At 43.4% G+C, this 71,669-nt stretch overlaps 5 protein-coding genes across 5 annotated transcripts in view; 4 read left to right on the top strand and 1 right to left on the bottom strand.

The window, feature by feature from the left end:
- The window catches only part of pag1 (phosphoprotein membrane anchor with glycosphingolipid microdomains 1), a 35,885-nt gene extending 24,573 nt beyond the window's left edge, over nucleotides 1-11,312 (bottom strand). Inside the window, exon 1 of the mRNA XM_047018798.1 lies at nucleotides 11,064-11,312. The gene's annotated coding sequence lies outside the window, so the exon portion shown is untranslated. The remainder of the gene's footprint in view (nucleotides 1-11,063) is intronic.
- A 7,601-nt stretch (nucleotides 11,313-18,913) lies between these two features.
- On the top strand, nucleotides 18,914-19,818 carry mrpl53 (mitochondrial ribosomal protein L53). The gene is made up of 3 exons (XM_047019569.1): nucleotides 18,914-19,026; nucleotides 19,276-19,388; nucleotides 19,610-19,818. Exons 1-3 carry the CDS (start codon nucleotides 18,932-18,934, stop codon nucleotides 19,726-19,728), a joined length of 327 nt encoding a protein of 108 aa, XP_046875525.1. The 5' UTR covers nucleotides 18,914-18,931; the 3' UTR covers nucleotides 19,729-19,818.
- A 289-nt stretch (nucleotides 19,819-20,107) lies between these two features.
- On the top strand, nucleotides 20,108-21,449 carry fabp4a (fatty acid binding protein 4a). The gene is made up of 4 exons (XM_047019272.1): nucleotides 20,108-20,368; nucleotides 20,572-20,747; nucleotides 20,858-20,959; nucleotides 21,205-21,449. Exons 1-4 carry the CDS (start codon nucleotides 20,296-20,298, stop codon nucleotides 21,256-21,258), a joined length of 405 nt encoding a protein of 134 aa, XP_046875228.1. The 5' UTR covers nucleotides 20,108-20,295; the 3' UTR covers nucleotides 21,259-21,449.
- A 9,662-nt stretch (nucleotides 21,450-31,111) lies between these two features.
- fam8a1a (family with sequence similarity 8 member A1a) lies at nucleotides 31,112-35,486 on the top strand. Its single transcript, XM_047019066.1, has 5 exons — nucleotides 31,112-31,651; nucleotides 32,017-32,137; nucleotides 32,373-32,496; nucleotides 33,429-33,568; nucleotides 33,810-35,486. Exons 1-5 carry the CDS (start codon nucleotides 31,261-31,263, stop codon nucleotides 33,952-33,954), a joined length of 921 nt encoding a protein of 306 aa, XP_046875022.1. The 5' UTR covers nucleotides 31,112-31,260; the 3' UTR covers nucleotides 33,955-35,486.
- Nucleotides 35,487-40,335: 4,849 nt separating this feature from the next.
- Nucleotides 40,336-43,754, top strand: LOC124467550 (interferon-induced protein 44-like). Its single transcript, XM_047019857.1, has 8 exons — nucleotides 40,336-40,437; nucleotides 41,217-41,240; nucleotides 41,448-41,472; nucleotides 41,867-42,059; nucleotides 42,151-42,300; nucleotides 42,470-42,638; nucleotides 42,983-43,083; nucleotides 43,269-43,754. The coding sequence occupies exons 2-8, from the start codon at nucleotides 41,228-41,230 to the stop codon at nucleotides 43,449-43,451; spliced, it is 834 nt and encodes a 277-aa protein (XP_046875813.1). The 5' UTR covers nucleotides 40,336-40,437; nucleotides 41,217-41,227; the 3' UTR covers nucleotides 43,452-43,754.
- The last annotated feature ends 27,915 nt before the right edge of the window (nucleotides 43,755-71,669 follow it).

The following is a 71,669-nucleotide window of genomic DNA, read 5'->3' as shown; positions in this document are numbered from 1 at the left end:
CTCATTCCTTTGTATGTGTTTGGATTGTGTTTGTCTGTGCCTGGATGCTCAAGCATTATTTCTGTGTACTTGCTGTTTTTCTACAGTGTGTTTGTGTGTGTGTATTTGTTCATGTCTGTGTGTATGTGCATATGTCTGAGTGTATGTGTGTGAGAGAGTGAGCTTTATTACCTGTCTGCTTGTTGCTAAGCGCTAGGCAGCATGTATCAGTAATGTGGCAAAGATGACAAGGCACAAAGAGCCCTTGCATTGACTTATGGCTGCCTGACATTGAAGTCATGAAGCGTGGTCCAACATAACACACACACGTATGCATAATCACGCATAATGGCCTCACACTTGGCTTGCAAATCACTCTCGTGTTCATAAAAACAAAGGCATTCGACAGCACAAGCAATGTTACTTTGGATACCTCTGTCCACGGATAGTGTCTGGTGAACACAAGTAGCAAATTAAGGGGTGAGATAACCCACACCTTCACGCACAAACACACACACACTTTCAGTCTCTCTCACTCACACACACACACACACAAGAAATCCATCCATCCTTGGGCCTGGCAGTCACAGCAGTCCAATGCTCCATCTGTATTCTCACTAAACAAGATGAAAAAGGAGTGAAGCCTAGTCCAGACAAGGCACTGGGACTGCGCACATCATGTTGCTCATCAGCTACACCTGGTAAGGTGATAAGGCGGCAAGGATACAGGTACACTCACTTGTTGTATTATTGTGCTGCTGCCACCCTCCGCCATCCCCATCTCACGTTACTGCCCATCAAGGGAAGTTCTACTCTATTTCCTCCCTGACTCATTTTCTATGTATGTGGTTTGCTAATTCTTAGAAGCAGGGAGTGCTTCCCCTTTCATCCACTCTCAAAGTCAACCTATTTCCATGGTTATCAATAAATGGTCAAATCAATATGTGTCTTGACTAAACTGCAATTCAAACAAGGGCTAACTCTGACACAATCCAGGGTTGTGTGTGTGTGTGCAGGTAGGCCCTGACTAAAGCTGCCCCAGCTGTTGCAGACACTGCTGCCTCTCAAGTGACATCACTGTGGTGTGCGCGCACACACACACACACACACACACACACACACACACACACACACACACACACACACACACACACACACACACACAGTCAACAGGGAAAGTTGTGATCCCTGCCGTCCTGCTCACTGCAATTTCCCCCTAATCTTTACTCTACAAACACCACAGCTGCCAGGAAAAATCCCAGGGGTTGGCCTATTGCTTCTATACTGTAGTCTCTCTATCTCCATCTCTCTCTCTCTCTCTCTCTCTCTCTCTCTCTCTGTCTCTCTCTCACTCGCCTTCCACCTGATTCTCTTTCTCGTCTTCATTTCCATCTGTCAAGCCAGTGCCAGCAGTCAAACCTCCAGCACTCCCTTCACAATCACTATGTGCAGCTGAACAGCCACCGATGAAGTGAGAGGAAGTGAACAAGAACTAGAACGAGAAGAGGATTCTGTGAAAATGACAAAAGAAATGTTTACGCTAGGTTAGCATTCTAGGCATCATCATTAAATTATCAGTTATCAGGATATATATAAATAAATTATGTAAGGAACAGGGTACGACGTTATCTATTCGGCTGACAGGAAACGACAGAGTGACTTCCCGTTTCATTCTGTCTCAGTGTCTAACTCTGCATCCTATCTCTCTTCATCTCAGTGTGAATTTATAATGGAGGGTAAGGAAACTCCGAAAGGATGAGTTCAAGTTCAAGTCTTTTATTTGTCAGGTACACAGAACAACACAAGGTTAGACTGGGCACTGAAATTCTTAAGACAAGACAACGCAAGCACCTGGCATAACATAACATATAAGTACACGGAACAAAGGATGAGTGGCATGAAGCAGAAACTCCCAGTCCGTGCTTAGGTCTATCCAAATGCTTTATTGTGCATAGCGATAAGACAATATGTTCATAGTTTGGGTTGGAGAATTTGAACAGAGAAACTGTGTGTGCTTGACTGTGGGATAACACACTGTCCATCCATCACCTAGCAACCCTGTCACCCAGGGCGACAGAGCTGTGAGGCTGAGCAGACAGAGCTAAGAGTTGTGCTCGCCAGGAGGCTGATAATGCAGACCTTTCAGAGGTGCTGATTTACACACACACACAGAGGTACACACACACACACACACACACAGGTACAGTTGTCAGAAGGGGACATGAACATAGAAACACACACTCTCTCCCACACACACACACTGTGCCACTCTACACTTATCCGAGACACAGACGGGGTGTGCCAGCCCCAGACAGCAAACGAGAGCTCCCATTGAGTAGAGTTCGATCGATACAGTTCTACAAGCAATTCATCACGCAGTCACCACACAGGACATATGAAACACCCAAGTCTACACCCAGAAAACAGCCACACAGCAACCTTCTCCCACCCCATCCAGGAGAGATGTGTGGGGAAAAGGCATTCGGAGGCAGAGCCATAAGAGCGCCTTGGGATGGCATCCACACAGCGCACGTCACGGAAATAGGATGTGAAGTTTCTGGAGCACTGTCGTTAGTTGTTCACACACTAGTGGAGCAAAGTAACCCCCCCCCTCAGCACCACTGTACTGGAGCCCCTGTTGTTGAGGCATCATGGTGCATCTAGGTCTTTGAGAGAGAGCATTGGGGTCAGACCCCAGCCGGAGAGCAGATGAGACCAATCACACACACACAATCTACACAACATGCACATAGTGTGAACACTGCACACACTCTGTCAGTCTTAGTCACACTGCACACACATATAGACACACAAACTTCTCTCAATAGGCCACCTCAGAGGAACCCCAATGGCATCTCTCTGAGGGATCCAGGGCTACTGATGTTCCGGAGACTTCCATGTCAATGGATCTGGGTTCAAAGCACCAGAGGCTGGAACAGCTGGAGTGGAAGGGAGAAGTGGTCTGTATGCTTGCATGCGTGAAAGTGTGTATTATGGGGTTGGGAGGAAGTCATTTGTAGGTCTGTTTTTATAGTAGATCCTTGCTAACGAGAGGACAAGGCAAGGCGGGCTGTGCAGTTAGTTCCTGTAACGGCACTCTATGCATGTGAAAACCACAACTGATTGTGTTTGTGGTGGGTGTGTAATTGGTGTGTTGTGTGTGTATGCTGTGTGTAGGAGTGTGTCTGTTTTGATGTGTGCGTGCTTGTGAACGTGTGGCCATGTGAAGACTACAGAGTTTCAAACCAAGGACATGGAAACAAATTCAAATCAAGCCAAACGTTAAATGGAGTAGATACTTATTGCCAATGAATAAATAGGTTGACAACCCTTGAAGCCCTTGTCACTTTGGGGTTGTTGTCTGTTCCTGTGTGGCTGTTGGACAACAACCTTAAAATAACTTGACGTATTACTAAAAGTCCAATTTAATCCAAGCTTCATCATCCTGTGAGTCAGGGTATTACAGAAAGTATTTCTAGTTTGTAGTGTGTGTGTGTGTGTGTGTGTGTGTGTGTGTGTGTGTGTGTGTTTATGTGTACAACAAGGCATATGAGCTGCCAAATCATGTTTTTCAGCTTTGTTTGCACAGATCAGTGTGACCTTTGTGGGAGTGGTCTAAATGGTGTTGACGAGTGTGTGTGTATATAATCCTGTTTAATCTGTTTTCTACACCCTGTTTGACTGAAGTATTATAACATTTCACATCCCACTGCCCTTGGTGGACTTGGTCTCGTCTGGTTTTAGATAGAGCTTAGCCGACACAGATCCCGATTTATACTTTCAAGGAGAGAACCACAAAACGTTGTTGTTATTGACCAGTTTGGTTACAAAAGGAATTTCCGTCATTCACTTCCTGTTTTCACTTCTCCCAGGATCCATCCATACAACCCTTCTCCTCATACCTTTCTTCTTGCTATCATTTCCTTCCAAAAATGAATAACAATCTTTGGTCTTCCTTTCTCACTTGCATTATTAATTCTTCTCTTTATTCTTTGTGAGAATGATTCATGTTCTTCTCCCTGTTCTAGTTATTTTTCCGTGCTATGAATGAGTGTCTAGTGCCTTCAATAACAGTACATCTGTATTCCCTGGTTGAGGAAGTCAGTACAGGCTTTTACCTCTCTACTCCATCAGAATCCCTGTGAACTTGTAAGAATACAATAGAACACACTATTATTCCCTCCCACACAACCTCCTCTCCTCCTTTCCTCACGTCTTATCTCAAGTCACTCAGTATTCTTGGAAGGCACTCTCTGGGCCGGACAAGTTCAAAACCTTTTTGTTGTTGTTTCGCTGCAGCTCAGCTCCAAAAACCTGCTGAGAACTCCTTTTTCACACTCTCGCTTTCTAGAACTTTCTCTTTCCCTCGGTCGTCCGCCGAGACCATCACCATTATCGCTGGACAGACAGTACCGCTTTCATCTCTCTTCCTCTGCTCCTCTCTCCGAACATCCCTTCTTGCTCCTCACTCTGTAAACCATTTTAAATGTGGGTAGACCAGTGCCAATACACTGCGCAGAATTTTTGTGATGAGTCATTTTCTTCTATAAAAGGTGCTATTCCATTCCCTGCAGATGACTAAAGTTTAATTTTTTAAGACTAGTTTTTTATCACAATCAAAATAAATAAGATATATTAAGACATTTTTTTTATTTGATCTGTTTTATACAAGTAGAAAAAATATATTTTTACATGTAGGTTGATGTTAGTTTCACATTTTGTAAAAATATAAATAAATCAAAATGGATACTGACTAAATGGGTACTGACTACATGGGTACTGACGTTGTTGCATTAACAAACCCATTCAACTCTGTTGAAAAATCAAACACATCACAGTGCTTTTCTCTCAGGGTTCAAAGAACTATTCACCAATCCCCTCAAAACCTAATTTCTTCTCTGTGGCCGAAACCCCTTTCCTCCTACCGTATTCACTCATTCAAGAAGATTCTTTCTCACACACACTACTTTTCTCCCAACCTCCGCAGATCCTAAAAGCCTCTATGGGAGTCATTGTCCTGCCCAGGCTAGAGAAGCATATTTACTAATAGTCTGTCTTGGCACACGACCAGCCTGAACCAGTTTATTCAATGAACCCAATGTCTTTGGGGAGTGGGGAGGGAGAAAAACAGAGTAAATTCCCAAGATGGCTAACATAGCATCCATCAGTAAACAATCCACCCTATGGTGGGAAAACAACACACATACACACACACACACACAGCACACACACACACACACAGCACACTAACCGTCCTGATGGATGTAACTGCATCACTGCCCCACCATATTGTTGTTCTTCTCATATAACCCCTGCTGAATTCACAGAGGAAACAGAGAAATAAAGATGCACTCCACAGACACTGGATAGCTTCCATTACCAGTAAACTGTTGTTTGTAATCTTCTAAGACTAGCCATAGTGCATAGTCATTGCATTTGCTTGAAAACAGTTCAAGTACAGTATTGTTGGAATGAATTGTGTTGAAAGAAAAATGTGCATTTCTCAAGGGAATAAAAGGGAATTCAGGTATGGTACGCATTCAACAAATGCAAAAAGGATGGTGATCTTGTCTTTTACCAAAAATGACCACAATCTCCTCTTCCTTATCAAGGGATATGCAGGTACACTAATTGATAGGCCGACAGTATAATTCCTTCAGTTAATATGCCATATGTAACCAGTAGAGCTGCTCTCATCTGAATCAGGTCCATTTCTCCAGAACACAATAAGCTTGTCTTAAAAAGTTCAGGTAAATAGTTGGGAACTATATCACCAGAATAATATACGTGTTATAAAATTACCAGACCTGTGCGACCAACAGAACCACTATACCAACAGAAACTGGCCAGAGCATAAACAGATCTACTACAATCACATCCCAAGCTAGGTTCTTAAGGCCTTAACATAGGTTTTGCGGCTTAAGAAACTACGGGGACTTGTTCAGTACGTCCATGTTCTGTAACAGCAATGTGTCTGGACGTGCCCTCTTGGAGTGGCTCTTTGTTAAATGTACCCACACATTGTTATTCTATGTTTTATTAATATGTCTTGGCTAGATAACAGGCCCATTTCCCAGCGAGTGGTGAGGAAGGGGAAAAGGGAGGTGCCCCTTAATTGTGAGACTGCTGCAGAGCATTGTGGGTAATTAGGATGAAAAATATCCCATGCCCTCCCTCACACCATTACCCAGCATCCTCACTCCCACCGCCGATAACTCCAAGTTGAGACCGGACCAAAGCAGAGCACTGGATCCAAATGGGGTTTATTGGGCAAGTTTCCATCCCTCACTGGGGAGGGGAGAGGTGGGGGGGGGGGTATAGTGAGAGAAAAGGTTGGAGCGAAAAGACAGAAAGGGAGAGGAATCAAAATAGGGGGCAAAGACAGAAAGAAAGAGAGACAGATAAGTGAGAACTAGTGAGAGATAGATTAGAGAAAGAGAGAAAAGAAAGAGCCACACAGAGAGAGAGAGACCCCAGATGAAGTCTCCTTCAGCCATCCTCATGTTTCCTCTCACGCCCACAGACCTCCACCTTCCCAATCGATGAGAGTCACCCCAACGGTCCATCTTATCTCTCAATTGACTGCACACAGTAGAAGGCCAGCTGCTTCCACTGCATATCAAAATCCCACCCTCTCCCGAGTCCAAAAAACTCACATAACTAAACAGCATATAACTCAAAAGTGCCCCGTGAAGATGGGAAAACAAACGTGGCTTCTTATCCGGGGACCTTAAGCGCACAAATCGACAAGCGCTTGTTTGTGTTCAGCTTGGCGCATCCCAGTCCAATGGCACAGGCCCTAGGGGAATCGCGTGGGGAATTCTGAATCAAACCACTGTTACTGTGGAACACAAGATCATAACACCTGATACTGCTGACCACAGTGTGACCTAAATAAGACAGCGAGAGACCGACGCTTATGATGTGTCATTCCCTGCATCGCCCAAACCAGATCTTAAAGTAACTGATTCCAATCTATCCCGTTTCCATGCTTTCATCCTTGGCATGTAAGACTCCACGTTTCTTAAGATGACACTGCCAGGGATAGAGCTGTGAGGGAGATAGACCGAGCTTTCACAAGATGTTCACGCTGAGTCGCTCAGTGTGTATGTGTGCAGTTGGCTCTTTCCTCTCCCCCACAGTGCCTTTACCCAGCCAAGTGTGAGATGAGGTGCTTCTCCCAGTGTGGCCCTATATGGCAACATAGCACCCCAGCACCACAGTCCAACACACACACACCCACACACTGTTTCTGCTGCATCAGCAGCACTTAGACAGCAGTCGTGGAGGGGAACAGGGAGCATGCTCTCTTAAATCCTGCCCTGTCCTTCCTGTTCTCTGAGACAGCCCAGATGTCAAGCCAGTCTGGCCAAGTCATCTCACGTCAGAAACGAGCACTTTTGACACGTGACCTTAATTGTGACATTGAAGGAGGGGGGGAAATCCAATTTTGGCACACACTTGACTTTGTTGAATGTAGAAAACAAACAGTAGCCTACATACACCAGCAACTACTGACAATGAGTTTTTTGTACCAACACTCTGGGAAATCCTCCCCCCCAAAAATGTCAAAGTCCTCCCAAAAACTAAAAATAGCACTTTGCTACATAGCACACACCAAAAGCACTGTTTCCCAACAGGGCCCTCTGCCTCTGATTTGTAAACGACATGAGGTAGGATGCACGACGATAAGGGGTGTTATATTATCCACAACCCTCTGGGGGAGGTCTGGCTTCCCATCAGCGTTGGCTTGGAGCAATCTCAGTTAATCACATCCGCAGTGTTTACTCGAGCTGGGGGCCCTCCGCCGACGCACCCTGAAAGTCGCTGAGGTAATTTCTGTCGGAGCACTGCAGCACGAAGAGACAAGTAGTCGTTACGCACCCGCACGCCAGCACACACGTGAACAAACAGACACTTAACCTGCCTGTTATACCTTCGAAAATTGCTGAGGACCTGTTGGTTGATGACAGTGTGTGTGAGGTAATGTGTGTTACTATGTGTGTCGTGTGTGTTTCTGTGTGTGAATTGGGGCAAGAGCAGACACGATGTGAGCACCGTCTGGATAAACAAGTCTGGCAGTGAGAATGTGTTGCGTCGGTTGTCTACAAGTATTCCTGCAGGTGACAACATAGCGATGTAGAGATTGGAAAACTCTATACGAAAGCTATGTTGTTATTTCAAATTCCACTGACAAAACTATGTCCCGAGCACAGAGTAATTTTACTATGAGATAATTTAAAGCATCCTGTTGTGGCAGTCTAAGATTCACTTCAGATACTGAAGATGCAATATGGTTCTTCGAGGGATTGTGGTGTGGACTGTTTTAAACTGTAGCTTAAAATGAATGGGCCACCTGAGTTTTGGTTTTGGTGTGTTTTCGCATTACTGTTGCATTACTTGCTTGGTTGAGTGTGTGTGAACTCATGCCTGCGTTTTGTGTCCCAGTGAAACCACATCCTCGGTTGAAAAGCCGAGTTCTTAGGTTGTCCAAATTACCACTTCAAGCTACTACAACAAGTCTTCTTTGCGTCTCTGCCAGGGCAGATGGAAAATCAATTTTTCAAGGGTTGGTCATTCTGAGGGGATCTAAAGAGCACTTACAGTGTTATTGCCAATGTAGATCAATACATTTTATTTCACGATTAGCATTTAATCACGCCCTCTCTTCATCCTGTCTTCCCTGTCTGTCTCTCCTCTCACTGGGCTTGATAGATGAGTCTCTCTTCTCCCTGTTCTTTACTTACTCTCCTGAAAGTCTTAAGAGATGTATCCGCATTATCAAACATTCACTGTAATCACCGTTAAACACATTCTTTTTTTCATCCACATTTTGCTATGGGAAGTTCTTGTAAATATCCTGAAGTCTTGGGAAAACAGTACAAACATACTATAGGGCTATGTGAGCTGACAGTATAGGTGTTGCTGCTGATCATTATAAAACACTAACATTGTAAACCCTATGATCACCCTACAAACCAGTTTCCAATCAGCCAATTAGCAGGGGTGTGACCGTGTAACTGAGGGGAGTGGCAGCAGCTAAAAATAACTTCTTCTTCTACTATTGTGAAAACCACAACCTCCATCTCACCAGTTCAAAACAACTCAAAAACAGCTGTAGAGTTTGAAAATGACGGGAAGTAGTTGCTCGCCTGCTATTCTAAATCCAGTGTGAAAAGGGGTTCAACTACTGTTGTTCATGACATCAGTTAGAAATGATGTGGGTTTGCTATATCAAACCAATAGGCTTCCATGAGAATCAGCTGAATAGCACGAGTCTTGATATAAACAGAATCGTTTACAAAAGTTTTGTAGGCTACACACAATAAAATGATACATTATTACATGCAGGCCTAATGTCAGTCAGACACAACTGACTTTTAACAAGTGTCGCTTCACCCTCATGAGTCATTTTATCCATAATGTTAGGAACAAAATCATATTTAAAATGCCACTGCTATTTCCAACTGATGGTCACTGCATTCCCTTACATCCCCACAGTTCCACACCGTTCGGTAGACCTTCCCAACAACTTGTGGCATGTGCATATCAATGTTTTGTTTCGACCTAAATGTATTAGGTGTTATGAACTCTTGACAACACTGGAATGCATTGACTTGGGTGGGGAGGTGGTTGACGTCATTAAGGCTGTCCAACCACTTCCAGGTTGTACTGCCTCATCCTTCAGCCGCGCGGGGGTAGCGTTTGGACAGCTAGCGTGTGGACAGCTAGCGTGTGCTCCCGTCACTCTAACAAGGTGTGTACAGCCTTCGTCGCCACAAACCCCTATTTGTGACGCTGCGTATCGAAATGTGTGGGGCGAAAGAGACAGCTGCACGTATTGGACTGTAGCTAATTTGGAATAGGCACCCAACTGTCTGTGGCACCCAACCATGAAGGCAGGGGTTTCAGTTTATCACAGATGTTAAAGCTTCACTATTGCAAGTTTCAGTAAACCCTGCATACTTACAAATGCACGTGACTAGATGTGTGTAATTACTAATTAAATAGCATCTTCAGTGGCATCTTTAACCCAATAGACTTAAAGAAACCGAAATTCAGACCTCTTTTGACTTCAAAGCCAGAGGAAATGACTTGCGTAACAGCTTGCTCTCACCAAAAACTAAGGTTTAATACAGTACAGTAGGCATATCTATCAGTCAATCAACATGGTGTTGCACTGTTTTGTTAAATAGAGAAGTATAAGACAATTATCGCCAGAAGGAAGCTGATTTTGCAGAAGACAATATGACAATTGTTGTTCCTAAAGCAGATTGTCTGATTTATGGGGACTACCAATGGTTCCTCTTACAGAGGAAATACAGAATGAGGAGGGTTTCTCTTAGTGGAAAAGGAACTGAAATTGACAATGGTATACTGTAAGTAAACAGAAGCTAGCACTGTCAGGGTCAATAAGCACAATGCCGTTTGTGGAACGACAAAGGGATGTATTACTGTCACAGGCTTGGGGACTGGTTCAGTCATTTATCTGACCTCAATCCTTCTGATGTGCTTAGAAATGCAGGGAATTGTGGAGACTCAATATCATCCAGTGCCTGCTGTCTGTAACCTGCTGTGTGTGCATGTGGATGTGTGAACAGGTTTAGTTTATCTGTGCTCATGAAGGAAGTTAGTTTGCATATCTAAACTAAAGAGCACTATCTCATCGGTGTATTGATTTAAACAACATTCTGTTAACACTGAGACATTTCTACTGAATAAATCATTGGCCCAAGGTAAATAAATACTCTCACTTTTGAGGAACAGTATGCAAAGTGTGAAATGATCTAATTTCACAAAAGTTAACGTAAATGTCTTTATTCCACAGCTTAATCAAACAGAACAAGATCAATAGATACGACATCTCAAATCTCTCAATAAGACTGTCCCCAACCCGCATTGCTTGACGTGCTGTCGCATTCAAAACAATCAATGAAGTTTTTGGATTGCACCCATTGCACCCACATAACCATATTCTCGAAGTCTATTACGTTTACAGTATTTTACAGTAGGCCTATTACTAAACTATAAGGAGACAAGACTCAACTTTCACGTTTGCAGATAAACATCGAAAGTGTACTTACCAGAAAATATCATCCATGTAACAGCAATTGGTGACAAGAAATTCGTCGGTTTTGTGTACAGTTAGTGTCTGTGTGCCGGCTATGATTCCAAATGTAATACACTGAAAATAAACTTAAAAGCAGACAAGTAAAATAAGGATTATTCATACACAAAACCTATTCAAAGAAGGGAAACTGCACGGCGCGTTCTACTGCATGCAGACATAGTGCGGTGCTCTTCAGTCCCATAGTCTACTCCGGCAAGATGTTGGGGAGGAGTGACCGCTCGCTTCGACTATAAAGCAGTGTCGCTGAGGTTCATGGGACATGTAGTGCGTAATGATTTTCCCTTTCTGTATAGTACCAGTACGTTGGAAAATGTCCACAACTTTGTCACGGCTATTACTAACAAAAAAAGAAAACATGTACATTAAACTTTATCCTGTGTGATTGTACATTTAATTCCTCCTCCTCTTCATCCTCCTATTCATCATCCTTTTTTATCATCCTCTTCAACCTCCTTTTCATCCTCTTCCTACTAATGATAATAATAATCGTAATCACGATCTGATACTTTATATACTGTAGCTACAGAACAAAATCAGAAGCTATTATAACAACAATACACCATTCATGTATAACATGGGCTAGCTATGCATGGATAAAAAGACAAAAGAAGTAGTAGTAGGCTAGTAGTAGTAGTAGTAGTAGTAGTAGTAGTAGTATTAGACTGTAATTTAGTTGCATGGTGCTTAAGAACAATATGTCAACATCAAGGATCTTTGACAGCAACAACAAAAACAGTATATAGACATTATAAAGACTCATTTCAAAGAATATATTATAACAACCATACTGATAGACACAGCATGTTTTGGTGCTTTGTGAAGACAAATTACAAACTATAATAATAATTTAAAAATTGTTACTGAAGTAACTGAAGTATACTGAAGCATTGCTGCAAGTACCATGACTTGTCATACGGTGAGGTCCAACAACAACGCAAAAATGATACCATCCCACTGATAATAAAACTGCTATTTTCGGTAGATGGATTCATGTTGCAAATCCTGAGAACATGGTGAAAGAACAAGATCAATAGACACAGAGACAATAGCATGTATTTGTGTAAATGTGACTTAAGGGACACTGACCTGCTTAATAAGTGAAATAAACAAAGCCAGTCAATCTCTAACTTCCTGGCCACACCCATTTAGCTGATTGAAAGAATGATTCAGCACCCTCGACTTATATTTAGCCCACCCAAGTGCAACAAAACAAGTGGAAAATACAAACGCTCTCCATAACCTTTATTCTTAGGGGCCAAACCCTTCCCCTGTGTATTCCAACACATTGTTTTTCTGTAGCCTCTCCCCACTAACTTAATTTAGGACAATACAGCACTGGGTCCCAGTTGTGCTAATTGTCATGGTTGAAGTCAAGAAAAAAGGAACCATCTTGTGGAAGGCGGGTTGATAGGAAATGCCTGCCTCAAGCTTAATGACTAAATATAGCCTCACTGACTCTCCAGTCAAACTATCAGAAGTGTCAAAAGTATGTTTGCTGAATGAGAAGTTCTTGGTTGAGGAACAGGGTGTGGGTATGTGACAAAACCTAAATTAAGGTTGAACCTATATGTGTGGTCTAATGACCAGTAAACAGTTTATAGGAGTGATGTTTTCATTTTATTTTGGGGTGCAGCTCTTACAATTGTGTCTGTAGCACTGCAGTATTTAGCACACACCTCCTCACCCCAACTCTGACAGCTATCTTGTAGTTCTGGTCCACTGTTCACAACATACAATGTGCGGTAAGTGTTAAAATACAGAACAGTGAAAAGGCATCAAATGGTTGTTTATAACAGGAACAAACAGTCCAGTAGAGTCCACTTCTCCTTTAATTATGTTATCAGTGTGTTTGATTGTCTTTTTAAAGAGGAGACTCACCTTTATTGACTGATAGCATGACAGATTGTCCATTCGTCCTCTGCTGACCTAATTTAACATCCAACATAATTTGCCAGATTAGGTGTCAAAAGTGGTTTGTGTTCAGTCTAATAACCTGTCATACGTCATAAATGTGATTTCAAAAGGGGAAATTTAAGGCAGCAATAATCAGAAAGGAAATTAGAGTAGATTAGATTATTATTTTAGGTATTTTAGGACAGACGACTGATGTTTTAATTCTTTGTTTTTGTTTTTGCTTGTCATTTAATTTGTTATTGTAAATGTTGTTCTCTAAGTCTGTGTTTTTGTTCACCAACATTGATCATGCTGTACTGCATTTTATGATTTGTATTGTAATGTTTTTTGCCTGGTCCCAAGGAAGAATAGTCTTCACTACGGTGTAGACTAATGGGGACCCTTAATAAACATAAACATAAACATATCAGTCACCTGCTAGTGCACTTTATGAAGTAAGTGCATCTTGGGTTAGTTAAGACCATAATGTGCTTTGGTCAAAGGTTTATGTCTGTAAAAGGATTAATGGATAGGTCATAAACTTACTGGTAATTTCTGATGTGTCGTCCTTTTTCTGGCAAGGAGAAATAAGCATGTCAAAGACAATTTGTGTAGAATACGGACGATAAACCCCAAGAAGAGTTTGCTGTGGAAAATGTTTTATGCACTTACCCCATCTGCTGGACCGTATGTGGTAAAACGTAGCCTGCTCAAATGCGCACGCAGTTGAAAGGTCATAGACACAAAAATGGCAGCTTCCAGTCGGTCAGTCGTTGTACTAAAAGCCATAAAGAGTATAGTGGTACAGTTTTGTCCCTTTGAGTCTAATGTTCGTTCAACACGGTAAGAATATAAAATGTGTTTCTCGTTTGAGAATTGTGAGGGAATGATAGCATTATACTGCTGATCAATGCTGCTATACCAATCAATATCTAATATGAATATGTAAACACACATGTTTTGTAATGCTAATAACTAAGATACAAATATTGAATGTGATCAATTGATTTAATAAAGTAACAGATAAGAAACATTGAAATGTAACTTTGGTGTGTGGACAAGAATGCAGATGTCAGGCAAACTGACTTGGGAGGCGAGTTCGTGACGCTCAGGGACTGGTGTGAGCACAATGAGCTAGTCAGCTCATGGGAGTAAAAGTGTCAACTTGGGAGATAAGGTGATGCTGGGAACATAACTCTTCTCTGCTTCAGGACGAGTCAGACCGGACAGTTCTTACTATGGATAATATGCCCCCTTCCCCTGGAGACCCTGCCCCCCCCCCCTTCTCACTGGATGCTCCCCTTCTCCTTGGAGCCCATCTGCCCCTTTACATCATCTGACCTAGGAGTGGTCTTACCCTCTCCCCTTCCCCTTGAAGACCCCACCCCGTATATCATCAGGACCTCGAGATGACCTGCTCTCAACTCTGGAGAACTCAAACCCCCCCCCCCCCCTTGGATTGCATCAGACCTGTGGGTCTCGTCCACCCCCCTCCCTGAACAACACCAGACCTGTGGGTCTTCTCTGCCCCCTCCCTCTCCTAACATCACCAGGTCCGTGGACTGCCCACCTTGCGCCAGCATGAACGCCCTGGACATTTAATTGGTTAACAATAGCCACCCCAAGGTCTCCTGACCAATGGCCACTCACCAGACCTCCCTCTCTGGGGAGTACAAGATCTGTCTCCCAAGGGCGGGGAGACAGAACTTGGGAGGGGCAGAACTTTCTCTGATATTCTGTCACGACCACTTTCTCAACGAAGGCCTTCGTTCGTTCTAATCTTATACTCTGTTTTGGTGGGATGACTGCTGTTGCATCATCGACTGATTCATTGTACTAGACTACGGACATCTTGGTGTATTGTTTTCATTGTGTATCTTGTGATTGCATCATTACTAATTAAACTACAAGTAACATGGTCCGATGCTTAACCGTGTATCATTCTTCCTCTCAACACCCAGTTTACACTATCCTTAACAATTGGTGACCTTCCGACGTGCCTGGGTGAGAGATCTGGACGAGAGGTCCCTGAGAAGGGGACCCCAGCCGGCAGGAGCGGGACAGCTGTGGTTCACTGACACTCACTTGGATATCCACAAAAATAGGGTAAGCAGAGCCTGTTTAAACGAAATCTGCATAGCTTAGGACTTTAGCTTTTAGGAGTGAGTGTCTTTAAACTGCACTGTACTGTGACTCTGGGCTGCACACTTTGAATCAAATTGTCCATAGAGAGATTAACGTTGATGCAAACTCAATGATACATTTGTAATTGTGAAACGAGGTGGGGTCTGGCAGATGTGGCACTGTGACGGGAGCGCTTGGCAGTTTCTACGTGAAACGAGGCGGGGTCTGGCAGTAGTCACACTGTGACGGGAGCACCTGGCTGTTTCTGATTGTGTCTATTGTGAAACGAGGTGGGGTCTGGCAGATGTGGCACTGTGACGGGAGCGCTTGGCAGTTTCTACGTGAAACGAGGCGGGGTCTGGCAGTAGTCACACTGTGACGGGAGCACCTGGCTGTTTCTGATTGTGTCTATTGTGAAACGAGGTGGGGTCTGGCAGGGTCAATAAGCACAATGCCGTTTGTGGAACGACAAAGGGATGTATTACTGTCACAGGCTTGGGGACTGGTTCAGTCATTTATCTGACCTCAATCCTTCTGATGTGCTTAGAAATGCAGGGAATTGTGGAGACTCAATATCATCCAGTGCCTGCTGTCTGTAACCTGCTGTGTGTGCATGTGGATGTGTGAACAGGTTTAGTTTATCTGTGCTCATGAAGGAAGTTAGTTTGCATATTTAAACTAAAGAGCACTATCTCATCGGTGTATTGATTTAAACAACATTCTGTTAACACTGAGACATTTCTACTGAATAAATCATTGGCCCAAGGTAAATAAATACTCTCACTTTTGAGGAACAGTATGCAAAGTGTGAAATGATCTAATTTCACAAAAGTTAACGTAAATGTCTTTATTCCACAGCTTAATCAAACAGAACAAGATCAATAGATACGACATCTCAAATCTCTCAATAAGACTGTCCCCAACCCGCATTGCTTGACGTGCTGTCGCATTCAAAACAATCAATGAAGTTTTTGGATTGCACCCATTGCACCCACATAACCATATTCTCGAAGTCTATTACGTTTACAGTATTTTACAGTAGGCCTATTACTAAACTATAAGGAGACAAGACTCAACTTTCACGTTTGCAGATAAACATCGAAAGTGTACTTACCAGAAAATATCATCCATGTAACAGCAATTGGTGACAAGAAATTCGTCGGTTTTGTGTACAGTTAGTGTCTGTGTGCCGGCTATGATTCCAAATGTAATACACTGAAAATAAACTTAAAAGCAGACAAGTAAAATAAGGATTATTCATACACAAAACCTATTCAAAGAAGGGAAACTGCACGGCGCGTTCTACTGCATGCAGACATAGTGCGGTGCTCTTCAGTCCCATAGTCTACTCCGGCAAGATGTTGGGGAGGAGTGACCGCTCGCTTCGACTATAAAGCAGTGTCGCTGAGGTTCATGGGACATGTAGTGCGTAATGATTTTCCCTTTCTGTATAGTACCAGTACGTTGGAAAATGTCCACAACTTTGTCACAGCTATTACTAACAAAAAAAGAAAACATGTACATTAAACTTTATCCTGTGTGATTGTACATTTAATTCCTCCTCCTCTTCATCCTCCTATTCATCATCCTTTTTTATCATCCTCTTCAACCTCCTTTTCATCCTCTTCCTACTAATGATAATAATAATCGTAATCACGATCTGATACTTTATATACTGTAGCTACAGAACAAAATCAGAAGCTATTATAACAACAATACACCATTCATGTATAACATGGGCTAGCTATGCATGGATAAAAAGACAAAAGAAGTAGTAGTAGGCTAGTAGTAGTAGTAGTAGTAGTAGTAGTAGTAGTATTAGACTGTAATTTAGTTGCATGGTGCTTAAGAACAATATGTCAACATCAAGGATCTTTGACAGCAACAACAAAAACAGTATATAGACATTATAAAGACTCATTTCAAAGAATATATTATAACGACCATACTGATAGACACAGCATGTTTTGGTGCTTTGTGAAGACAAATTACAAACTATAATAATAATTTAAAAATTGTTACTGAAGTAACTGAAGTATACTGAAGCATTGCTGCAAGTACCATGACTTGTCATACGGTGAGGTCCAACAACAACGCAAAAATGATACCATCCCACTGATAATAAAACTGCTATTTTCGGTAGATGGATTCATGTTGCAAATCCTGAGAACATGGTGAAAGAACAAGATCAATAGACACAGAGACAATAGCATGTATTTGTGTAAATGTGACTTAAGGGACACTGACCTGCTTAATAAGTGAAATAAACAAAGCCAGTCAATCTCTAACTTCCTGGCCACACCCATTTAGCTGATTGAAAGAATGATTCAGCACCCTCGACTTATATTTAGCCCACCCAAGTGCAACAAAACAAGTGGAAAATACAAACGCTCTCCATAACCTTTATTCTTAGGGGCCAAACCCTTCCCCTGTGTATTCCAACACATTGTTTTTCTGTAGCCTCTCCCCACTAACTTAATTTAGGACAATACAGCACTGGGTCCCAGTTGTGCTAATTGTCATGGTTGAAGTCAAGAAAAAAGGAACCATCTTGTGGAAGGCGGGTTGATAGGAAATGCCTGCCTCAAGCTTAATGACTAAATATAGCCTCACTGACTCTCCAGTCAAACTATCAGAAGTGTCAAAAGTATGTTTGCTGAATGAGAAGTTCTTGGTTGAGGAACAGGGTGTGGGTATGTGACAAAACCTAAATTAAGGTTGAACCTATATGTGTGGTCTAATGACCAGTAAACAGTTTATAGGAGTGATTTTTTCATTTTATTTTGGGGTGCAGCTCTTACAATTGTGTCTGTAGCACTGCAGTATTTAGCACACACCTCCTCACCCCAACTCTGACAGCTATCTTGTAGTTCTGGTCCACTGTTCACAACATACAATGTGCGGTAAGTGTTAAAATACAGAACAGTGAAAAGGCATCAAATGGTTGTTTATAACAGGAACAAACAGTCCAGTAGAGTCCACTTCTCCTTTAATTATGTTATCAGTGTGTTTGATTGTCTTTTTAAAGAGGAGACTCACCTTTATTGACTGATAGCATGACAGATTGTCCATTCGTCCTCTGCTGACCTAATTTAACATCCAACATAATTTGCCAGATTAGGTGTCAAAAGTGGTTTGTGTTCAGTCTAATAACCTGTCATACGTCATAAATGTGATTTCAAAAGGGGAAATTTAAGGCAGCAATAATCAGAAAGGAAATTAGAGTAGATTAGATTATTATTTTAGGTATTTTAGGACAGACGACAATGATGTTTTAATTCTTTGTTTTTGTTTTTGCTTGTCATTTAATTTGTTATTGTAAATGTTGTTCTCTAAGTCTGTGTTTTTGTTCACCAACATTGATCATGCTGTACTGCATTTTATGATTTGTATTGTAATGTTTTTTGCCTGGTCCCAAGGAAGAATAGTCTTCACTACGGTGTAGACTAATGGGGACCCTTAATAAACATAAACATAAACATATCAGTCACCTGCTAGTGCACTTTATGAAGTAAGTGCATCTTGGGTTAGTTAAGACCATAATGTGCTTTGGTCAAAGGTTTATGTCTGTAAAAGGATTAATGGATAGGTCATAAACTTACTGGTAATTTCTGATGTGTCGTCCTTTTTCTGGCAAGGAGAAATAAGCATGTCAAAGACAATTTGTGTAGAATACGGACGATAAACCCCAAGAAGAGTTTGCTGTGGAAAATGTTTTATGCACTTACCCCATCTGCTGGACCGTATGTGGTAAAACGTAGCCTACTCAAATGCGCACGCAGTTGAAAGGTCATAGACACAAAAATGGCAGCTTCCAGTCGGTCAGTCGTTGTACTAAAAGCCATAAAGAGTATAGTGGTACAGTTTTGTCCCTTTGAGTCTAATGTTCGTTCAACACGGTAAGAATATAAAATGTGTTTCTCGTTTGAGAATATATCGCAGTAATCTACACAGGCCACAACATGATGAAACTAAGCATATTTGACTTTCGTCGGCAAGCTAGCTACTGTATTACTATGGGTGGTACCTTGTGAAAGATGCCGTGTTCTCTTCCGAGTTTGTACAAGATTGTCAGTAATCCCTTAAGTGAGGGCATTATATAATTCACTCTTTTCTGATTTTAATAATGCAACCTTCCGATATTTCAGGGAGTTTCTGGTCAGGGTGGGATCGGAAAAGGCCAGAATGACCAACATGAACTGTGAGGTGACCACAAAAGTGAAACATGACAAGTCTGAACCTTTGGTGGACATCACATTCAGTAAGACACCACACTGTAGGCCGTACCCTACATTTAAATTAATGTTGCATCAACAGTGTTTACAAACTTAGCTTGATTTGAAGCGATCTGAACTCATGCAATATTCTTCCTCAATAGAGCTCTAGAGATATCACGTCATTCAAAACCTTAGGAGTTAACAAAGCACTTGTTTTACATCCAGAGATAGTCGTCTGACTTATACTATGTCGTCCCCAACACAGCGGATGGGGAGACGTTGGTGATGAAGGGAGCTGGACTGACCTGCAAAGAGATGATTACAGCACTGCAGTCACGCTGCATAGCCAAGGACCCTCAGGCCAGAGCTGGAGCGAAGAAATAGCCGCTTCTTCCGCAATATTTATGTATAAACCTATCCATTTGTATATTTGTGAATGTGAATAAATGCTGTGTTGAAATACATTTTCTTGGTATCCCTTTCGATCCCCACATACCAATGCTGTTTATATTAAAACAAATGATCTCATTTTATTTCATTTAGCCCGAGGCGCATGATCATCTTTTTTCTTTCAATTAATTGGAATAGGCTTAGCCTACACTTCAATATTTAGCTACCCAGAAATGGCATGTGTTCCAAATTATTTTCTGGATAGAGTAGTTATTCATTCCAACATTTGAGTGAAGTTTATGCAACCGATAGCATGTAGGTGAAATGTAATTTGGCAGAAGAGGAAGTGATGAGCCACTACCTTTCCCCCATTCCCAAATCTGAAGCAGTCGAACCTAACTCTATGTGTCGAACCAACGTGACGCTTGTGGTTGTGATTGGGCACCTCGGCAATCCGCGTGTCAGAGTTCCCTTTAAAAACTTTGGCTCGCACACACAAATGAGGAGAGAGTTGAAGTTGGAACGATTGGGATTGTTGAGAGAACCACTCACGTTGCAAACATGGTTGAGAAGTTTATTGGGACTTGGAAAATGATTTCCAGTGAGAACTTCGATGATTATATGAAGGCTATAGGTAGGTTTTCGTCTTCTTGCATCGATGTACAGTTTAGGGTTGTTATAAATATTAGGACAGTAAAACATGCATGGCGTACTGTAAGTTATTATGATAATTCTGTTTTGGAACGTCATAATTTGCACAAACTGAATATGCGATGCATTCTTGTAGCCTACGGAAAAAATGCCTCCTGTTGAAATATATTTTTTCCTTTTATGCAGGTGTTGGATTTGCCACCCGACAGGTGGGAAATCGGACCAAGCCCAATCTGATTTTGAGCATAGAAGACCAAGGGGTTATTTGTATGAAGTCCCAGAGCACCTTCAAAACGACTGAGATTAAATTCAAACTCAACGAGCCATTCGAGGAGACTACTGCGGACGACAGAAAAACAACGGTTGGTTTGTCTGTGGGGAGAAAAAAGAGGTAGCATATGGAAGATTCGACCAAATTGGGTGATTTACTATCTGGAATTAATGCAATTTGATAATTTCCTCCTTTTTCCAGACTGTTATGACTCTTGAAAGTGGCAAACTTGTGCAGAAACAAAGCTGGGATGGCAAAGAAACTAACATTGAGAGGGAGGTGACAGATGGAAAATTGATAGCGGTAAGGTTTTTGAACACTCAAAGTAGCTGATGTATATTTTTTGCCTTAACCTTCTATGTAGGTCTACTCTTATTTATTTAGCACATTTTCTGTCAAGTGTTCCCATTTGTTGCATCTATAATGTAGACATTCCTAATGAATTCCACATCTCTGTAATTGAAGCAATGTGTTGAAATGTCCTACCCTCTCCTGCCCTGCACCTTTTGGATTCCCTCCCTTGACCTCACATCCTTGTCTCCTCACAGAAATGCTGCATGGGAGATGTGGTGGCAGTGAGGACATATGTGAAAGAGGCATGATGGGATCACAACCTATCTGTGACTGGATTGGCAGACGACCGGCTCAGTTCAATGAGCAGACAAGCTAATGCGACAGCGTGTATTGCCCTTGTTCTTCATTGTGTTGCCAAAGCAAATTTATATTCTGTACTCCAATATGATACATTTGGTTCTAAACATTGTGGTGATTTTAATAAACATCCTAAAAAGAATATGACTTGATTTTGAGTGATTATTTCCAGTGTTAAATGATCTATGTTTGAAAGAATGCTGTGGATAAAGCAATCATCCGCAGTAAAGTCAATTTCAACAGACTGAATCAGTTTAAATAAATCTAATAGCTACATTTCAAGAAAATAAATACAAATAGTTACATTAATGGACATGTTCAGTTGAAACAGTACGTTTTTTTAATTGTGTTGTTTGCATAATAAATCAAAAGCTGAGTTATAACCTATTGACTGCTGAGCTAGTCTGAGCAGCTGTAGTTTATTAAACTGCTGTGCAATGCGTGCATGGCAGCTGGAAAGGGAAGGGAAGAGTTCTCCGTTTCAGCATAAAAGTGTCTAATACAATAGTGTCGAGCCCCATGTTTTTCGCAATTGGAAAAAATCGAAATTGAAGTCCATAATGGGTCTTAGGCATACACGTATGTATATTGTATGCTTAAGCCTATGAGCAAAATGATCTGCTCAAAGACTAAACCCAGAGGTCAAATATTTCACCCTTGTAGCAGGATGATTCATCCCCCTAGTTGGCAAAGGACTACTGCAGGAATGTAAGTACTTTTTAGATGCCACATGAAAGATGAAAGACTATGTAGAGAGGTCACTTAGGAAATGTTTTCCTTTTCCCATTTTCAGCTCCAACATTTCCCATTTTGCACATATTTGTTGGCATGCATGGAGAGACCAGTGCATTGTGAATCCCAGGAGAGTTCACTCCCTTTGGCCTGGGCTCAAAACCAGATTGTTCCATTGGCGACAACCACTTTCCCATGGAAGGAAACCACTGCATATGGACTGATTGGTTGTAATGAGTAAAACAGCTGAAACAGGTGGAATCATGAGCCAACTCTGCTGGTGTCCATTTTGGAGTGGACAATAGCACTGATAACCATATAGCCTGTATAAAGTTTGCACAGTTGGGTGGGGTGACAAGCAGTGACGAAAATGCTAGTAATTTGTAGCAAAGGTCAAAATATAGTTGTTATGTTGTAATAGAGCCTTGACCACCAAAATACTGTAGAACTTCTGATCCTTGATCTTCTGTTGCACTTTCTTTCACGTCACGTTGGATGAAAGCATCAGCTAAATGAATACAATGCAAATGTACTGTTGTCTTCTTATGCTTTAAAGCCACCATTTTAGATACATTAAAATGACACACGTCCTGTGACCCATGTTCATCTGACATCACAGCTGGTGTACTTACTGTATCATCTCTTGAAGAACACTTCTTTGAGAGACAAAAACTCTGAAGTCCTTGCATGAATATTGAAATATGCATACCCAGTAGCACAGTACATACCTACAGTACAGACACACAGTACATGTATTTCAACATACCAAGCCCCCTCCTCCTTGTGCCTCCCCCCACACATGTATCAGTGTGTAGTGGGCATACAGGAAACCCTGGAGGGGATGCAACCTGCTTCGCTGAGACTACACCACTGCAGATGGTACAGATGTACCTGGACACCTACAAGTCAAGTTCTAGTCGACAGCGTCAAACATAGACCGTTCCAAAACGATCCTCTCCCAACCTTCAGGCCAGCGATGGGCATCTAAGGGACATGGTGGGAAGCACCTTTGAGGAAAGTTGTGGTTCTCATGGTTACGGGTGCTCTTGTTATTTGAAAGCATCCAAAGAGGAAACAATGTGATGATGACCAAATAACACAGGAAGAGAGAGAGAGAGAAAGGGAGACAGAGACAGATAGAAAGGGCCTCAATACACAATCACGGTAGCTGTACTAGAGCAGGGGTTGTCACTTATCTTGGTCTTTGGACAGCCTGTGTCAATACAAACTCTCTCCCATAGAGATATGTGGCAATGCTGTCTTTTCCCTCGTACTGTTTTTCGAATGTTGAGTGCCATGCAATACTGCTTTAAGGTTAGTGGAATACCTTGAATAGATACTTTCAGTTTAGGATCATCAAGTTATGCTTCAGTAGGGTTGAAAGAATAAAGTAGTCCTGTGTACATTTGCAGTGACTCCTGGGGGAATGGTGTTTCAGTGTGACTGATTTATGACCGTGTTGTTTTGCTGGAAGAGATTGCCTGGACATTACAAGAATGAAATCACATCCTTTGTGTAACATCTGGAAAGCTGCACTCCAGCGTAGCATTCACACCCTTCCGCTGTCCTCCCCCCCCCCTCCCCTTCCCTCCCCACACACACACACACACACACACATAAACAAACACACCCACACACAAACACGGATAAATTGTGTTTTTCTTCAACCTGTTTAACCCCCCCAAAAAATCAGACTTCAGAAAGACAGAAGGAATCCATGTTGTATGTTGAAATTCTTAACCCAAAAGCAATGATTGAATATTCTGCATACAGTTACCAGTCATTTGAATATGTTCAAATGAACTCTCACAAATCTCTTGAGAATGGGACCCAATATACTGTATGTGTGTCAGCAAGTCTTGGTTGACATCTGACTCGTTCAGTTTGGTGTGTTGATGAAGACAGTCTCACAGTAAAATCTGTAGAGGACCCTCAAAATGTTGTTTTTTTCAGAACACTTTCCCAGTGAAGTCCTGTGTTTAATGTCAAGCCCCTTGTTTTTCATTAATGTGTATATACCATCTAACAACGTCATGTTTCCAAAATCCTTCCAGCTGTGTTCTTGGTGAAATGGTTGGTTATCATTGGTTGGTCTTAATAATCAATGACACTATTCTGTCACAAAAAGATTGACTCATTTTTTTATTATTTTAGTTTTTAACCCAGTTTGACTGAGGTAAGGCCACAACAACTGGGCAAACTTTTAGAATCCCAAACACAACAATTTAATCTCTGGGACTTTTCTGGGCGATAACTGGGAGTTAGTGGAATCTCTTGAGTAGATCAAACCTTACAGTACATCACCTTCCCTTAATCCAAAAGATAAAGAACACAGCAGTTTTCTTTGTCTCATCCCACCAAACCTTTCTTTCTTTCCTCCTCCGCCTGTTATTGTGCTCAGGTTGTAAATGGACACCAGAAGCGGACCTTGAGGTCAACCCCACCCAGATGCATGCTGGGATGGACGGTTGCTAGGAGAGGTGTAGGAGAAGGGTGGACCTCAAAGACACAGATCCAGGGTCTGTTTACCCTTTCCCCTCCTCCTAGGGATAATTCCCCCTGTCCTTGGAATATTCTTTTTCTGATCCTAGTTCGGTATCCGTGGGCAACTAAACAGCTGGTCTCAGCTATGTTGACGTAGTCCAAAACAGAACCGCAGGGAGGCCGGTTGCCATGCAACAGGCTTTTCATTGAACTCCAAATCCACTCATAACATGAACTCAAATTTCATCAACAGCAAAACTGTAAGGCAACAAAGGCTTGTCTGCTTTTACAGAAGCAACACATACAGTACTCTTTACATTGAAAAACACTCGTCCGTTACTTTAAACAGGCATGAATGAAGATGATGTCATGAGCCGGGTTTCCAGATAAGAGAGCTGGATGGAATAGGATTCTTGAAAATAAATATGTATTTTTGAAAATGAAAAGAATCCAATCATGTTTAATGTTACAACATCAGACTCACAAAGGGCTCAAGGTAATTGTTTTTCCACCTGTTGGGTAATACAACCGAAAAAAGCTTTTCCACCCTCATCTTCCATAGAATAAAGTGCTTTTTGAAGCGAGCAAAACAAGAAGGCTCGCCCGCTGGCAGGATCCCCTGGAGAGAGGGCCTCTTCCACACATAAACTATTGTGTAGAAAGCCGGAAGGATGGAAGTCTTAAAAGCAGGGGTGCACAACTCAAAATTGCACTTGAAGTTCTCCAACACTGAACATACATACATGCAGTAAAAATAAAAATAAAGTACAACTCATTTAGTGTGGGTCTTTAATTTCCTATGAATGCCTGATTTAGCAGACTCTCATCCTAAGTAGTGTGCAGGACAAGCCTTCCTTTATGGTATTATTCAGTACACTTGAATCTATATTATCATGAAAGGTCAATCCAATCCAATTTCCTGACAGCTTTGTCAGTCTGTGTGTTTTGAATCACGACCAAGATAAACAGACTTTGTCTGTCTTGCGACCACAAAGTCAGTCACCGGTAACTGCTAGCATATTTCTATTCCTGACCAAAAACCGCAAGCCTTTCCTCGCCTCCTTTTTTCCTCCTTCCCATGCTGTGAGACAGACCATGTGATCTGTAATCCTTGAACATAAGAATGAGAGCAATGAATGAAGTGTTCCTTATGCAGGGGATAATGTGTCTGGAGGTTGGAGAGAGTGTGCCTATGTGCGTGATCAAGAAAGAGGGTCTATCAGAGAAAGAAAGTGTTTGTGTTTGTGTGTGTGTGAGTGTGTTTGTGTGTTTGTGTGTTTGTGTGTTTGTGTGTTTGTGTGTGAACAAGCAAGGTGGGCGCTGACACATATGGGAGTCAGATGGCTGAGCGGTGAGGGAGTCGGACTAGTAATCAGGAGGTTGCTGGATCGATTCCCCGCCAAGCCAAATTACGTTGTGTCCTTGGGCAAGGCACTTCACCCTACTTGCCTCGAGGGCAATGTCCCTGTACTTACTGTAAGTCGCTCTGGATAAGAGCGTCTGCTAAATGACAAAAATGTAAAAAAATATGCTCACACATAAAGAGCACATTGTGACATGAAGTATCGTACACAAACGAAAACCTAGTCCATAAATGACAACAGTAGTAGAGTTCCCAGTAGAGCCACTATCTCACCATTGTCTGCCGTCAGAATGCACAGTGCAATCGGAGGAAGAAGTCACTTTGGGTCAACAATGTGGGGTTTTGTCTAGCTGTTGAAGAGAGCGAGAATTTGAGAAATCTAGTGGGATGTTATGGAGAACACTGCTTTGTTTAGGTCTGTCCTTCAAGACACAGCTGTGACCTTCTGCTGCAGGTGTGTTGAGGTCTCAGAGATGGAGAGTACCATAGGTCAGGCTGTTGTGTTCGTCTGTCTCCTATTTCATTTGGAACGTACTATTTTCTATCAATGACCGACGGTAAAAGTACTGCGTTGAGCTAAATATCTGTTTTCCTTAAGCTAATTTTCAAAACTGTGTCGCCTAGAAATTCCCAGACAGCCGACAATGGATGAGCTCACTCACAAACACATTGCAGGGTCACAAACGATTTGCCTTGCAGTTCTAACTATCCTCCACGACAGATGAAATCACCGACTGAGTTCAAAATCCAAACCTCCCATCAAAATAAGTTCTTGACTTTAGCCACTACATGTTCCGTGAAAACAATAGGCTGTCGGAACACTCTCCCCGACGGACACTTGGGAGCATACGGTACACGGCACGCACTTCCTCTCAATGGAGGGGAAAGATAACAAGAGAGCCTGTGATAGGCCAGAGGAAGGAGGAAGCCATCACTCACAAGATGACCTTTCTACAACTCCCTTGTCAACAGGGCTTTGCCAGTTTTAAAAAGAAAGCTGCCCAAACGTCACTATAACCTTTTCAACCAAGATTCATGGAACCATAGGAGCACCATGTTTTCCTATTGGGGTCAGCGGCTCCAAAGTTCCACTTTAACTGAAAATGGAATGGATGAATAAAGTGCTCAGAGACTGTGTGGTCAAATGTCCTGCCTGATTCAGCTTTTTCTCATGAGGTAACCTATTTTCGTGTCTGGAGAAAGCAGAAGGGAGAACTAGGGAGTCCATGTGAGTCAGAGGAGACTTAACACTGGGTCAAGTGTCAGCTCTTTTCCTCTGGAGGAGAGTAAAAAAAGTAAAAAAAGGGTTGTGTGTGTGTGTGTGTGTGGGGGGGGGGGGTGTTACTGGACGGAAAAGCCAGAACAGAGGAGGAGAAGAAAGTGGTGGATGAAAGCAGGAGAGCCTGTGGAATGTGAGAAGAACAGGGGCAGGGGCTGGAGGGAAGGGAGGGGGGGGGGATGTACTGAGAAGACAGACAAGGAGGCAGAGAGGGAATTAGTGGGAAGAGGAAAGAAAGAGAAATAGATGGAAGTATTGAAGGTGTAAGAAGAGGGGGGTGAGTTTGGTAAAAACATATATTTGCCACGCTCCTCACACACTGGTTCTGTGTTCCACTCTACAGATGTAATGTAACCAACTCTTCCTGGACAGGCTTGAACATTTTGAATTTCATATCCTATGTACAAATGTTGTCATAGATATCTACACAGGTTTGAACCAAACATACTGTTATTATAAATAGTTATTATAAATAGTGCCAGCAGCTATAGATTGTCATGTTTAGTTTTTTTTGCCTGTCAAACATGTACTGTCTGTTTTCTGTTAATTGAATAACAATGGTTGTTTAGACAACTCGTCAACATAAATGTAAAATGACTTAATTTATGCTGTTCATCAAATATGCAATAAAGTAATGACTCCTTTAAGGTAGGAAGGTACATAATACATTATTGTAGTCATGAATATCATACACAAAATTTTAGATTTTAAAAGAGTTTCAGCAAATATGAACGACACACTGTGTATAGGAATCTCATTTGGAAGGAACAATACTGCATCACCTGACCTCACTCATGGTAACTGCCAGTCACCACGCACACCTTCTCACCCATAGCCTGTCTAAGGAGCTTTGGTCAGCTCCTTTAACATGACCCTTGAATACATTCCATGTAGGCAAAGTCACTGAACTTTGTCTCTGTGTCTCATGAGAAGAGATTAAATAGTGTAGTTTGACAAGTTAGCAGCTCAGCCAAAAGGAAAAAAAAGCATGATTATAGAATTGGTCCCTAAAAAAACCCAATGAACAGTTCAACCAAAGTTATCCATCTGAAAAACAAGCACTTCCGATATGCAGAAATACAGTATATACAAATACCTTCCTAGGCATTTTTTGCCATTAGCAAGCTTTTTGACTGCATCATTTATCTGCATGATTAATTGAAAAGGTATTCACTCCCTAGTTGTCACTGTTTTTTGTAAAAGTATTTGGCAATTCTTGGGTGGCATTGATGTTTACTCTGAAGATATGGCTGAATTCCTACCAAATGAGGGTCATGGGTATCATTAGACTTAAACATTGGACATAAACATCAGGAAAGTTGAACTTCACAATTACATTTTGAATGGTTCAAGGTACAATTTGCATGAGCTTTGAAGGAAGCTTTTTGGTCCAGTGGCCGATGAAAGTTTATGGTATAAGCAAAACTCATGCAATGGAAGAAAATATTCTTGTTATAAGAATATTGAAGGAGATCAATGGGTCACCTATCAGCCAAGGAGGTCTGACAAGCCAGATGGACACCTGAGGTTTTTTCTTGGACCTGCAGTATGCCAAATAGAAAATAAATAACATACAGTTTCTTTACACAGCCTTTTTTACAATCCATGACAGAGAAGTCAAAAACCAACCTAAACCCTCAAGTCTCAGAGCCAAATATCTGACTGTCGACCAATCATAAACAAGCACTGACGGCTATTTTCTGTAAAATTCCGCTCTCTGCAAGGTATGGAACGTCTTACATTGCAATTGGCACCCTCGGAAGGATCTGTCTGCACCATGCCTCCCGGAAGAGCATCTGTCTTGACAAAACATAGAGTTCAAGGTTATCCAGATAACACCTAAAGTCTTTTGAATACATTGGTCTCTGGCCACACACATGCCTTGTCACTGAATGCATGAGACCAATAACTGTGACCCTAATAGGTATCCATAGCAGATATGGCAAATGTTAAACGGAAGTCAGTGTTTTGCTCTGTTGTCGGTTGGGATTAGGATGTGTTGTACTGTTCGGTCGAAGCTTTCTTAGCAGCTGTCTCAGGAAAGACTGACCCAAATAAAGCAATGTTAAACATAACTTGTCTGTAACAGTGGTTGCCAATGGAAAGTATTTCATGGAAGAAGAAGTAATCAACTGAGTGGTACAATCAGTACAGCACTAAATGGCAGATGAGGCTGGACAATTCACACACGTGCACACACACACACACACACAAACTCCCCCACCTAACTGTAATCCCCCACCATTGGGGGTCAGCGTTTGCTGGCCACAGCTTTTATTTGGCCCTGATTATTTTTGGCCCAGTCACCCATTGGTCTGTCGTTGGGGATCACACTCACCGGGGGGGTGATTGTGCTCCGCCTCACTGGGCCCATTCAGAGGGCAGCACTGTCATTAGGCCAGCCAGACCTGACACCCAGCTCACAGACTGGGGTCAGCCCTGTCAGCAAATACAGACCCTGCCCACTCTGATCGAGAGAGAGAGAAAGAGAGAGAGAGAAAGATAGAAAGAGGGAGTGAAAGACAAAACACTGAGAGAGAGAGAGAGAGAGAGAGAAAGAGAGAGAGAGAGAGAGAGAGAGAGAGAGAGAGAGAGAGAGAGAGAGAGAGAGAGAGAGAGAGAGAGAGAGAGAGAGAGAGAGAAACCAGTCAAGAATAACTCCACAACAGCTGACCAACCATACCTACAGGTATCCGAAATCTGTTTCCGGTTCTGTTTTGGTAGACAATTTGTGACCCCAATGACCCTTAGCTGGTAGGGATTGTCCATAAGTTCACACAGCTACATAATTACAGATGTAACAGGACTTACATTTGGTCAATAAGTGTTCTTAAGAGAAACCATGAATTGATTTACCGAAAAATGACCTCTGAACATGTGTTGTAATGTCCTACACAATTTGTATTAATCTAAGATATAAAATGACTTACATTATATGATGTTATTTACACAATCAAGGTAGTCTATAGGATATAATACACCGAAGCACATCCATCTAGAATACTATAAAGGCGAGAGAATACTTTAAAGCTGTCCACTCTAAAAAGTATAACGATAATCAACAAACAACTGTGGAATGAAATTCCACTGTTGTACACTATTTCTGTGATACAATGTTACTCCCTTGTGGTGGACGAGACGTACTGCATATCCAAAACGCCACAATAATGTTGAGTGCTCTGTAGGCCGTTCCTGGACAATAAATTGACATGCAGTAGGATTCCTCCTTCAGGACGAAGCCTATTGTGTTTGTTAATATTCTTATTTTATTCTAGTAACCTATTTGGCACAATAACTCAAGTTCTCCTTGGTAAGACGTTTTGAAATTTGGCACAGATGGATGGAATTGGCACTGGCATGGATGTCTTGCATCATGTGTGTAAAAGTTGTATTTATATTGATATTGTGAGACTGCATTTGACATTGCATTCCAATGCACTTTACTCACCAAGTGAACTCACGAAAACACACTTTGCTTATTTGACAGTAGCCTATCTGTGGCGTTGTTTGCTAGAGCGTGGCGTCAACCCTGGAAGTGGTTCAAAGTAAGACATTTAGAAATCGGCAGGGTGAAATGTACTTTTACGCTTCTTTTGTCCGCAGACAGTTAAGTGTAACCCTCTAATATGTCCATTTTACAATATTGTGCAATTTTGAGGAGACATCCGCAATTGTTGCTTGCAGCTATATATATATGTAATATTAACATTTATTATATCAAAGGGATAATCTTCTGAACTGTTCCTTTAACAAGCTTTAGGACCCTACCATTATTAAGAAATTAAAGGGGTGTGGTATTTCACAAACGGATGCATACAGAGAAAAGACGTATTGTGTTGTATAATATAATTTTAATTTACGATTATAGCCTTAATATATTTTAGCTTTGAGTTCATTTACAATATGCAGCATTGATTCCAGACTACAAATCTAAGCGGATGTTCGTTCCGGGTCTTCCTGTTTTGACTGCTGCAATGGTACCTTTCACAGTTAGTTAGCCTTATCTTTAGTATGGAGGAAGACGAAATAAGATTAGCAGATAGGGAAAGGACGACTGAAGAGATTTGCTAGGTAAGATTTAGAATTGGGTCAGACATGGACACGGGTACTACAGCTGGGGTTCGGCCTATTTCGACAGAAAACGAAGAAAAGGAACCCCAACAACAAAACGCTTGCGTTAGCACAACTGAATACTGCGCAAAGTTGCAGGAATGGATGTGGCACTACTACTGGGGGTATTCAAACTGGCAAAGCTGGATGGCTCTGTCTGCGTTTCCATTTCCACCACCTTGCAGTATCCCATTCCCAGGCAACCAACCTGCCGGACAAACGGCTTTCGACGGCCGGAACTTGTACCCCAACTATCCCTACCCTTTCAGTTTCCCCGCACCAGGCACAGGGGTCCAGCCGGACCTTGGAACCCCGACGCCGCCTAATAATGCAAGGCCAGTGCAACAGCAGCAGGATGGGAACGCACCCCAAGCAGGTACGTTATCAAACGACAACGTTGTTTACTTATCTTAGCAAAGCTAGTTGCGACAATACTCTTGTTGAAATATACTTTTATGAGCCTCTTGTTTGAAAGGGAGCCCCTCGCTCGCTAAGATATTGTTGGTTGAAGTCACATGCACCGCTTAAGAAAAAACTGTTAATCGACTTAAACTACTTAACCTATATCCTTCGCACAATTTCCCCTCCCAAACCCTTCCAACGTCCAAAAAGTACGTTCCAATCAAACGTGTGTATAACCATTGATATAGGGCAGGGGAAGTCTATCCTTAATCTAGCTCTAGCATGCAGTTTGCCAATTGACTTTTACCTGAGTGATTACGTCTCATATCCCTCTCTCAGGTCGGGAGTACATGATACCCACTCCCCTTCACAGATTCCTGGCAGAGATGGTGGACTTCTTCATACTGTTCTGTGTGAAGGCCACCATAGTCCTGTGGATCATGCACCTCAGTGGAATGAAGTGAGTGAATGTGCTTGACAATTTCACATTGTTTTATAGATTGTTCATACAGCCTGTTCTTGTGGTTTTATGGATGGTAACTGGAAAGTCTCCAAGTGCTGTGGATTGACGCGTGTATCATGGAACCAACACTCTGGGTTTTCCTCCCAAATTCGTTATTTAGCAGGTTTCGACTCTGACAGTAATAATTAATGTTAATCAACTGGGATCTGTGCCTCTACGTTTTGCTTTGAAGGGACATCGCCAAGTTTATCACCCACTTCATCGTGGAAGAGATCGACGAGAACACGTCCATGGAAGACCTCCAGAAGATGATGGCGGTAGCCCTGGTCTACAGAATACTGGTGTGCTTTTATGAGGTGGGAATTGCTCTTCACAAGGTTATCGTCAGTGTCCTACTGTAGTGGAGACCTATAGTATGCCAACTCTGTTTTTACTTATACTTTACTCGTTTTGCACATTTAGGATCAGATTATTTACTTTCTTTCTAGCCGTTTTTTTGTGTATTTCTAAATCCCTCGGGCCCCATGGTTCTATCTCTCCATCGTTGCATCATCGTGATGACGACCATGTTTGTGCACTCATGTGCACGCTGTGTGGTGCTCCCTGGAAGAGAGCGCTTGTCTGCTGTGAATGAGAACAGCGAGAGAACAACGACGACTCTGGTTCACCGAACGAGCAGTCAGTTCAGGCTGAGGTCCTAGAGGTGGAGGGAGACAAGTGTGCCGTCAGAGAGGAGGAGCGGAGGGGAAGCCATCACGGCTGTATCAGGAGCCAGGTTTATTTTTTCTTCCTCCCCACTGGGAAACATGATGCAAGACTCTCATCATATTTACCTGGGATGAAGTCAGTCTGGTGTGAGCTCGTTGGGTGACTGCGAAAGGGGGGAGGGGGGGGGAGGGAGGGGGGTGTCTCAAATGACTTTTATAAACCTGGAAATCGGAATAATTGGATCTTCCTGGAACGTACGCTCTCTTTTCTGTGCATCCCTTGGGGGGGGGGGGGGGGGGGGGGGGGCACAATTTGAGAACTACTGACATCGATGATGTGGTCACAAAGCAGTCGGGAGTCTGACTGTGCCACAGTTGTGCCACAGTTTATGTAACTCAACACCAGGGCTGCCCAACCCTGTTCCTAGAAAGCTACTGTCCCAGGTTACACCTGGCTTACGAGAGGGTTTCTCTGCAGGAACAGGGTTGGAACGTACCCCGCAGGGTATTCTGTTGAATGTTCTGTTCAGCATTTGACACGAGTATACAATGACAATCCAAATACTATCTTGTCCCATCAGATCATCTGCGTCTGGGGAGCGGGCGGGGCCACGCCAGGGAAGTTCCTCCTGGGCTTACGAGTGGTCACCTGCGACACCTCGGTCCTGGTGCGACCCAACCGGGTTCTGGTAGTCCCCGCCTCAAACGTCACACTATCTGCGTAAGTGATGCTCTCCGTCCGTCTCTACTGTTGATTCGGAGGTGTCATTATGACGGCGTTCTAGTAGCACCAGGGCGAGAAGCAGGTGTAATGCGGTTGGTATGTCCGTGTGACTGTGTGTACTTGCGTTACAGATTTTTCACAAACGTCCGGCACTCCCAATGTTCCATAGCTTTCTACGAGATGCCGTTAGTTGAATGAGTTTGATGGTGTTTGACTGTTGTATGTGTCCATCCCACAGGTCCACGGTGCGAGCTCTCAACAAGAACTTCTCCATCGCCTTCCTCTTCCCCGTCTTCATCACCCTGCTCTTCTTCCAGCACAACAGGACTGTGTACGATATTGTGGCCGGAACAATTGTTGTCCAGCGCAGGGGAGCCAGATAATAGTGCCGAACTCTCATTTCTACAAAACCTGCCTGCAAAATAATCACCATATGGGATGTGTCCCCTCATTTGAATACCTTTTTTGTGAAGTTTTACCCATTTCACCGCAAACTACTTTATTTTTATTTATTTTTGGTCACAAAGTGCTATACAGAGCCCAAATGACACTTAGTCGAGACACATGCACATGCACCGCAACAAAGACAACGATCTAAGTAGATGTAACAGGAAGAGGAAACTTGCCCGGGTCAAGCCTATCCCGTGCGATCTGCAGCAATGAGAGTCGTTTCTCAAAGTTTGTTTGGGATTCAACCCTAGTTGTCCAGAACTGTGCTTTTGGGCTTCATCAGATAAGGGCTCGGATTGAAACCCCACTCAGGATGGAGCAGACTGGCAGGGTCGGGGAAGACGTCTGATGGTTGTTGGTTTTGAACTCTTATTCTCAGAAAACGTGTTCTGAATGTGAATATGGAGTATAGAACACAGAAGATTGTTTTAACCACAGTAACTTGCAAAGTGTTGTGTTATGGATGTTGTCAAGTTTTTAAGGCCGTCACTCAGTCATTGTTGCTGAAGAGTTAAAAAAATTGAGTTGTAACGTATAACTAGATATTGTGCAAAAGAAGCTTTATTTATGGGATGTTTTGGTTTCAAGTTTCATGATGTTGTGAAATGGTATATATTGCTATTTTCCGTTTTTGGGGTTAAGTTGATCACTGAACTCTGCAAAGACTGCAGATGTTCTATTCTATGTGCCTCTACGGGACATGATTGTCTATCGTATACCATGTTTGTTTGACTTTTACTGGTCAAGTGATCCTACGACACGTCATCCTGTCATCCGCCGATTCTGTCAGGAGAACGGCCGTACCATTTCACCTAGAGTGTAGTAATCGACACACATGATCTCTCTCTGTCCTTGTTACTCACGGTATAGGACACTACAGCATACCCTCCACTGCATGATTGTAATGAAAGAATTCTAGAATACACTCATAGTCCTTGATGTTCTGGGAAAGTCCAGAGCTCAAGGTGTTGTCTTTGTTAAGGTCTAGGGTAGAATTTCTGTATTCTCCAGTTTGGGGCCTTTCAGTATTATATATATTTTCTGAATATTCCAACATTTTGATTTGAGCTAAATACACTGAGACTAAATATACTGAGACACTGCTGTTGAGGACAATTTAGTTTGAGTTTTGGGGATTTACTCAAAGATGCACATAAAATGTTAATGACATTGAAACCTGAACTTTTGTATCTGATCTTAGAATATAGAATAGACAGTGTCTCAAATGGTCATAATGAAGACATGAGCCCCAAGCCCTCTACAGTCTTTTTAGAACAGCATGTCCAGAAGTTGTATTTTATGTGATATTTTGGGATTCGAAAGCACTTAACTCCGTGGATGTTTTGATGTCGTTGATCTAGTTGGTCTGTTTGGAGAAGGTACTACATTTGCCCACAAGGGGGCGAAGGTAGCAAGCGAACCAGGAAAGATGTATGAGGCTTTGGAATAAAGTAACTTAAAGGTTTGCAAATGTTTACTTTCCAAGTGTTCCATTTCTGTTGGCTTGTTTGGATTTCCTGAATTCTGAAACGACAACATCAACGACAACAAAAAACAGGTGAGGTTAAAGGAGTCATTGTCTTGGGCCTAACAATTAGTTCAATGACACAGAATTATAAAAATGAATGTTTTAAATTAGTATTTCAGATTGGATGGAACAGCTTCAGACTTCTGGTTCAACAGATGGTGTGTGTGTGTGTTAATCAGGCGTCACAAGAGAGTGGCTGGAAGGAGAGAGTGTGTTGCCTTGCAGGAGATGATACCATGTACGTGATTGGGATGGAACTGGCAAATGACGTATCAAGATTGGCTCATTCCTCTGTACTGTGTGTTGCCCTGGTGCACCATGGGAACTGGCAGTCTCTCTATGGATATGACGATGAGAGTGTTGCCAGTGCTCTTAACCCTTGTGCTGCCTTCGGGTCACAATGACCCGAGGTTCACAACGACCCATTGTTGTGCTGCGACAACTTTACCCAATACAAAAACAAAAAGCATTTTCTTAACCTTTGCGCTGTGGGGGGTGTGAGACAGCCTGACGGTTAAAAGAAAACGCTTCACTTTATTTTTGTATGAGGTAAAGTTGTCGCAACACGTGGGGGGGTCACAATGACTGAAGGGTCACAATGACCCGAAGATAACACACGGGTTAAGTTACAGCCTGGTCTGACTAATAAAGAGTCATGCTACATTGTCTGTCTTTGCTGTCTTGTCGCTGTGTCTGCCTGCCTGGCTTCCTTCCTTTTCTGCATTTTCCCACGTGTGACTAACACTCACTCTGACACGAACACACACCATGTAGGTGTGTGTTTAAGGGCTGTAATTCTGCTGAACTGGAAAAAACCTTTTATGTTATTTTAAGACACTTGCAGAGTACCAGCAGGTTTGGTGCGGTGGCAAGCAGCAAACAAAACCTCACACAGGACAGAGTGTGAATGAACAGTTTAATTAGTGGTAGTAAGTGGCAGAGGGAGAACAGGAGAGTGGTATCAGTAATCCGTACTCAGGAGACCGGGATCGACTGGGAGGGGTGCGTTTCCCAGCCCTGTGTGAAGGTTGCAGAAGAGAAAAGAGCGGGAAAAGATTACCAATGTCAGAATTTTCATATTCAATGAATCATATTATTTATTATCATACTGTATTACACCGCATGAAAAAGGCAAGAGTGATGCATTATTTAATAAAGTATTTGTTATTATTGTGTGTGCAAATTTCTTTCCTTTCAATTGGGATAGGTCATCCTATTTCTATCAGTTTACTGGCTACAAGGTGATGTTTTTAAGATGGTTTGGCGAACAACTTTACGTGTGTGTGTCTATGGGAAGACACAGGCAGGAAGAAACCAACTGTGAGCTGTTTCTATGGTAATCTTAGGATGCTTCTTGACAATTTAAAGTAGCTTCTTGTACTCGTATAAGTTCACATTGAACAGATGCTTGCATATCTATACAACATCACATTGTATAGATCATCAAGAGCTAGAGGTGTACCGTGGTTGGTGACAAGGAACAGTCTGTGGTTTACACGACAGTACGACCATAGCTTCCTCTCTCCACAGATACGGCAGTGCTGTCCTCAACCTGCTCTGACTCAATGTAAGCACACACAAGGTGAGGCCTTGAATCAGTGACGTCTCAATGTGTGTTCACTTCCACTGGAGGCAGGGAAATGGAGCCAGGTGAGTTGTGTTTAGACATGCAGAACTTTCAATTTGCGCTGATCCCCACAATTCGACCTTAAAACAAACACAAACTTTCTGCAAATCCGCAGGGGAACACTTTTGAAACAGGAAACAACAGCACCATTCGATCCTTGGTCGAAGCACGTTTTGTCACCTCATTCCTACTCATGCATTATACATTCATTTTGAACAATGTCCAAAGCCAAAAGGACTATTCGTGGAACTCTCTCAGTGACACTTTTCCGACAGACACATCCTGTTCTTTCTGCAACCTTCTCTCCGCTGTAACACACCCTTAATATAGCTTCCATTAATCCTTATGCATTAGTAATAATTGCCAGTCTCTTACCATCCTTCTCACTCTAAGCACAGAAATGAAGCCAATGCCCCACAAATCACAGGCTGACATTCAAAGAATGTATGTCTCTCTGACTCTCTCTCTCTCTCTCTCTCTTTTCCTCGTGCGCACTCTCCCTCTCACACTGGTAGGCGCATGCTAAATCTCCCTTTTGTCCTTTTTTCCTCATTCATCCCATTCACTCACTACTGTATCTCTCCTCCCCCCCCCCCCCCCCCCTCTCTCTCTCTCTGTCTCTCTCTCTCTGTCTCTCTCTCTCTCTGTCTGTCTGTCCCACTGTCTCTGTCTGTCTCTGTCTGTCTCTCTCTCTCTTTCTCCTTTCAGACTGCTACCAACCAGTGACAATACCACTCAAACCATCTCTCTGTCCTTCAACTCTTTCACCCCTCCTCCAGATGCTATGCAGTTTTGCTTTGTCCGACTTTTCTTAATTATTTTCTCCTCTATTCTCTTCTTCTGAATAAGCTTTTCCGGGGATTTTCATACAGCTGGAACGTCTGATCCAGGACAAGGACACCGGGAGGGTGACAAGGACAATATCAACTCACTCTTAAATTGCAACATTTGAATTACTTTACAGTAACAGTTTATGTTAGATACTCTTGTAACATGGACTTATGCAAGAAGACAAGTCATTCGTTTGAACAACTTGATAAACAACAGAAATACACAAGTTTATTTCATGTTTCAACCCTTAGGGCACTTAGCCAAGTTACTGTAACTTCTGTGAAATATGTATTATGCACCTATTGAATGGGTAGGCGCTAAGTAAACAAACCACGGCCAATTGGAATAGATTCAGCAGCTTTGCTGCAGTGAAGTGACGCTCAGTAGCAATTCACTTTGTGTTGGGGAGAGAAAGTTGTTGTCCTCCACAGAACTGAAAGAGGCTTAGCGATTATTACGCCCAGAGTGGATATAATGCCATTCTCGCAGAGAGAGGGAGAGAGAGAGAGAGAGAGAGAGAGAGAGAGAGAGAGAGAGAGAGAGAGAGAGAGAGAGAGAGAGAGAGAGAGAAGGAGAGAGAGAGAGAGAGACAAGCCAGAGAGAAGAGAGCTGGGGAGAGAAATGAAGGAGACAAAAAAACATTGGGGAGAGGGGGGACAGAGAGGAAGAGAAAACTGGTGAGGATACAGAACCCAGAGAGAAGGAGACAGAGAAAAAAATATATATAGAGAGAGAGAGACTAAGTGAGTTACAGAGAAATGGAGAGTGAGAGAGAGAGAAAAAGAAAGATAGATAGAGAGAGAGGGAGATTGCACTTAAAAATTCTTTGTGATCTCGTCCCAGCGGGACTTGGGGCTATGAAACACCCTGCAGAACTTGATTAAAATTCATTGAGTCTCATCAAAAGCCCTGTGTTATTATACAAGAGCACTGAGAAGAGCAATCTCTCTACTAGTGCTGAACACACACACACACACATTCACATGCGCACACACCCACACACACCCACACACCGTTCTTCAATTGCAGTCTTGTCAACCTCATCCATGTTGGAAAAGACACGGTGAGTCAGGGAAACATTCCGGGTTCCCCAGCGTAGGTTTGTAAGACATAGACAACACGCTCTGATTTGATTTCATTCACCACCACTCTGCAGCTCTCCAGAATGTTCAACTTATCACCCCCCCTTGAGAGTCTTTCTGACCAATGAACACAAAAAAACCCCCATCCCAAGTAGTAGTAACAGAATGCGCTGCCTCTGCATGGGCTGTCACACGCTGACTCATAATACTATCAGTGACACAAGCTGAGAGGGAGAGAATGAGAGAGAAAGAGAGGAGCGACCCCACACACACCTACACACACACACACACACAGAATGACATTGTGACTCTGCACGTGTGTGACAGTGGCTTTGTAAGCATGTGTCTGTGCGTGTCGTCTGTCTGTAGTCTTGGATGCTCTGCATTTGCATTCTACAAACGCTAGCACACCCACGTGCGCTCACACAAAGCCTCGCATGCTGTTTCAAACCCCTGCTGAACCAATTAGGAGGTGTCTCTTTGCAACAAAAACAAGCCCCGAACATAGGTGGGAATGTGAGGAAGACATTGACCTACTTAAAAAAACAACAACTCCTCAATCTACCCGCTGTAGTTCTTAGGAGCGAAAACATCCTCAACATGAACCACAGGGTTCTCTTTAGAACACTTTGTTGTTTTGCCGGGGAACCCCGCGGTTTGCAACCAACCCAAGGTGTTGTGAAAGCACCTGTTGTTTGTGGAAAGTCTCTGCCAGGCCCAGGACACCACAGAGCACCTTCTGGAGGGATGAGGCAGAGGAGGCGGTGGTTAGGGGAGGGGGATGAAGACGGAAACTGGATTATAGAGGGATGCATGGGAGAGAAGACCGGAATGTTCCATAAGGGAAAGAAAAATAACAGTTTTGGCAGAGTTATGCTAGTTGGCCCAATTGCATGACACCAAACATGGGACAAGGTTGAGGCTTGAAAGGGTATTTATGGGGAATGGAAGGACAGGGAATGACAGGCAGGCAGGGCAGGCTGAGCTGGTGTTGGCCAACTCTTCCTTACTGTAGAAAAGCACATTGCACAAGTGATGTCCTACACTAAAACAAACAAAACCCTTCCATCAGAACATGAGCTAGTGTACATGTAGGTACTTCATGTAAGACTAATGGCATATATTAAATTATTAACAGTTTAACAGTTTTTTGATGACAAACTGTTGAGTGGATTTTTCAATATACATAATTGTAGCAAATGTGATGATTCACTCTATATCCCATTTACTTGAAAGTAAAGTGAAAGTATAAGTATCATGAAAGTGAAACTGACAAACGCATAAATTGTTTGACAGAATTTAGTACACAACCATAACCTTCATTCTGGGGTGGAGGCGCACATATAAGGTAATTATCATATTTTCCTCTTTGAAAGCACTTCTAACTTTGGCTTGCAAACTATTGTATATTCTGGTTTGATGATATAAACATTCATACTTTACAAACCAACAGAACACCATATTTAGACGTGTAACGATATTTGCGAGACGCGTTCGTAGAAACGTTCGTTCTTACTTCAAAATCTGACTTATATCAGTGGAACCATTTATCACAGTGGCTAACAGTTTTGAAAACAAACCGTTGAGTGGATTTTTCAATATACATAATTCTAGCGTAAATGTGATGATTTGCTCTGTATCCCATTGACTGTAAATGAAAGTGAAAGGAACAATATCATGAAGGTGAAAGTTACAAACGCAGTTGATTCCTAGCAGAATTACAACCATAACCGTCTTGGTTTAGAGGCAGACAGACACGGTGACTCACTTATTTTCTCTTTAAAAAGCACTTCTAACTTTGGATATGTCTTTGATTCTGGTCGTCATTTTGCACGACCAGAATCGAACTAGCAAGCTCCTTATTTATAGCCCAATCCCCTAACCACTCAGTCATCTGACCCAAGACTCACCTTGAAAAAACGGAAAAAAAGAAACTTAAATGTTTGTGGATTATTGAAAGTGGAGAATTACATTTGTGTGCTGTTAATGATTGTAATTTGAACTTTATGTAGGCCTACACTAACGGTACATGGTATATAAGTGCCATTGTAAATTATATTGTACTGTTGAAAGAGATCATAAGTGATCATAAAATAATAGATTCACCTTTTCAATTTTTTTTCACAGAGAAGAATAAAATGGGTAATTCAGGTAAGATGTGTCTAAATCTTTAGAGTTCAGTTGCTACTGAATACAGTTGCACTTGGTTTTTATTGGTGCATAAGGGTTAGACTGTACAACTATGACAGGATCAGTCTTTATATTTTATACCCAGAAACTCATTTTCTGTTTTTACAGTAAAAGGGTTGTTGACAATGTGGTTTTGCAGGACTAACATACTATTTTTATGTCACACAGTGTGGAGACAAGGTCCAGACTGGAAGTGAGTAAATTGGGAAGAGATTGATGAATTGTTAGGATTTGTTGTTAAACCTTTACTGAAAGACAACACAGGTAGTCCATTTAGACTATATCCTATTAAACAACCTGTCTGACAACAACATCTCCTCCTGAAATATAAAAGACCAGCTATCCCACCAAAATGGCAAAATGTGTCTCACAGTCCCAGAAATGTCACTTTTATCTGTGTGACTCAAGGGTGTTCACAGGAGTTTGTGTCTGAGTTATTCCACAATCAACCACAATATGATTGACACTTTATTGTCATGTTAGATAATAATAATGTTGTTGTAGCTACTGTAGCTTATACTGCACAATGTAAATGTTGTTATTTTAATGTTCACATGATGTTGACAATGTTACTGTCCTCTCTACAGAGAAAGAGATGCGATGAAAACAAAACTTACAAAAATTGAGCCAATAGGTGTGGACAACTTTAACATTATGCTACATGGACCAATCGCTGCAGGGAAGTCCAGCTTTGTCGACTCAGTCAAAAGTGTCTTTGTTGATCATGTTGCTGTCAATGTGTTGGCCCAGGCTCACACTGACCACAGCTGCACTCAAACAGTAAGAAATGATTCACAATCATTGAAGACATTATTATAAGCATGAACATTGTTATAGTTTCAACACCAAAACTAATAATAATTGTTTGCAGTACTCGGGACACCGGATTGAATATAAAGGCTCAGCTTTGCCTTTTGTGATCTATGATGTCATGGGCATGGAAGATTCCATGGCTTCAAAAGGGATGCACAGTGATGACATCCTTAATGCTCTCAAGGGACACATCCGTGAGGGTTATGAGGTAACAGTTCATGTATTTCTCCCGGCAACACCACTAAAATACCCCATTTAATATTACAATATGGAATATGGTCAACAGTAATCCACTTTTTATGGTTAGCGTCAAATAAAAACAAAAAATAGTTTATCAACAGAAAATGCTCAGTCCGGTATGTGCTGTCCTTTTCCAGTTTGACCCTAAGGAACCCCTGGACGCAACAAGTGAATGGTATAATGCTCACCCATCTAAGAATGAAAAGATTCACTGTCTGGTGTGCGTTGTGTCTGCAAACAACATAACTCTCCAAAAGACTGTAGCACAAAAGATGAGAGACATCAGACAGCAAGCTAACAAACTTGGTAAGAATATCCTCCTTCAGTGTTACCATAAACAAGTTTACATTGGCAGAGTTAAATTCAGGTGGTCGGGGTTAAAATAAATGTTACCATACTGTCCATTAGGGGTGGGGGGAAAAGTTGATTCACATATGAAACGCGATTCAGTCTTCTAGCGATTCACATCCATTCACAAATGTAAAAAATTTTTTTTTACATTTGTATTATTTTTTATTAAAAATCTAAGAAATACTGAATCGATTTTTAATCAAATCCTGACCCAAAGAATCATTTTAATTGAATCGCGAGGTACCAAAAGATTCCCACCTCTACTGTCTATCTCTTTCATCTTGTGTATTTCATATCAGGCATTCCTCAAATTGTGATCCTGACAATGCCAGATCTGGCTTGTCCAAAAGTGGCAAGCGACCTGAAAAACATCTTCTCAAGCACAGAAATTAAAACCAAGGTAAAAGGTAGCTTTGAATTAGGCTGGACATTACACATACAAATCCATATAGTGTGGAAACCGAAGCCCATATGTACATACATCCATTTTTGTAATCAAATATTGTATTTCATTTGTTGCATATTAATTCTTCTATCAAATAATGATTCAAACATGCAGCTGATGGTTGTCATTTGCCATCTCAGGTGGATTATTGCAGCAATGAACTGGGTGCCCCATTGAACTGCATCTTTCCAGTGAAGAACTACCATTCAGAGACAAAACTGAACGATGCAATTGATGTACTTGTGTTAGATGCGTTGATACATATTGTGCAGGCAGCTAAAGACTATCTCTGGTCCCTCCAACATTCAGGTAAGGCAGATTGAGAGGCTTTAAGCCTACACACCTTCAAAAGATAATGCCGGTCAGTCTACATCAATGTACAACTTGTCATTGATTGAAGTAGTTATTAAGTGAACAAAGCATTAACCAGTTGCACTGTTGGGTAGTTGCTCATACAATACAATACATTACAAAATGCAAGTGACCCTTGGAAGTATATGCTTTCATACAAGCTGCTCCACCTGTGCACTGTCCGTCCAGCATTAATCATTTGAATGTCCATACTTTTCAGTTTTCCTCAAAACTTTACCTACCAAATAAAATGTAGCTTTATACTAACTATGAAACGGTGTACTGTTATTTTTGTACACAATCACAGATGGTCTTCTGGGTTGATGCACTTTATGGCTGGGTTCAATGAAGTTCTGTGGCAGTGCTTGTTGTTCTCTATTAATTATGCAAGCACATTTTTTATTTGCGTTTATTATACAAAGATGGCGGCCTAGGGAATGATGGTGAGCTGGAGGGAAGAAGAAGAGGTCGAAGAGGGGCAGAAAGCTGGACCAGAGTAGCGGTGGCCTGGTCAGAATGAAGACACTGTGGGTTGTCCAGGTCCTAGTGCAGGCTGCTGATCATGAGCTGAAGGTGGTTTCCCAGCTGCCGACGCAACTCAGCTGGTTCTTGGAGCTGTAGCTCCGGAAAGGGAGGGTGAACACGCCATCCAGGAGAGCAATGAGCATTTCCTGAGGGAGAAGAACACGAGGGGGCGGGGGGTGAGACTCTTCTATCGTGTCGTGGAAATGAACAAATACGGAGGATGATGAGATGCAAGGGGAGTTAAAGTAACAGAAGCAGGACAGAGGTATAGAGAAAGAGAGACTGGAACCGAAAAACCACGAGAAAAAGAGAGAGAGAGACCTGGTCCTGGGTCTCCTCGGTGCCACTGGGAAGGACAGCATGGAGCAGCCCACACAGCTGTGAAATGAAGCCTCCAGCCACCTGAAAGAGAGAGAAGGGAGAGTCCGAGTCAAACCTGACGGGTCTGGAAAAAAGTGGGTTTAGGGCAGCAGTGTGTGTGGGTTTGTGTGTGTGAGCTCGGGAACTCACTGTGATGGTTGGCTGCCTCCTATCCACCTCCAGCATGCCCAGGATGACCAACTCGTACATGATGTCTATGAAGTTAAAGTACCGAATCTGCAAGAGTTGAATATGGTAAATGCCATGAGAATATGATGTTTCAGATAACCGTCTTGGACATGAATTGGCATATCAATGGGGAGCAGAAATGATCAAATGATTTATTAGAGTGTCTGGGTTGTAGTCAGAGACATTTGTATCTTTCTACCACAGGACACTTTCACAATGTGCAACAGAGTGTCTCTCTTGTCCTGTTGAGACTCACCCCATTGGCCTCCAGCTCCTGTGCGATGCTGGCCTGGTTTGCCCCGTCGAGGCAGATCGCTAACAGACAGCTGTACTCCGCCTCGTCCTGCGACACGATAAACAACGCACGGCGTCAACACACTGGCCTCAGGAGCATCAAGAACGTTTGTTTACTAAAAACGACAGGTTTGAGGTGCGTTTTCATCTCTGATGAAATCTCTGATTTTGTTGTGCCCGGCTAGCGGAATGAAGTGGATGGATGCAATCCTGCAATCACCTGTTAGCCGCTTTGGCTTGCATGGCCAGCAGGCTGCGCCCCACTGTGCACAGAACATCCCTGTGGCTGGGTTTGGCCAGGATCATCTACAGAGGTAGACATCACATCAAACAACACAAAGCAACACTTCATCAGAGGAGGAAATGTGTACACATTTGAGGGGTATGTTGGTTTACATCCAAGTTTGCCATGTTTCCTCTTCCTTGGGCATTTTGATATCAAGTACGCCTTATACCGTATTTACACTGGTATTTAAAGTATAAAATAATGCATGTAGCTACTGGGGTAAGCTTTCATAAACAATGGATACATGTAGCAAGTTGGACTGGATCCAACTGCTATTAATTCTTTCAATTATTTAAACTACATTGGCGTGCCAGGTGGCTTTGGTTTATATCTTTGGAAACAGCTCATTGGGATCATTAAATCAGACAAGAGTAAACGAACATAGAAAAGGAAGGAAATGGAATCCAAATAGTACTATTCCCTTACTGTGCACAGATCCCTTACAGGTACGGTACCTACAGTGGATCCTTGTCGGAGAGCAGCCAGCCTGACAGGCAGGTGATCGAGGCCTCTGCTTGTAAAGTGGGAACTGCAGAGAACACACAGTCATGGGAACAAGCTACATTGCTAACGTGGCTCAGTGAGTGAAAATGCAAACTTTGAGCAGAGCCTTCTTTAGACACAATCTGTTACGTAATTACCTCAGTGCATAATGATAACGATTACTTTAGCGGATTTTAACCTGCAACCTTTTAATCTGCAGTTATATGCTCTCCCGCTGAACTTTATTCCCCCCTCTGCCCTCCTACAAATGTAGTCTAGATGAATAAGGTTCCTCATTTACTTACTTTAAATGAGGAACCTGAATTTCCTCAGCACTTAAATCAGATGGTTCATCAGAGGATCTTGACTCAGAGCCATCATGGGACCCTGATTTAGAGAAGGTCTGGTTTGAGTCCTGGCCTTAGCCCTGGCCCTGGCCCTGGCCCTGGCCCTGGTCCTGGTCCTGGTCCTGGTCCTGGTCCTGGTCCTGGTCCTGGTCCTGGTCCTGGTCCTGGTCCTGGTCCTGGTCCTGGTCCTGGTCCTGGCCCCCAACTATGCCACTATATACTTATGAATAATTATATAATAAAAAATATATAGATTAGAAGTATATAGTGGCATAGCTACATCTCTGACCAAACCAAACCGTAAAAAAATCAATTGAAAATTTAGCAAATTAAGGTTATTTAAAAAGTACATGTAGCACCCATCTCTTATGGGTGAGCGAGTTCACTGTAGCAAGATGGCCGCCAGGTGCGGATGTTCGACTCCTTTGGCCTGCAACGCGGACGAGACATCTAATGTTTATATATATCTATGGGCCTTATCTCCTGACACGTCATCTCCTCTCAAAACCTGGGATACTGTATACAAACAACCTGCAACAAAGCTCCCTCTTTCGTTCATTCGTTCTTACTTTTGTCATTGTTGAGTGTGTACGCTAAGTGTGTTTACGCTCGTACAGTACAACAGGGTTCATACGAACATAAAACAACATTGACATCTCTCTATTATTTATGTAGGTGTACATGCATGCATAGTATAACTCGTTTGTGTGTGTATGTGTGTGTTTATGTGTGTTTGTGTGGGGGTGTTTGTGTGTGTTTATTTCAGCTGTCACTCGTTTAATGGTCAACTGGATCACTGCTACACACTTGTGCTGCCCTCTGCTGTCTGTAGGGAAAGTGAGAGAGGGAGAGACAGAGACAGAGAGAGAGAGAGAGAGAGAGAGAGAGAGAGAGAGAGAGAGAGAGAGAGAGAGAGGGAGAGAGATAGAGAGAGAGGGAGAGAGATAGAGAGAGAGAGAGAGAGAGAGAGAGAGAGAGAGAGAGAGAGAGAGAGAGAGAGAGAGAGAGAGAGAGAGAGAGAGAGAGAGAGAGAGACCTAAAGACACCTAAAGAGATAAACATAATTGGATTGAGACGGAAGAGAAAAGAGATCTGGTCAAAAACAACAGAGAGAGAGATGCAAAGAGGACGGGGGAGGGAGAGAAAGAAAGACAGAGAGGACAGGGAAAGGAATACAAAGACAGAGAGGCAGAGAGGACAGGGAAAGGAATACAAAGACAGAAAGGCAGAGAGGACAGGGAAAGGAATACAAAGACAGAAAGGCAGAGAGGACAGGGAAAGGAATACAAAGACAGAAAGGCAGAGAGGACAGGGAAAGGAGTACAAAGACAGAAAGGCAGAGATAAAGAGAGAGGGGGGATAAAGAGACAGAATGAGAGACAGCTCTGACAGTCCATAAATCACATCATATGGGAAGAGACACTGTCTGGAACATGACAGTTAACTAGAGCCCTGTCAAAATGCCTACACACACGCGTGTACAGCTGCAACCACCACTCCCCCCCCCCCCCCCCCCTCCCCGGCTCTCCCCCCCACCCCGACACACAGAATCACAAACCCTTCAGTGTGTGAGCAGGAGATTGAATCAGCGGATTGGTGTGGGAGAGAGGTGAAGCGGAGGGCTGGCGAGGGATTTCTGCAGAGGCCTGATTTATTTTGGCTGGATTACAGGAGTGAGAGAGAGAGAGAGAGAGAGAGAGAGAGAGAGAGAGAGAGAGAGAGAGAGAGAGAGAGAGAGAGAGAGAGAGAGAGAGAGAGAGAGAGAGAGAGAGAGAGAGAGAGATAGAAAGAGGGGCATGGAAAACAACTGGCCGCCAGCCACAGGGAGAGCCCTTGACCCAGAAACAAAAACCACAGACGAAAAAATACACACAGTATAGCCTGTGCGTAGTACTACAGTATACTAGCTTTACTACTGAGCCTAGCAAGAGGCCGCTAGTTTGTCAGAGCTGTGATTCATGGATGCAGATACAGACATGCAAATAAAAGCATGCACACATTTACAGTATACTCAGCTTTTTGTGTGGGTGTCTGTGTGTGAGTCTGTTTCTGTGGGCAGACTGTTGGTGACAGCTGCAGCTCCCGCATTGCACAGTTGTTAAATCATAGTGTATTTTTTTCTGTGTGCGTGTGTGCATGTGTACGTGAGTGTGTATGTGTAAGCTTTTTAAAGATTAACTAAAGTGTTGTGCAACTTTTGGTTAGCTTCAGTTCCCGGCAATTAAGTAAGAGAGCTGTTTCATCAGAGTCAGGTGATAACCTGGAGAAATACATACACACGCACATATACACACACACACACACACACACACACATGCACACACACACACACACACACACACACACACATACACGATAGAGAGAGAGGGAGAGAGAGATAATAGATATAAACATTTGTTATTGACACAATCTGTAAACTAATTAAATTCTATCGGATTTATGTTCACAGGTATCATACAACATGGTGTATTCCTAATCTGCCTGGGGTTATTATACTCTGCATTCTGAAAAGAGACATGCTGCTCCTTTGTAATCTGAAGAAAGATGTTTTTGACCAGATCTCTTTTCTCTTCCGTCTCAATCCAATTATCTTTATCTCTTTAGGTCTCTTTATCTCTTTAGGTCTCTTTATCTCTCTTCATCTCTCTCTCTCTCTCTTTTCCCTGTCCTCCTCTCTGACACACACGCACACGTCCACACCCACAAGCCACAAGAAAATTTTCAGGTAAACTTGATTTAGAGTACCTGGTTTGCTTGTGAAAAGGAATGTCAAGCTCATAATGCACCAACAAGGTGTCTTCCAGTAAAATATGACACCTGTTCCCCCTCTGTGGCTGTGTTGACCTACCGTGCTGTACCTCAAACATCATGCCTCTAAAAACACACACTGTGCACACGCTGTTTCTTCTTCTCTGTCTCTGCCCATCCCTCTGGTCCTCAAACGCACGTGAACGCTCACCTCGCCCCACTCGGTGACGGACGGAGGGGCGAGTGACGGAATGAGGTACTGTCTGAAGGTCAACACTGTGACTCGTGACCACAATCATCCTCTCTCTCTCTCTCTCTCTCTCTGTCTCTCTCTCTCTCTCCCTCCCTCTGTCTCTCTCTCTCTGTCTGTCTCTCTCACTCTCCTGATCCACGTTCTAGACTGACGCGGTCCAGAACAGAAACCGTGAGAGCAGCTCCTCTGTAGACCGTGCGAGACTCCTCCTCCTCTATCCGGCTCTTTCCGTCAGCCTCATCTATTATAAAACTGACTCGTACAAGACCTTCTGTCAGAGAGAAGGCAATGTACTGCCTGACTGTGATGTCACATCTGCTGTGTGAGTGTGTACTTGCGTGTGCGCGGCGGCGAATGTACTGTATATGGTGTGTGTGTGTGTGTCTCTTGGGAGGCTCCCTCCACAGTTCAATAATGAAGCTGAATCTGGATGGATTGGATGAGTTGCCCTGTAGCACAGACAAGCACACTGACAGACCAGACTGAAGGTCAGGTAAGATTTCAAGTGTGTATACACACACACACACACACACACAGACACACTACAGTCTGCTACATTTCCCTCTAAGCCATTAATAAGCGAAACTTACCAAAATAAGAGTACAGAATCATTTTCTCAACTGTACCTTAAGTTCACATTTGCACTTTGTGGCTCTTCAGAGCGACTTCAGACCTCTGCACGGTCACACTCAAACACACACTCGCACACACACACACAAACACACACACACACATGCACACATACACACACAGACTTGAACTGAAGCGAAACGAATCTAAATGAATGAGACCCCTTTAGATCTCTGCTTCATGTCCCTTCACCCCTCTTCACACAGCAATATGGAAGTCCCTTCTGATCTGCTGATGTCATGCATAATGCATTTGCTGTCACCTTCTCTCTCTCTGAGGGCATATGTGTGATCATGTGTGTGTCTGTGTGTGTGTGTGTGTGCTCTCACTAGCTGCAGGCTAGGATTGAATGTGATACAGCTGATTTGTAACTCTCTCTTCTTGGGCGTCTCAAGATTAGACAAATCTGGATGTACTAAAGGAGTTGATCAATTGGCGTCTCGTCATACAGGGATTAGGAACTCTCGTCATGGGTCTTTTGTTCCCTGGGGTTTTGCAGAGAAATACAATTGTTGGAATAGGTGCTGTTACAGTTATAGTGAAATCAAACTAGAAAATGATGTCCTTATCCCTGAGATATTTTACAGTTGGACTCAGTGATAGGTCAAACGTCATTCGTATTTTGCTAAAGACAAAACGACAAGACATTTCATAATAACACAAATCTATCTGGAATGTGTTTAAATCGACAGATAGGTGGTGATTGTGCTTAATTTCTTTTACATTTTTGGGGGGGTGGGGGGGTTCCTTTGCTACTACTGCATTGGACCAAATAAGGCACTGTTTGAATACTCATTAAATGCAACTTTTGTTCCTGCCCTCCTCAAAGAAACACTAACCTGAATAAATAGGAGAAGGCAAGTGCAAACCCATAAGGAAAGAAGTTTGGACTTCCTGTGTAAAAACCTTGTAAGAAGATGCTGTGCGTTCTGTTGCTCTGAAGCTGTGAACATTACAGGATTTCTCCAGCAGGGGGGTGTAGTAGGTAATAAAAGCAATGCCCACATCCCCAGGATGTTCTGTCCAAGAATACAACTATTACGCTGCATGACAAATGCAACATTGACATCAGTTTACACCAACGAATACTTATTTTTCCAAAGGATAACGCAATGGTTGACAGATCCACATGTCCGTGGATCTGATGGGTGTGTGTTGTGTGCAATGTTTTATGGTCAGCATACTTATGTATACGTTTTATGACACAGTAAGTTCAATTGTCCGGGAATCCAAAATGTCAGTCTGCTTTGAAAGAGAATGCTTACCACAAACAGACAAATGTGAAACGTGAATATAAGAAGTTATAATGCAAAGTTGATATTCACCGAGAACAAGTCAATGATCTCATTCCCCCAGGGGAGGGAGGGTGACCTATTTGATGTATCTGAGCAATAAATAGTATCCTATTACCACATTATTATACGGGCTGGGATGATTGGCTGAATAATTTTCCCATCACACTGCATTCTCCAATAGAGAGTTTCTCCTCACACCTGACCACACACTCACACACACAAAGCTTACAGCATTATCCAATAGATGCTTACCTGTCACACCTGACTACAGAGGACAAACTCTACTTACCCCTCCGTATGTCTGCCGAACTTCCTGACCCTTCTCCATGCCAACCACACATCTAAGTATCAGGTGATATAGTGTGGTGAAATGATATATCACGTCGTTTTCAAGCACCCATGCAAACAGGAAGGACTGAGACATGTGGAATGTAACACTAGCCTATCTCTCTCTCGCTCTCCCTTTTTATCTCCCATTCTCTCTTCCCTCTGTCTCTCTCCCTCCCTCCCTCCCTCCCTCCCTCCGTCTCTCTCTCTCTCTCTCTCTCTCCTACGTGAGGAGGTTTCCTCGGTCTCTGTCCATGTGACAATGCCACAATAGAACCCCAAACAATGGAGCACTTATTGAGTGACTAGATGACAGTGGGCAGTCTTCCTATCTCCTGTCACTCTGGCTCTTGAACTTGCACAAGCCTGCTGATGCTTGTCGTGCTGCACCGTTCAATGAAAGCACAGTCACTGTAGGTGCTTTTACTAAGAAAGTAGTGCAGGAAAAGATGTACACATGCAGGCGTACCTAGGATTTCGACACGTTTGAAACTCAAAACCAATCGTTTTTTTCCATTAACAACCCAATGTTCAATTGACCAGTCAACTTTCATGATAAATTCTAGAACTTCTAAGATTTTGCCCAACGTACAGTCTTCTAAAGAGAAACCGATTTATTGAACATGAAACAAGAGAAAAATGATAGGAGTATACATTTTGTATAATGCCAAATTAACTATCGTCAAAAATGAAAATGAACCGAGCGCTACAGTAAGGTAAGGAACTTTAGATGGATTAATTGAAAATAATATGGGCTTGTGTGTTTTGGAGCAGTGTGATGTCATGTGCAATTTGAAAATTCTGTAACGCTTGACTGGTTTATTTCATGGTGGGAAAGTCTTGATATATAGGCACCCCATGAGAGCCAAACATTCACTACAATCTAGTTACCTTCCCTGGTGTGGTGTGATCAGATTGCCTTTGTCTCCTGTAGCTAACCTATTTAAAACTATTTGCCAAATCCTTCATAATTCAAAGCAGAATCTAAGGTGTTATTTTCACTATAGGAATTAGTCATGGAATATCCACAGCAAACTTCTGAAGATTCAGACACTTTTATCTCCTTGTGCTGTAAGAAACAACCAAGCAAGGATGCTGATAACAAACCTGAAATACCCCTCACCTTAAATGACTGTTACCCTAAAGAAGTTCATTAGCCAGTAGCCTAATAGATATGTATTTTTACCATAGAATATCCTCCTTAAAACAAGAACCCTACATTGATCTGAAAGGGCTTCTCAGAGCAATTTTTAAGTGTTTTTCTGTGTACAAGTACGAAGCATAAGAGCACTTCTGTTTTTAAAGTCTGCTACTAAAGTCCCACAAATTGGATTGGCTGATTAGACAGAATTTGGTCAATATTTTTTCTCCAAATATCCAGGAGATTGGACTGGTGAAAAGAACTAGGACAACTCCAAAACAACAAAGGGTTTAGCTCTGAGATCTTGCTCTCACACCTTGACCTCAGTCAGCTGTACCCCTTTAGTACGACTCCTCAGTATGGATGGCACAACACAAGCAAACAAGAACATGGTTTGTCTTGGCCAGCAACAGAAAAGTGATTATAAGTTGCAGGATAGTTTCAGTCTCTGCAATAATGTAAACTGGTGTTTACCTTGAAATTAGATTAAATAGAGCATTCGTCCTACTTCCGGAATAACTTCTTATATGGACTACAGTTAAATGCATTGCGTGATGTTGGTCTAAATGAGACACTTTGGTAACTGTATGGTTAAGGGGGAAACAGGAAGTGCATCTTGAGACTCAACAGTGTTGCTGTCAGCTGACTGTTTGTCTCTTCAGTAGCTTTGTGGGAGAGTTGTGGCCAGGCCCAAATGTACTAAAAGGGATTAAGGAAGGTTAAAACAACCATGAAGTGGCATATAAACACAACCATATTATATGTCTCATTGTCATGACAGGATCAGGATATGTATCGGACGTTTCCAGGACCAGCAATTTTAAGTCAGAATCTCTCATTTGAGTTTCTCTGTAAATCCCAGTGTAGGCATACTCTGAATTGTGAATGAACCGACGGACAAACATTGATTTGCTGGAGTTTGTACTTTGTTCGGGTTTTATTCCTGTGAGTTGGCTGCTTGCTTCTACTTCTTTTGCATAGTGTGCAGAACACGGCAGCCACCTCAGCCTGCCAACTGCTCCATATTTGTACTACACATTCATACACACACACAGGCACGCACGCACGCACTATCTCCCTCCCTTTCTCTCCGGAGGTGGGGGCACAGAGCGATAGAGCTATTAGCTCGGCGCTGCAGACATCATTACGAGGAGAGACGATTCCATCGTCAGCGCAGGAGCAGAGCAGGGGAGCCCTGGCAACAAGGAGAGGCACAGTCACCAGCCCATTACACCGTACAGTAAGTCATATTGTCTGTCCTATTCAACTGTTACTGCCGGCCACTGCCACTCCATTTACGCTGTTACTTTTTCTTGTTGAGCTCTGGTTAGAAAATGGCTGGAACTAGGCAGGGTCGCGCAGACGCGCTGGTTTATTCCAAAGGCTTTGAAAATGTTTACTTCGTACTCTGACCTAATTTTGTTGTGCCATAAGCATACACGGGTGTTTGACGTGTACTCTCGTACACTTGTCATTTGTAAGTGAAAATGCAAAGTAATATTAAAGTGCGACAGAAGAGAGCGGTGGTTTCGCTAAATTGAAACCGAGGAAGGAGTACGTACACGGGCAAGCAGGGTGTCGGACAAGCGCGCCACTCGCAGTAACTGCGCCACTCTGCATAGGAACGGCTGCATTTAAAGAACACTTTCTTTTGACAGTCCATTTTTGGAACTATGATCTACTTTAAATAGTCGCAGAACCATAAGTGTATACCTTTCTATCCGTCTCTAGAACTCGAACTGACACGGGTTGTCAAAGCTAGTTTTATCAACATTTCTGCATCGCGGAAGTGTTTTTGAGATGGGAAAAGACACGATGAACAATTAACCACAGTCTAGTAAATTCATTCGATGTTTCTAAAAACATCTAGACAATGTATTGCATGCCTTGCGGTTGTTTAAATGTAACTACACAATCGGTTTTCATTTACGCTAGGTTGTAAAGGACATTGGGTTTGTGCGGCCAGTGGACTACCCGTGATGTCACCCATCCAAACCCTGCTGATTATATAACGGGACCGTAGGGAACCCTGTGATAGCTGGCTATTTTTACTGTGTTTACACTCCGGAATTGCAGTAGACTATGCATCGTAAGTCTTCAGGGTCCGCATAACTATTCCCCCAAACTCAAACAGCTGTCAAATATGACTTTGCATGTTTAATGTTGTAGGTTAGGCTATATCTTTACAACTGAATTTTAGTGTTGCCAAAAGAGAAATATTTATCAACTACTTAAACTCATTTGGAGTTTGGATATCATGGACATAATTAATAAAAACATATTGGGTAAGCTATAGAACAAAATGTCATACCACATTATTTCCGAGGTACTTGTTGCTTAAGCCTACCACCTTGTTACAACTAGCCTATAGTAGAGAGGCTATAAAAACAGTTTACATAACGTCCACCATGACTTGTGTCATATGTGCCAGTTTTTGCATATGTCACACTTTGAGCCTGCAGCCCCCTGTAGCACAAAGTGATTTCTTTTTATATGGGCCAATGAGGGCCATAGTATTTACAGTCAAGTTAGCAGGAGTGTGGTTTGATTTAAATTGGCAGTCTGTCAAACCCCTACAGGACAGGTCAGGAGATGTTCTCTCTCTCTCTCTCTCTCTCTCTCTCTCTCTCTCTCTCTCTCTCTCTCTCCCTTCATATTTAAATCTCAACTGCAGAGTCTGTTGGCTCAGAGCCACTCCTACTGTATTTTAGTTCTATCAAAGTTATATGATAAAATGTGTTTATAGGTTATGAAGGTTTAGTATATATATATATATATATATATATATATATATATGTATTTTAAATACCTAGTTCATATAGACTTGGATTTTACTCAGTTGAAAGTCACTATCAGTTAGCTTTTGTCGTCATCAGAGCAAGCGTTGTTTGATGATAATAATGCTGACCCCGTCGTAGATCGCCGTGGTCACATGACTGTGAGCGAGCCGTTTCGTTGGACCTCCCCTCCTTCAATTCCATCTCTCATCCACTCACTTTTAAATGCTAATGAGAGGCAATTAGGAGCCAATGTGTCCTAATCACAAGGCATTCTACTCTGCTCGGCTCATTTGTCAGAATGTGACGCACGCACACACATATAATACAGTCACGCACACACACACACACACAGAAACGGATTTGCATGCATACGCACGCAAATGTTCAGGCGAGCACGCACTCGCACGCACACACACGCACACACACACACACGCACACACACACCTGCTGCTGAGCCTCAGCAGTACTTCATCACTGGAACATTCCTTGTTCCCCTCTTTTGTTCGCTCTCTCGCTCTCCGTTTCCCGGTTTCCCTCGCTGACTTTCACTGTGGATGAGAGGTCAAATGCCATCGCTGAAGCTGTGCTCGTAGTGCTGCCTTTCAGAGAAGGAGATTTCCAGGTACTTAGGTCGGGCTTGTCTTTCACGGCCGAGTGAGAGAGCAGAGGAAGATGGGACACACATCTGCGATAGCCAAAAGCACCGGCTGCATGTTTTCATGCTGGCTGTGGGAAGGGATCTGGACATCAACCAATCTAATCTGGGTGTGTGCACACAGAGAATGGGTGGGGCCACGCTACCTGGTTTCAACCTTTACAATACACTGCGGAGCAAGATTCAGCATTCCAGACGCCTTGGTGCACATCCACACGAGAACAAACACACAAGTGCACGCATATGAGCGACACACACACACACACTGTACTAACTCACATGCACACGGACACCTACACCCACACATTCCCCCAAACACACAGGCATGGAATGCTCTCCTTCACACACACCCACACCCTCAGAGGTATGCATGAGTGTGCTAGAGGGCCCCTGCCAAGCCACATTGCTCAGCTACTCCAATAAGACTATCAATCTAACGTTGTTCTATTCTCTTTCTGTTCTCTCGCTCTCTCTTCTCTCTCTCTCTCTCTCTCTCTCTCTCTCTCTCTCTCTCTTTTCCCTGTCCTGCTAGCTCGTGTGAATAGTCTCTCTTTTTACTTTTTTGCTTGTCTTGCCTTTCAGTGTAGTCTCTCTCTTTCTAGCTCTGTCACTATCTCTCCGTCTCTTTGTTTCTCTGTCTATCTCTTTGTGTCTCTGCATCTCTCTCTTTCCGTGTCTGTCTCTTACAGTAGTATGTCTCTCTCTCTCTCTCTCTCTCTCTCTCTCTACCCCTCCCTGTCTGTCTGACTGTCTCTCCATCTCTTTCTCTTCTCTCTGGAAGGGTCTAATTTCTGCTGTATAATGCTGGGGATGGAGAGAGAGAGGGAGAGCGAGAGAGAGGGAGGGAGAGAAAAGGAGCAGGAGGGAAGGGCAGGAACAAAGTGGGAGGTAGAGTGAAGGGGGTATTAAAGAACAAGGAGGAGAGAGAGGGCAGAGGGTAATGCTATTAAAGAGAGAGGGAGTGTGTGTAGGAGAATTTCGGAAAGAGAGAGAGAGAGAGAGAGAAAGAGAGAGAGCGAAACGCTGAAAAAATGCGGGAGACCTTTTAATCTCTCGCTCCTTTCATCCCCCCTTATTCACGGCGGCGGTGATTCAGCAACACCCGTGTGCGCACACCGACTCGACCTGCCGCGGTGCAGCCTTAGAGACTTCCTTTCTCTTTTCTTTGGAGCAAAAGTGATGAAAACATTCCGGTTGTCCGCCGTGTAAGGGCTTCGCTCTTCTTGTCAACCCACATCGACGTCCATACTTGTTTTAAGTATCTCGAGATTCTTTTTCCGACAACTTTCCTTGAATCTTTTCAACGGTGAGTCTGCGACCAAAATCGGGGTGGTGACCACTTGGACCGGATCCAAAGAAAGAGTCAGATGAATGTGTATACCTCTGTAGGTTGTAAGTCTGGCCCTTCATTTGTTGGGAACATCATGCATGCCACACTGCACAATGCATGTGGGATGCAGGTCAGATGAATGTGGTGTGTGAGAGTAGAACCTAAATCAATCCTGAAATCAGTCAATCTTGGTCCTTCACTATGGTGTGTGTAAATGGCAGAGAGAGTGATAGAGCTAGAGAGAGAGAGGGAGGGAGGCAGAGTGAGTGAGTGAGTGAGTGAGTGAGAGAGAGCTTGCATCGCTCTGTTGGATCGATGTTGGCCTGTGTGCCTCAACAACCATTAGAAAAATGGAAACTGTTCTCCTCAACTTGATCCATCATGGCTTCTTCGTCATATCACTGACTTTACAGTAATATCAGGCAGTTTCCAAATAGATGTAAGTTGAAGCAGTTGATGCAAAGTTGCCACAGGAGAAAAACATATTCTACTTTTAATCAAATGATGTATTTGATCTATAGCGACTATAGTTTTGCAACAAATGGAAAGCTTTAAAGTACTTTGAGGTAAAACTTTTTTTTTTTACTTTAAAAAGCCCAGTTGAACAGACTTGGACTATTTCTAGTTCTCAGACTTGACACATCAAAGTCTTTCTTTAGCTGTTTGAACGTTAATTGTGTTTCTACTGCCTATAATGTAGCAATATTCTAATTTGTTCTTTTCACTCTGCCGTAGCTGACTGATAAAAAAAATCACATTCAGATGAAAAAGAGATTGGATGATGTTTGTGATATTATGGATTAAGTGTAAATTTAAACCAGCAAGGGAGGAGTAACTTCAAATAATTATATTGTAGGCTGCATACTTGAGGATTAATAGTGTCAAAAGTATATGATAGCAATTTCACACACCCAGTTTTCCAAAGATATCCATCTTTTAATGGGGTGTTTCGACAGGAGATTCAAAACCAAAAACACTAGTGCTAATATGCTAGTAGAAAGATTTGACAATGACATTTGACAGATTAGAGCGTCAAGTCATTCAAGTATTTTGAACCCCCTCATCTCCTCTCCTCTCGCAATGACTGACGCGAACAGAACCATCCGGCAAAGTGAGAGAGAAACAGTGGAGGGGTAGGAGGTTGAGTTGGAAGCAGGAAGACGACACGCCTCGTATGCTCTTCCTGCCTGTCCGCCGAGGGTGATGAGGGCGTGACGCGTCCAAGCCTGCGCAGCCCTGGCACAGGAGAGGACTGAGCGAGGGGGTCAACAATGCCTCCAACCCTCGCCAGCTGAGGATATGCACGGAGAGAGGAATTCAATAACAGGAAAAACGCCAGCAATACAAACGAACGCCGCAAATTGCTCAAACCCAACCCCTTCACGCTGTTGTTGTTGGCTCCCTGCTCCCTGTGTTTTTTGGGTTGGGCTTCTCCAAGATGTGGGTGAAACGCACACGCGAGCCCCTGACGGCTGCACGCTTCCTGGCGTCGTGCCGTGTCGGCCGGTGGTCAGAGGGTGAACTGTTGGCCGCTGTCGAGTGGCACCCTGTCTGTCTGCTCGCTTGTGTGGAGAAACTATTTTGAGGATGGAATCAAGGACTTTTCACCACAAGACGGTACTTAAAAGGGCATCAGTGGGTTGAAGTCATTTCTTGGCTGGTTGAAACTCTGACTGCTTGGCCCTGTGGATTTGGTCAGCTGGTTGACCCATTAGTTCTTTAAAGGCTTGTTGGTTGGCCGACTAGGTTGCCTTGCTTGTTGGCTGGTTATCTTGCTGATTGACAGCTTTGCTTGCTGACCTGACTTGCATGCTACTCCCCTGACGTTTTTTCTCTCCATGTGGTTTCCAGAATGCGCTAGCAATGATTTAGACGGAGTGAGGTCGAGTAAAACACTGGATTTGAGGATGAGATGTGAGTGTCGCTAAAAGGATGTCCCATTTCTGTCTCCCACACTCCCCTTAGATTCCAGTTGATGCTGCTGCTATCGAGGAGTGCCAGTTTAATAGTGCTCTCTCTCTCTGCCTCTTTTGCTCTCTCCCGTTTGCTCTCTCCCTATCTCTCTCTTTCTCTTTCTATCTCTCTTTCTATCTCTCTCGCTCTCTGTCTCGCTCTCTCTCTCTCGCTCTCTCTCGCACTCTGTCCCTATCAAGAGAAAGTCACTCCACTTACTCATTCTACGAGATCTCCTCGAGTGCACTAGCACTGCATCTCCTCCTCTTGTCTCGACCCCTCCAAATATACGACATATTCTTTGTGGCGGATGAGAAAACGTTGACTGGGAGCTACACAGGCCTTTCTAAAGACGTACTGTGCCTCTGTTATGTACAGGCATACGTAGGCACCTTGCACTGCAGACTGACAGAGCGCTAGAGACGAGGGGAGAGTTTCAAGTGAATGTGAGGCGAGGGTGGGACGGATGAGTCCTGACACAGATGGATGAGGTTCGTCCGGGGGCCCCCTTCGTATCGACCCTGTCTCGGCCTGTCGTCCACTTAAAGGACCTACTTCCATGGATGTGTTCAGTGTGCTAAGACACACACACACACCTTTTTCTGACATACAAGTGCGCACAGTCACACACAAAACACACAGGACTGACGTGCACAAGCCCCACTCAGAGCACTTTGCACAGTGTACATGAAATACTATTAACATTGTAGCTACATTAATAACTGATATGGAGCTAACTACATGGTTTTCCAATTTAGTGGTTATTTATTTTAAGAAGGGACAATGCACATGAATTAACCTAAGCACTTCCATCATGGCAATACGTTGATGTCGTAGTCTAACATGTACTGCATTATCCTAGGAAATGACATTGTCATGTCTAGCTACTGCGTTGTTAGTTTGTACCGTTAAGGTCAAGTGTTACCCCCCCACACACACACACCTAACACAAACACTCATGCATGTAGTGTCCACGAGGCCCAATATGTGCCTACTTCCAACGCTAGCACATGCCCCCACCTCCTGGGAGACTACCTGGATCGGAGCACTGGAGCGGGGACTATGACGACAAGGGGTCTCTGAATTGACCTTTCTGCCCTAACCAGAACAAGGACCCTAGTCAGACATCTTGGAATGGTAGGTCACCTGAGACCACATGTAAAGATAGTGGGATTTTCTTTCTTGTGTTTCCCTCGATAATAATCCAGTAATGGGGTGTCATGATATGAAGTGCCATCCAAGGGATCTCCTCCCAATTTATTCTCTAATAGATGTTTGGGTTAGTGTCCACTAGAGTATTTGAGTGCGTAGGAGTTGTCACACAATCCCCCGAGCGAGGATGTCGGGATCTGCAGGCGGAGAACTGTTTGAGCCCAGCATCATGGAAAGCCCTATTGACTGGAGAGTAGTAAAAGAAAAATCAATATGCTTTGGCCGACCTCGGCGCGGAAAGTCCCTCAGCCACGAGTCGGAGTTGTCCGCTGAGTCTTGGCCGTCATGGCTGGATGGGTTCTCAACAAAGAAGGAGGGGCAACGAGGTATGATGATGTTCCACACGTTGATTCCATTATTTCACAGGACCTACATTGCCATCGGAGTCAGTGCGTGTTACAAAACATGTTTAAGGGGGAGTGGAATTCCATACTCGTGCTTGAGAGAATCTTGGGAAGGATGAGAGAAAGAGATGTTTCACTCTTCCGATTTGTACGCTTGCAAGTTTTCTTTCTTTTCTTTTTTTTCTCTCCCCTCCATGTCACAGGGAGTTTAACGCACAAGCCTGGGCATGTTGGCTAATGCTACATGACGTGCCATTAGCTCAGCTAGAGGCTAGCCCTGCATGCCACCTCGGCTGTGAATGTGATCTGCCCAGTGAGAGAGAGCGAGAGAGAGAGAGCGAGGACAGAGAAGAGAGGGAGAGAGAGAGCGAGAGACATAAAGGGGAGAGCAGTTGGCCGCTTGACAATGTGCACTACCACTGAGGGGTGACTAATATAGGCCTTTTAAATGCTCTGGCCACCACTTGCACTACGGCTAAGTGGGAACTCAGGTGGATGTGTGTGTGCGTGTGCTGGCGGGTGGGGGTGGGGGGTGGGGGGGTTACTCTACAGCATGTGTATACAGTATACGAAAACCCAAAGTTAGGTCTGTAGATGATTTGAGAAGTTAGAGAAGCTGGAGAGATTAGGACTGAAAGCAAAGTCATACATCTTTCAATCAGTCCAGTGCTTTGCACTCTGGAATCATCTAAACCCACCAGAACACACAACCATCTCCATCCAGTTCACAGTGAACTGCCGCCTCAGTCCAGTAGCCTCATATTATTTTCATGTTGTTCAGATTCTTTGACATACCGCGAGAAGCCTTGAAACGTAATGTAAAAGTAAACGCTCACGGTTTTTCAACAGAGCAATGGATCTCGGAGGGAAAAAAAAGAACAGCTAACTGGAAAATCCAAACGAAAAGGTACAGAGCTGCCTCCGCAGACAGCTGATGTGGAGCGGAGAGTACGTCCTGTGAGACAGACCTTGCACAAGCTAAGAAGCTGCTGGATTAGCGTGTGGCCGCTAAACTTTCTCCTCTAAGGATCTGCGAGATTATGCTTTTTGTTTGCCAAGTGTAGCTCGTGATCAACAGCATCAATAGTAACATTGCCCAATCTCTTGTTCCATCTTGGGGGATTGTGTGTGTGTGTGCTTTTTGGTGTTATCGTTGTTGTTGTTGTTGATGGTTTAATCTTCAAACCAAGGCAAGGTTTCGCAACGGAAAGTCTTACCCGTTCCTGGACTCTCGACTATTTTGCTAAATGAGTTTGTCACTGTAGTTGGTGTGCAAAAGTAAGTAAGACTAAAAAAAAAAAAGTAAGTAAGACTCATGGAAATCTACAATAACAAGTTTTTTATAATTATTTTGAAAATGTGCTCATTTACTGTTGTTTACAGTTGTCAACTTACTTTTGTAAGTACTCACTTACTAATTCCCGGACTGAGGAACAAAGACTTCAAAATTGAGACATTTACCGCCACTATGCCCTCTTGGACCCGGGTGACTCCTTAGTTACATTTAGTCATTTAGCAGACGCTCTTATCCAGAGAGACTTACTGTAAGTACAGGCCAGTAGGGTAAAGTGCCTTGCCCAAGGACACAATGTAATTGGCAAGGTGCAGGTAATCAAACCGGCAACCGTCCGATTACCAGCCCGATTCCTTAACCGCTCAACCACCTGACTCCCATAAAGCAATACACCAGCACAAAGGCAAATCTCTCCATGATCACGTCTAATCGGCGCGGTGGAAGAGGATTCACTCACCCTGGCTTTTTACCTTGTTCAATTTACCAGACACTCTCCCGACGTCGCTCTAAACACAGTTACACATGGGCGGGACTGAAGCTGGCTTCCTTGTGTCCCAGTTATCCCCAGTCATTTCCCTTCAAAAGGTCTTCCTGAGTAGTTGGGGTTCTGACATATTTGTCGTATTGTTACATTGTTGCCAAGGGAACGGCTCTGTTCTGTACAACGCCACAGGTAAATGGTTAGCTGGGAGGAGGGGGGAGGAGGGTGTGTGTGTGTGTGTGTGTGTGTGTGTGTGTGTGTGTGTGTGGGGGTCGAGGGGCCGATCCATTCTGCCACAATCACTTTGAAAGCCCCCTTGGCCCAAAGCGGTTGGTCGAAACAATGCCCTCGGCCTCCACGTGACGCTGTAATCATTTGCGAGGGCTGCGCTTGTGTTTGTGTGTGTCGAAGGAGGATCTTTTCAGTTTGGGCTGTGCAGTCATTCCTCCTTTCATCGTCTCAGCTGACCTACTTTCTGTCTTTAATCATGTATGGGCTCCCGAGGTGTCTCTGTTGTGTGTGCCGGATCGGGGGAGCGTGCGTGTGGGTGCTCATTTCAGTGTGTGCTATCCAAAGTCTGGTCTACAATCTACCCAGACGCTCCCACGTTACCCCGCTCCTCATCTCCCTCCACTGGCTACCCATAACGGCCCGCATCAGATTCAAGACCCTGGTACTGACCTTCCGAGCAGTGAACGGGACTGCGCCCGACTACATCAAGTCTCCCCTGCAGCCTTACACCCCCACCCGCCACCTACGGTCTTCTTCAGACAACCGCCTGGTGGTCCCACCTCTCAAGACCGCCCGGTCCCAGCACAAGCTCTTCTCCTGCCTGGCCTCATGGTTTGCTGAACCCAACGCTAGTTTCCTTAAGGTTCACAATGACTCTTGCTTAGACTGTTGCTCTTGTTGGTTAGTGGTAGCTGATTTAAACTGTTGTATTCTTTTTTTAGTTAATCCTATTTTTATTGCTTTCCTACAGGTACACCTGCACTTAGAGATTAATGTTGTGTAATTTTAACTTGTTTAACTACATGCTCTTATGGTTTCTTCCCTTTAGCACTATTTTTTGGTTGTTCGCAATATGTACTTCTTGTTTTTGACTACCCGCAATGCTGTGGGGCTATCTTGTTGTTATTATCAGTGACCTATGCACTTTGTGAAGCTCTCTCTTGGAAGTCGCTTTGGATAAAAGCGTCTGCTAAATGAATAAATGTAAATGTAAATGTAAGTGTCTGCAGAGATGTCTGACGTGTAGATGTGTGAGCTTGCATGTTGAACTCCTTGACCTTCTGTCTTGCTTCATCTGTATGGGCTGTGTGTGTGGGTGTGTGTGTGTGTGTTTGTGTGTGAGTGTGTTTGTGTGTGTCTGGAAGCACCTGTACCTCCACTCACTGACAAGGCTTATGTGCTGGATTTAGAGAGGCCATGGAGTCAATATCTGAGTCACACACACACACACACACTCTCAGAGATGACCTTCTCAGCCAACAACCCTACAACTATGAGGTCATCTGACAAAATAAAAGCTTACGTTCCTTCTTCAAATGCGACCCTATGCTATACAGTACACAGGTGTACTAGATCAAGAATGAAGGGAATAGGTTGGTATAAGAGATTTGCAGTTTGCTGCTTAACTCCATAAAGCATCTTTGTTTATCCAACAAGATTTCCGATTTCCAAATTTAAATGGCCACTTGCTATAGATCTCACAGCTAAAATCTGACCCTTAACATGTCCACTGCAATCTAACATGCAGACAAGGTCCTGGAACCAGGCCCTAAAATCCCCCCCCCCCCCCCCCCCCCCCCCCCCAGGGGACATGAAGTCACAACAGGCTTTGGGTTTGGGCCCATCGTACCACTGTGGAAATCAGCAGCCCTGCCTTAAGTCATGCAGCATTAGCTAATGACGGTGAAGCTATACGCAGCATGCAAACAACTTGGGTGGGTGTGTACACTGTTAGCTCTGCTGACAAGGCCCTTGCTTACATAACCAAGGTTGACACTAGCACGGCCCTCTGGGAGTTGTAGGAGAATAACTAGAAAGGACGAGGCAGCTCGATAGTGAAAGGATGACACCTTATCTGTGGGGATGTTGCATATAGAAAAGTATTTGGGATATAGATCAAATAATATACAAAAGAAAGTGTTTTTTTGTGGGCACACTCTGTTAGCCTGACGTTGTCATACTCATAATTCTAGTCAGAATATGAGTCTGAGAACTCTCCGTTGGGCTTTGACTACGGGGCGTGTTTCAAACGAGCCTGGAAAACAAATGCCTTTTCGCTCAATTGGATGGACCTACAACCAATCAGAGCAACGTAATATGTTGTTTGTTGAAAACGGATTCAACCCTAGCACTCTTTCGTGACGTTGTTGATTACGTTACTGTTGATCATCTGTCCATCATCGTATAAAGCCCGCCCTGGCAATTTCATCGGTCCGCCCAGATTCTGGTTTTCTGTAGTTGGTCCCCAATACGAAACCCTCCAGACCCAACTTCCCGACCAAATTCTTTTGGGGGCGGGGAGAAGTTGGGCTGGCAGCCAGGCTAACACTCTGTTACTGATAAAATAAGACATTAGATCATAACCTTGCCAGTGTATCTTTCTTTAGGAATTGTAATGTAAATATATAGACCTTAATGGAATATAAATCCTTTAATAAATAACTTAATTGAAATAGTTCTTTTAACCTGTATTTCTGCTGAATGTGATGGTCGGGTACTGATTCATCCCACAATGTGTGCAGTCATCCTCCTCGTCCTCCTCCTCCTGGCAAACGGTCATCGCACATTTCAAATTATATATCTTTTTTTTTTTGATGACTAATTTCAACATTGTGATTCAGCAAACCACATGTATTTACATGGGGACGAAAGGTGCGATTTCGGGGAAATTCAAACGTAGCTCGTTTATTCTCAGTGTAGCACTATTTGTCTTTTGTATTCCAGCGAAAAGAAGCAGTCATATTTCCCATCCGCCATGGGAAAGTAATTTGGGTTTTACCTAGAAAACAAAGAACAAGGTCTGTCTTTCGGCAGAACTTGTTGGCAGGGAACCAAGGAACAAAGGACACACACACAACAAACACACATACTATACACGCACACACACACACACACAAAGGCCCACACACTATTCCTGTCAGCTGTGCCGTCGGGTGGCCCTTTTACATTGTGTGTTCTGTCCATTCCCTGTCCTCTGTCTCAGACTTCACACCGTTTGCTGTGCCGCTGTCACAAGAAGCGTGTGGAAGGCTGGAGCAGGCATAAGCATCAGGGGCTGTGTAATGTGTGTGTGTATGTACGTGTGCGTATGTGTGTGTGTGTTCACAATGGTAAGTGTGTGTAGCTGAGCACCTGTTCTGTGCGTGTATCTCTTTTGGACGGAGTGTGCTCCTGGGATTTGCATGGACTCACCGTGTGCGTGTGTGTGTGTGAGCACCTGGGCTGTGCATGTATTCTGTGTGCGTGTGTGTGTGTGTGTGTGTGTGTGAGAGAGAGAGAGAGAGAGAGAGAGAGAGAGAGAGAGAGAGAGAGCACCTGGGCTGTCAGCACGAGTCTGAAATTGTCCTCGGTACCATGTGACCTGTGCTGCCTACATTCTCTAGTTCCTGTGTCGTGTCCTACACTTTTGTACAACCATGACCTCTTCTTCGCCCTTAGATGTGAAGTAAAACCTCAACAAAAGGATGAGGATGGCAAAAGGATGACAAAAAGAAAGGATGGATGTATGGATAAATATAGACAGAGAAGTAAAAGAACTCGAGAGAGAGAAAAAAGAGCACCTCAAAAGAAAGAGGAGAAAGGAAACGGGGCCAACAAGGTGACAAACGGAGAGAGAAACACTGAGGGATGAAGGGGGATGCATCTCCGAGGCAGAGCGCCGGAGAGTGAGAGAAGGTGCTGGAGTAGAAAAAAAGAAAAAGGGTTCTAGTAGCACATTTCGGTCTCCTAATACCTTGCAGAAAACCCCTTCTAATCCCAGTGTTATAGCTGATGTCAGTCTCACTGTCGGATTAAGCTGAGAGCCGAGTGCTGCTTTGTCCTGTTTCCCTCTGGCACAATTACCTGAGCGCCAGAGTGGCAGAGACCAATGTCTGAGGCCACAGACAGCTGACGGCCTTCCGGAGTCTGTCCGTGGAGATGTGGGTGTGTGTGTGTTTGTGTGTGTTTGTGTGCGTGTGTGTGTGTGTGTGTGTAAAGGGGAGCTTAAAGAGCTGAATCGACACGTGTAAGCGTTGTGGACGTTCAAGAGCCAACTCCGAGACTGTGCCTGCGCGTGTGCACGCTGGACGCGAAACCGTGTCCGTGTCATGTTTGTGTGCGTGCGTTCGAGTGAGTGCATGGATACGATTTTTGTAAGCATGCGATACCGCACGTGCATGCCATGCGTACGTGCGTAAATCTGCGTCCGTCGCGTGTTTCCGAGTGGGCGAAACGCCATACTGTTTAGCATGTGCACGCAGCACATACACGCCTGGGGTTGGTGGTGGGGTTGCGTGTCCAGTGTTGCCGGGCGTACGTTATGTAGCCTCCCTTCTCGGAGGGGCGTCAGGTCCGAGTGGGAGATCAAAGACCTGGCTCTCCTGCCTCGGCTGTCTTCTCCACTCGCTGCCCCTGACTCCAGAATGTCGGCTTAATCCCCCAGGTGCTTATTTTGCGCTCTGAAGTTCGTTGAGCAACGCACACACACACACACACTCTCAGACATACAATCTCACACACTCCGATGTGTGATGGTGGTGCACTCCGTCGCTCTGCATTAAGCAACCCCCGAGCTCTGTTTGTGCTTCTTCAGATCACACGGCATGCGCACACACACTCGCACACACACACACACCCTCACAAGCCCGTGCGAGCGTGTGTGCACACACATCTTTTTCTGGGAGGCATGTGGTGCGATCGAGTCTCTGGTGTGAATCCTTTACTGTACTCTTTCACGTCTCCTACAAGTCAGTCATTTGAGGAGGTTATGTTGTCATCTACAAACTCAGAGGAAATAGGAGCAGACAGGAGAATTCACGGGGCAGCCATGAAAGGGAATCTACTGTAGCCCTAAATCACAATTGCTGTGTAAACTGAGCAAAAGAAATTGACATTTCGCAAAGTTTTGTTTTCTGTGAATATGTGTGTGGACGTGTGTGTGCACAAGGGCACACAAGTGTGCATGCCTGGACACTTTTACCTTTACTCAGTCACCATTACCTGAGAAATCTGCTTTGCCAGCATTTCTGACGCTCACCCTTGTTTGAACCCCACTATCTGTATTGACAAGCTAGTTTCGTGTGTGTGTGTTTCTTTGCGCCAGCACAGCAAAGCGTGATTGTGAGCCACACAAAAATGGATCTGGACACTTGTTTCATAGGATTGGAGGTGAACTTTGACCCTTCTGCGATAAAACTCCAAGCCAAGTGACCAGCCAAGTTATGCAAATTATGTTTTTTCTTACAATGCATCTGTGTATGTTTGAATGTGTTAACTTGTTCAACCTTCAGAGACAGTAACAGATCCACTTCATGTAATCAGAAGTTTGTTTAGAGAGTGAAATAAACCCCTTTGCTTTTTTTGTCTGTAATGGCTACCTTGTGAATGGATCTCAACAGGCGTAAAGACAAGTCATGTAGTGTGTGACACAACAAGACTCTTACATGAGGGGCCTGCGCTCCCAAAGGTCCTCAGTTGCTATGACTACATATCTCGGAGTAGTGTAGCCTTCTCTTGTGGCTGAGTACCAAATACTGACTGACTGACTGGCTGACTGGCCGTCTGATCTAGCTGGCTAATGAGGTGACAGACGGGGAGGCTGACAAACAGGCTAAATGGTAGACAGGCTAAATGGTAGACAAATAAGCAGGGAGACAGACAGGCAGATGCGCATGACTGTCACTTTCAATTGATTAAATGACTTCCTGTCCATTTGTTTTCCTGCCATCCCTTCTTCCTGTAGTTCCTTGACTTGTTCCCCTTTGTGCTCTCGGTTATTATTGTCATTTACCTTTTAGCCATTCAGTATTACTGGTATTAACAGACTGTAGTTCATTCTCGTCAAATCCCTACACATTTGTCATTATCAACAATCTTCGACAGCAACTTTGTTGTGACTAATGACTTTGCATGGAACAAGAGGACTAGAAGTAAAATGAACCGCAGAGAAAAACACATCTGCAGAAAGCAGGGGAGGTTCTAGACCATTTCAACAGGGGGAGGCCAAACTGGGGCCAGTTGTACTCATAGGGGGGCCAGTTCCATTTAGCATTATGGTTGTCATATAGCTTTCTTCACTGCATTGCAGGCATTAACAGGGAAAATACCATGTTTATTAATTATTCAGGCTCTACATTTAGGGGGGCCACAAGGGGGGTCCAAGAATGTTGTCACAGAGGCACTGTCCACCCCTGCCCCCCCCTCCTAGAACCGCCCCTGGCAGTAAGTGTTACAGTGTGTGTTAGCAGCTGTTAGCAAGTAAATTAGTCTTAGCTAACATTTTAGCGCTAGCCAGGATAAGTGGGCACACTGCAGCTGGTCTGGCTGTGCTTCCCTCCACCTATGGCCTTGTGTTCCCCTTTGCCAGCTGCATTCTGTGCATGTGTGTGTGAGTGTGTTGATGTGTGTAGAGAGAGAGAGAGAGACAGAGAGAGAGAGAGAGAGAGAGACAGAGACAGAGACAGAGACAGAGAGACGGAGAGACAGAGAGAGAGAGAGAGAGAGAGACAGAGAGAGAGAGACAGAGAGAGACAGAGAGAGACAGAGAGAGAGAAAGAGAGAGACAGAGAGAGAGAGACAGAGAGAGACAGAGAGAGACAAAGAGAGACAGAGAGAGACAGAGAGAGACAGAGAGAGAGAGAGAGAGAGAGAGAGAGAGACAGAGAGACAGAGAGAGAGAGAGAGAGAGAGAGAGAGAGAGAGAGAGAGAGAGAGAGTGGGCCAATGGAAGAGCTGGCCAAGAGGGGCAGGGCGCCACCGACACACCCCTGTAAGCTCAAGCACTCAAACACACACACACACACGCACATACATACACGCACACACACACACACTCGTAGTGAATGTCCTGTGTGACAGAGACAGGGAACTGAAACCGATGCCCTCTTCTCTGCTGAGTCAGGGGAAAAATATGCAGTGCACAACGTGTGTGTGTGGTTGTGTATAAGGGTGTGTGTAAGAGGTGTAAGCGTATTTGCACTCAATGTTGTTCCTTGTGCTGGCCTGGGTACGTTTTGATGTTGTTTGTTTTTTTGTGTATTGGTGCATGCAGGCGTGTGTGTGTCTCTGTGTGTGTGTTTTTAGTCCTGTGTTTGCTCAAAGTCAAAAGCCCGTATCTCCAGTAGTGTCTCAGTCTCATATCAAGCTTGGCACCGCTGCACTACTTTATAACTGGCACATTACACCAGGTCATTCTATGAATGATTAATGTGTAGAATAGGAACTGAGGTAATGTTACACATTTATCTACTTCACCCCTAGACCTTCTATGATTCAACTAGAAAAAAGTACAAGCCTTGTGGAGGAAAAGTCGATTTTTAACGGGAATATCAACAGTAGTACTCCAACAATAAATTAATTTGTGGCCAAATGACTGGAAACCCTTCTCATCCATTGTGTTCCATTGTATACATAAAAAAGAATGCATCTTAAACTTCCCTTGGGTTTGACAGTGTTGCACTGTTCCATGCCCTTCTCTGTTGTAGGCAGAAACAGGTAGTACGAGTTAGTAGTATACATTTCCACCTCGAGGGAACTCACTGATACCTCATCGGCTGACCTGGTTTCTGTCGCCGAGGAGACAAGAGACATCTGCCCTTAACCCGAGGCCTGCCCACATTCAGCAGGAGATGACCTCCCGAGCCCTTTCCCTGTACACCAGTAGAACACTACTGGTGCCCTACCATCTTACTGCTAGACAAACTAGTATACGCCTCCTTCCCCGAGTGTCTTAATACAATAAGCAGGACTGCCACACATACGGTATAATCGTTCAACAATGATTACCACTTCAACTATACCATAATGACTACCTCTACTAATTCGTACATTTCCATTCATTCATTCATTCATTTAGTAGATACCTTTTTTTTTCAAAGCGCCAAACAAAAGTGCATAATGTAGTAAGTGCCGCAGATAATCACGGACAAGATTCGAACTGAATTAACTGGGGTGGCTTTAAGGAACAGGATCAGTGCAGCAACAAAACAGGATATTTGCAAAACAAGGTCCCTAACAGGTACATTTAGCAAATACCGCAAGAAGAAGACACTAACAGACAGTTGAAGGCTGATATAAGGGATAGGCAGGCAAACAGCTGGAGCTGTACTTGAATGGAATGCAATTTCCTACTGTACTGTGTGATTAATCACCGAAGGCTTTGCCCACTTGGCCATGCTAATTGTACTGTTACTACTACTACGACGACTTCTTTTAGACGACTTCTACAGCAACAGAAACTGAGAGAAGACACAAGATGCCACGGTTGATTCCAGTGATGTGACTCCCAGCAGACCAAAGGCTGAGAAAGAGGCCCAAGCACTTGCGTTTGTATCCTGACAAAATACCCACGAAAAAGAACCTTGTGAAGAAACGACTGTGTGATTCAGATAAACAAAGCGTGGTTACCATGCCTACATGGCGGGCATCTATAAATAGTGGCGAGTGTTTGTTCTGGTGAATACTCCTGTAGGGAGGGAGAGCAATAAGGAGAGAGAGAGAGGGAGTAAGAGAGGGAGGGAAAGAGAGAGATGCTCCTTGAAATTAAAGTCAAGATAATTACAAGTACTGAATGTATAATAATTAGAGTTGAAACAATTTCACGGTACATGTAATGGGAAGTTACTCTCCTATTGAACTGTACTAGAAGTGATCATTTGGTTTTTTGAGAGAATTGGTTTTTGAGAGAATCCATCGTTAAGCTGACATTGGGTGAAGTACAGAGTTCATGTTTATTTGAAGTATGACGTATACATAATAACATGACCAACATAAACGTCATCGACACACGAACATAAAACATCACACAAAGACAATTCCATACAGCTCCATGTAGCATTCTAGAATGGAAGCCAGCAGACAACAGCACTACCCAGCTGATGGCCCTGGACCCCCTCTTGACCTGACTCAAACTAGCCACAGGACATTCTTTATCAATGAACAAAGGAGCTTACAGTGCACCACTTATCAAAACACATACACTGTACATTTGTCCTCAGATTCTTTCACAACTCTTCACTGCTGGGCTTCCTTAAAGTGGATTGAATGTATTTTTA

This window comes from Hypomesus transpacificus, chromosome 4 (assembly GCF_021917145.1).
Source record: "Hypomesus transpacificus isolate Combined female chromosome 4, fHypTra1, whole genome shotgun sequence".
NCBI lineage: Eukaryota > Metazoa > Chordata > Actinopteri > Osmeriformes > Osmeridae > Hypomesus > Hypomesus transpacificus.
This window is presented reverse-complemented; position numbering and strand designations above follow the sequence as displayed.

Coding starts and splice junctions, on each gene's coding strand:
- mrpl53 (XM_047019569.1), top strand. CDS start 18,932: ATGGCAGCTTCCAGTCGGTCAGTCGTTGTACTAAAAGCCATAAAGAGT. Junction 19,027..19,275: donor TCTAATGTTCGTTCAACACG/GTAAGAATATAA, acceptor CCGATATTTCAG/GGAGTTTCTGGTCAGGGTGG. Junction 19,389..19,609: donor TTTGGTGGACATCACATTCA/GTAAGACACCAC, acceptor TCCCCAACACAG/CGGATGGGGAGACGTTGGTG.
- fabp4a (XM_047019272.1), top strand. CDS start 20,296: ATGGTTGAGAAGTTTATTGGGACTTGGAAAATGATTTCCAGTGAGAAC. Junction 20,369..20,571: donor TGATTATATGAAGGCTATAG/GTAGGTTTTCGT, acceptor CCTTTTATGCAG/GTGTTGGATTTGCCACCCGA. Junction 20,748..20,857: donor CGGACGACAGAAAAACAACG/GTTGGTTTGTCT, acceptor TCCTTTTTCCAG/ACTGTTATGACTCTTGAAAG.
- fam8a1a (XM_047019066.1), top strand. CDS start 31,261: ATGGACACGGGTACTACAGCTGGGGTTCGGCCTATTTCGACAGAAAAC. Junction 31,652..32,016: donor TGGGAACGCACCCCAAGCAG/GTACGTTATCAA, acceptor TCCCTCTCTCAG/GTCGGGAGTACATGATACCC. Junction 32,138..32,372: donor ATGCACCTCAGTGGAATGAA/GTGAGTGAATGT, acceptor TTTGCTTTGAAG/GGACATCGCCAAGTTTATCA.
- LOC124467550 (XM_047019857.1), top strand. Junction 42,060..42,150: donor ACCACAGCTGCACTCAAACA/GTAAGAAATGAT, acceptor AATTGTTTGCAG/TACTCGGGACACCGGATTGA. Junction 42,301..42,469: donor ACATCCGTGAGGGTTATGAG/GTAACAGTTCAT, acceptor GTCCTTTTCCAG/TTTGACCCTAAGGAACCCCT.